Source organism: Elaeis guineensis, chromosome 2 (genome assembly GCF_000442705.2).
Source record: "Elaeis guineensis isolate ETL-2024a chromosome 2, EG11, whole genome shotgun sequence".
Lineage (NCBI taxonomy): Eukaryota > Viridiplantae > Streptophyta > Magnoliopsida > Arecales > Arecaceae > Elaeis > Elaeis guineensis.
In genome coordinates, this window is record NC_025994.2 from 109,080,774 (window position 1) to 109,141,721 (window position 60,948).

At 38.2% G+C, this 60,948-nt stretch overlaps 4 protein-coding genes and 1 pseudogene across 4 annotated transcripts; 1 reads left to right on the forward strand and 4 right to left on the reverse strand.

Moving 5' to 3' along the window:
* Positions 1–14,096: 14,096 nt before the first annotated feature.
* Positions 14,097–15,449, reverse strand: LOC105049405 (ammonium transporter 1 member 2 pseudogene; annotated as a pseudogene).
* A 6,279-nt stretch (positions 15,450–21,728) lies between these two features.
* LOC105048243 (U-box domain-containing protein 21-like) lies at positions 21,729–23,555 on the reverse strand. The gene has a single exon (XM_010927498.4). The coding sequence runs from the start codon at positions 23,388–23,390 to the stop codon at positions 22,053–22,055; it is 1,338 nt and encodes a 445-aa protein (XP_010925800.1). The 5' UTR covers positions 23,391–23,555; the 3' UTR covers positions 21,729–22,052.
* An 8,765-nt stretch (positions 23,556–32,320) lies between these two features.
* On the reverse strand, positions 32,321–40,235 carry LOC105049412 (uncharacterized). The gene is made up of 8 exons (XM_073251247.1): positions 40,064–40,235; positions 39,897–40,017; positions 36,150–36,214; positions 34,395–34,457; positions 33,799–33,857; positions 33,556–33,621; positions 32,774–32,848; positions 32,321–32,614 (listed from the first exon to the last, which is right to left on the reverse strand). The coding sequence occupies exons 1-8, from the start codon at positions 40,233–40,235 to the stop codon at positions 32,558–32,560; spliced, it is 678 nt and encodes a 225-aa protein (XP_073107348.1). The 3' UTR covers positions 32,321–32,557.
* Positions 40,236–44,708: 4,473 nt separating this feature from the next.
* LOC105048250 (uncharacterized) lies at positions 44,709–52,880 on the forward strand. Its single transcript, XM_029265511.2, is given in 10 exon segments — positions 44,709–44,873; positions 45,514–45,761; positions 48,485–48,599; positions 48,692–48,763; positions 48,850–48,979; positions 49,089–49,130; positions 49,133–49,539; positions 49,676–49,800; positions 52,135–52,224; positions 52,623–52,880. Coding segments are annotated over 10 exon segments (1,347 nt in total). The 5' UTR covers positions 44,709–44,870; the 3' UTR covers positions 52,738–52,880.
* Positions 52,881–57,245: 4,365 nt separating this feature from the next.
* Positions 57,246–60,702, reverse strand: LOC105048264 (galactinol synthase 1). Its single transcript, XM_010927530.4, has 4 exons — positions 60,278–60,702; positions 59,102–59,422; positions 57,837–57,971; positions 57,246–57,722 (listed from the first exon to the last, which is right to left on the reverse strand). The coding sequence occupies exons 1-4, from the start codon at positions 60,602–60,604 to the stop codon at positions 57,498–57,500; spliced, it is 1,008 nt and encodes a 335-aa protein (XP_010925832.1). The 5' UTR covers positions 60,605–60,702; the 3' UTR covers positions 57,246–57,497.
* Positions 60,703–60,948: the final 246 nt, after the last annotated feature.

Here is a 60,948-nt window from a genome sequence, read left to right on the forward strand (position 1 = left end):
CCTTCCGTCGTGACGGCATCCCCGGCGAAGCCTATCAAGGGCGTAGGGACCCTCTTGAGTCGGTCGGTTGATAGTCGCATCCGGGAGAAGGTCGAGTAAAACAAAATGTTCGTTGAACTTTCATTATCCATAAAAATTCTTTTTACATCATAGTTCGCTATTGTTGTCGAAACAACAACACCATCGTCGTGGGGAGTTTGGATGCCCCGAACATCTTCTTCCGTAAAGGTAATTATGTCGTCCGGGTGCAGCCTTTTCGTCGGCTCTCCTCCAGCAGACGTCTCCGGGCCAAGTCATTTGGAAATCATATTGATGACCCCGGTCGTTGGCTGATTAGTCGTCGCTTCTTCAGTCGGCTGGGGTCGTCGGTCGACGACTGGTTGAGTCGGCCGGTTCCTCCAAAATTTACCGAGATACCCCCGACGGATGAGGGCTTTGATCTCATCCTTAAGTTGGATGCATTGCTCGGTATTGTGGTCGTGGCCCCGGTGGAATCGACAGTACTTCCATCGGTCGAGGCCTTTTGCCTTCAGAGGTGGAGGCCGTCGTAGGTACTCTTCCCCCTCGATCTCCATCAAAATCTACTCATGGGGAGCAGAGAGAGGGGTGTAGGAGTCATACCTGGGGCATGTCGGCCTTGGAGTCTGCCGTCGGGGTGACTTCTGGTGTCGTCGCGGGGGTGAGATCCGACCATCGGTCGGGGGCCCGCTGGGTTCGACGGGGTCCCGACCTTTTCTTCGCTTCTCCTTCGGGCCCTTGAATTCGGTCAAGCACCGATCGAAGGCTCCTTCGTCCGCGCGCATGTACTTTAACGCGCGCTCCAATAATTCGGCATACGTCCGGGGGAGGGTCTTGTCCAGGGAGTAAGTGAACCGGGATGCCCTCAGCCCCCGTTTCATGGCCGAGATAGCCATGTCTTCGTTGAGGTCTCGGACCTCAAGCGTGGCCGCGTTGAATCGCGTCACGAAATGTCGGAGCGTCTCATTTTCTCTCTGTTTGAGGGAGAAAAGGCTGTTCGACGTTCGCGGCAGCTTCCGGCTGATGCTGAAGTGAGCCACGAAAGAGTGCTCGAGCTGCCCAAAGGAGTGGATACTTTTCGATCGAAGATCGGAGTACCAGGCCTTGGCAGCTTTGTGGAGCGTGGCGGGGAAGCCGATGCAAAAGAGAGTGTCGGTTGCCCCTTGAATCATCATGAGAGCTTTGTAGCTCTCCAGGTGGTCGATTGGATCGGTGGAGCCATCGTAGGGCTCCACGTGCGGCATCTTGAACCGATTGAAAATCGGTTCATCGAGGATGAGTCGGGAGAGAGGTTGGGCGGTCTGAAAGTCGACGTCGTTTGAAGACTTCTGCCCGTCCGTCTGTAGCTGCGCGAGCCGACGGTCGATTTCCTCAAACCTGCGTTCGTAGTCGTCTGTCCGTCGGTGCTGGGAGACCCCAGGAGTGGAGTCTCCGGAAGATTCCGAGAAGGAGGCGGACGGCGTTCGCGGTCACTTCTCCTTCCTCGCTCATTCTAGCTGGGATGGAGAATGCCGCCGGGATCGGTGGGTATCGCACCGCGGCCGCTCCTCCTCCTCTCTGTAGGAGTGCTGTGGTAGGTGCTCCTGCAGAGGCGACGGAGATCGACGCGGGCGTCGGCGGCTGCTCCTGGAGGGCATCGGACATGCCGTCGGTTCCCCGGCCGGTGATGGCGGCAGCTGGACCGGCTGTTGCTGAAGGCTTTTGACCGCGTCCGTCAGCACGGTCATCTGCCGTACGATCGCCACGATTTGCGTCTCCGTGGTCACCGCAGGGTGCGGAGAGCTGGATTCCACCGCAGAGGGTGGAGGAGAGGCCTCTTCCCGGCGGAAAGAGCGCCTCGTCGATCCAGTGACCCTCGATCGCTGAGCTCTTGTCTTTGTCATCTAGAATTCTGCGGGGGTTGCGATCTCTGGTGCTGTCGATGAAGCACTAACTTGTCACTATGAGCGTCACTCCTTGCCCCTTCCTGGCGCGCCAATCTGTTGCGGCCAATCCCCTCGTCGTCTGGTCGTCGGGAACGAGCACCTGCAAAAGAAAGTCCACACTGACCGGAGGGGGCTCCGACGGGGATCCTCCGACGGTCAAGTCAGAGAGGAGACTGGGCAACAGTGAAAAGAAAACAAGGAGCTCAACGAGAGAGGGAAAGAGAGAGAGAGGACAAGCCCAAAAATTTTGAAGGGGCCTCTAGCACTGTTGCCTTCCCCGATATATATAGTGGAGCGTGGTATGGCACCGTCATTAATGGCGCGGATAATTGAAGAATTGTCAATTCACTGTAGACTGTCAGAGTCACCGTAAAGGTGTCAAATCGCCGTGGGGCCGTCAAATCACTAGGGTTGACAATGCCATAGGCGGGATAATGCCCCTAGGCGGTAGTGCCGCATGCTGTTGTCAGGACTGACAGTCTCTGGCAGTAGTACGGCGATTGGAGGAGTCGACCGACCTTAGGTCGGTGGCCAGCTGAGGGGCGTCGGGTGGAGATTCGGATCCCTCCGACGGTCAGTCGGGCACGTTGCGGGAGTCAGATATCGGACCCCCTGATGCAGTCGGTCAGGAGGACGGAAAAGGTCTGCTCGACCGACATATCTTCGGCCGGTAGACAGCCGTCGATCGGTTGGTAACGGCACTCGGCGATCGGTCGGTCGGTCGGTCGTATATGCCCGATTATAAGTCGGCATGAGTGGGGTCGGTTGGTATTCCCCAACAATTTTTATTCGGTCCATGCACGTCATCATACATATGAAGTCATAACAAACCAAGAGCTAATGCCATAAACGACTGAATAACGTGGCAACAGTAACGACGAATAAATCCAGCATTCACAGAAATTTCCTGGCAAGCATCTCTTAATATAAGATGGCATGGGACACAAATTTATTTGCAAATAGGTGGCTGGGAGGTTCCTTAAGTTGCACGCTCTACAGAAAAACTCACCATTCTGCACTCGGGTTTGTGGGTGTATACTTCTCGAAGTGGCCTCATGCGTTTGAGAGAGAAACAATGGATCGCCTTTTTTTTGGTAAAATGGATCACATTGTGAGAGCCACAAAGCAGCAACCATTAGCGGAACTCGAACAGGTTCTACGGCATACTTTCACTCATGGATAATCATGAAATTTTAACCCCAAGTGACAACATTATGCCTAGACTTAGTTTGACCCGTTAACACATCTAATAGCTGTCAGCATGCTGTTCATAGCTAGACATCTAAGGAAGGGTGGCCCTTCTCAATAGAGCTGGCAAAATATATTTGACCCTTCAACTTAATTCATATTTAATTTACTGTAAATATATTTGAATTTGAACTAAATAGATTCAAATAATAAATAATTGATTCATTTAACTTATTTAATATTGATGGAATCCATATTTTTTAAAAATCTAACTCATTTAATTTATTTAATTTATTTAATATTTAAATTGAGTCGATCCGCGGTCCATCAAGCATTCACCTTGCTACTCTCTCTCTCTCTCTCTCTGAATTAGCGTCTTGCTGAAAGAGGAAAGCTAATTCTATCGGCGGCCAGTGTCTTCTAGACCCGACTCCCAAAAAATCATTTCCATCTCTTCTCACCCTCTCTTTCGAATCTGCCCTCAATCGATCCACCTTCGATCTCCAATCACGAAACCCCGCTCCAATCCATTGGAATCTTGCTGAAGTTTCTGAGATGATGCAATCCTAGTTCGTTTAAGACGTATCAAAACCCTGATCCAAAGCCTTTCAGTCTCGTTTCAGCAAAAAATGGGAAGCATATGGGGAAAGACAAGACTGCCCTTGGGTTCAACCTCCGTGTCTGCGTCTCGAAGAACCTCAATGATGCCTCGCCATCCGATGATCCCACTTTCTAAATCCAGAAGTAGATCGTCCAAGATCCAGCCGTTTTGTTTTTTCTTATAGATGATTTGTTTTGATGATATCCTGCTCGTTGTTTATCTACTACTCATTTTGAATCTCGCGATCTGCAGTGATCTAAGTGGTTATTAAACAAGTTAAAAGGGTTTGTTAAACAAGTTAAATAGGTTGAAGGAGATTCGCTATTGGTGATTCGATGATTAACAATGCCAACATCAGGCCAAAAACCGGGAGGCTATTTCCTGCGCTCATTGGCTAGCCTAAAGATAATTTTTTTTTATTATTATTTTGGTAAAGAGGAGCGTTACATTGCCTACAAATTAAAAAGTATACCGTCTGATACACGTGATAAGATAAAGCGGACCAATACAGAGACAAAGGATAACAAAATATAAAAACAGAACAGAAAGTGCTGCATAATCCCTCTGAGACCAGATTACAGCGGAGGAAAAATACCTTACAAAGCATTAGAAGAGCCTAAAGACTTACCGACGACCATCTTGCTGCTGACCTTGAGCTTTCTCTACCCGTGCTTGCGGATATACGGCTGTGCTTCTTTTGAAATTATATTGTATCTTTCTTTCTTGAAGCTTCGGCATCCCTTTTGTATTATTTCATGATGGTTTTTTCTCTATTGAATGGTTTCATCATAGCTATTGATGCGATTTATTATGAAGCGAGTAGTAATTAAGTTGATGAGTCATCTGTTCTATGTTCCATACATTAGTTTTTTAAACTTGACAATTATGATCGTTCTGAAAAGTTTTCTCCTCGTAAACGCTCACACGCGGACAAGAGTGTGGGGGTTGGGTGTGGAGGTGGGGCCCAGGGGTTGTATCTTTCGGCGCCAACGAAGGACCCCGGCCGTCGCACGAATCCAGCGTCGGTGATTGCTTTAACATCTGTGCAGATGGAGGAATGAGATAGGCCGCCGGTCAACATCGCAAAAGACGATCGTTCCTTTGCGCGAGCCCAGTGGCCACATGGTTGGATTCTCCAATTTTAATCCCTTTATTATTCTTTTTCTTATGATTGGCATGTATGTTAGTGTATGTGTGCGTATCCTCTTATCCATTGCTTCAAGAGCTTTTCATCCATCAGCAAACATCTATCTCTCACTCCACGCATGTATGATTAATAATTGATGGTAATAGAGTAAGCCTTCTCTTTCATAATACATCTGTCACAAAACTACATGTTAAACTTGCAGTTGCGCAATATTTCGCAAAAACAAGTTAGGAGCAACAAACAAGAACTATGTATCTTGCTGAATTTATTGATTTTTATTTAGATGACTACCACACAATTGCACTTTATGAGAACCTTGTACAATCATCCCAACTTGAAAAGGATAAATAACTGGCAAATAGAGCTGCGGACAGGATAATTTTCAATATTGCAGAGCACCGTGTCAATATATTATGAACGTATTGTGATACTCTTTCTATTTAGTTTTGTGATGTTTTATTGTCTGATTCCGTTGAATATATTCATATAGATAGGTATGAACCATCCACCCTTGTCAAACCAAAAAAAAAAGGAAGTAATTGGAGGATGAAGGCTGGGTAGGTTGCTCGATGAAACCATAAACAGAAAGTGCACGAATCTTTTGTTAACCATTCACACATGTCAACAATATTTAAGCAGCTTGGATTGCGTGTACCTGCATACATACGTAATGTGTGTGTATATGTATGCGCATGTCTATAAATTCATTTTATCTCCAACAAAATAATTTGCGAACAAGCCATCCAAAGAACAACCAAATACTTTTCCAGAATCATCATAAATTCATAACATGTGCTTCAAATCCTAGAGCACATAGAAGACTATGCATAAGCAAGAGTCATAGTTGATCCAGCAACAATTTTTGAACATCAGTCAGGATATTCATTTCCCTAGTAAAATAACCCCTTGATTAAATGAAGTTTTAGAGATAGAAAGAAATAAATAGTAGTATATTTGCACATGATGGAATATTTTCATGCACATACATAAATACTAGGGATATATTGTGGAAAACTCATCTCACAATTTCGCTAATTGATGTGATTACAAAAATCACCTTGCACTTCTTTTTAACTGGATGCACATGGAGAATAACCTTATTCATTTAGGAATGATAATTATAACCGACCTACTAAATACCCGATCCGACCCAACACGAATAGAGCAGGCTGTAACCAAACCTAGTCAAAATTCATAGCAAGAATGGATTCTAGATAAAATATCCAAAATAGATTCGGATTGAATATGAATAATGATATACCCTACCTCACCTCGAATCTGATCTGATATAATTTTAATTTAAATCCATCCTTCCAAAGTTATAATTATTTTATAATATTTGTATAATAAATTTTTTAACAGACCCGATCTAACCCCTCTCATCTACTCGTTCCAACCAAAGACGAATACAGAGCTAATATGGGTGTAAGATTTTTAATTACGAGATAAATATAAATATTGGCCGATCCAATCTATACCCAACTCATTACCATTCCTAATTCTACCCAATAGATAATCTCCATTTTCATTGCATCTTTTCATTTTAAAATATTTATAGTTGAAACTAGGCAAAATTTGAAAATATTTGACCTTGAAATTAATAAATACCTTTTTTTCCATAAAAACCCCACTCTCATCTGAGAAGAAAGGACTCTTGCCACTTGTAATTTTATTATTTTTGCGACTAAATATAATTTTAGTTACTTTTGCCCACTAAAAAAAAATTAACAAATATGATTGTATTTACCTTCATAACAAAATTAATAAAGTTCTAGATTTCCAACAATCATTTCGAGGTAATGAGAAGTTATTGTACAATTTCCATATTTTCTTTCGTCAAGAAAAAAATCCTATATTTTGATAATCTCGAACATAAGTCATGTCTTATATAACAAGTCACATTTTAATATCAAATCAAACAACAAGACATCCACATGCACACATGTGCAGATACAAGCTTATCTTACTTTACATATTAAAAGAACCTCATATATTGCTAGTTGAGTAATGGAAACAACTAACTCCTTGCCACAATATCTATGTCAAAATATGTAAATGTTTGGAACTAGTCTATTCATGGATTTTGGCTTTATTTCATTGAAGGTTTCATGCCTGTCTATGATGGCTTATTGAATGAGCATAATGAAAAATTATTATTGCAGGACAGCCAAAAATGACTAATGCCGGATAGTCTGATATCTTGCTCTATAAGAAAGAGGAACCAAAGGACATGATAGATATAAAAGTCATGGGAGTTTGTACAAGCCAATATAAGCCACTATAATAGTATTTAGCACTGCCTTTTTCTTGAACTATTTGGCATTGCCTTATTCATACGATTATTCATGTATTGCTCCTTTCAATATCTAGTTCTCCCTAAAAGACCTGCATTGAAATGCATTTCAAAGGATTCTTCTTGCAGCGCAGGAGGAATGCTAACTTCAGGCATAAACTTTATGGTAGTTACCGTATGATGTACACTCTATATTTGTGTATAAGTGGAGGACAAGTACATGTGTTGTGCACTGCACGGGTTGGTCAATTGCTATGTTGATTCCACACCAAAACTCATCTAACACCCACAAAACTCCAAAATTTATGTGATAGCACATGCATGTGTCATTGACTTATACATCCATTTAGATTAAGCACTACTTTTAGAATCAGAAAGTTAATTATCATCATCTTGATCACTGTTGCATCCAATTAAAAAAAAAACCGCCATCATCATTGTCCACCAGAAAAGGGAAAAAAACGAGTATTAGCCCATCCATATATACATAGAGGACAAGTTGACTAAGGGGAGGCTTGGAGACTGGAGTATTCCTATATCATTAAAAGAATGTATGCAAACCTTTTTTTATAGAAAAAGATTTTTTGATTTTGAGATATTTAGAAATATTTCAATCTTAAATTAGTAATTAAATATTGTTTGCTTTTCCATTACAAGTGATGAATTGGTAATTTATCCATGGACAACTAGAACGGCAATGCAAATTACTGCACCTGCATGCCCTTCCGAGATAGAAACAATGAGATATACAATAGGTACAATTAAATCACTACCACATGCTTGTGTTTACTTTTTCAAGTTCAATTTCACATGCCTGATTCCAAAAGTTTTCATTATTGGTATTATGCATATGCGATACACATGGGATACATGAATGTTTTCGATTGTAATCGAGAAATTAAAAAGTTAAAAAAAAAAAAAAAAAAAAAAAGTGGGTTTGAGACAAAAATAGAAATGGACCAATGGCTCTTGAACTTCTACCAATTAAGTCATCTAGATCTGACCCATCTGGACTGCCAAATGTTGTTACCTGACCAATATTCTTCTTCTCTCATAAGTTTTCCATATTTATTGCCCTTCCTGATTATTGATTTTGATTTTGAAGGAGAGCAATAGTCCAAGTGAGAAGATACTTGGTAAGAGGTTTTATCCTCCAATCCCTAAATTAAGATAAAATCCTGATTTCTTATCAAGTCTTGAATTAGATAGGATAGATAACTACATACTAGTGTTCTGCCTGTGCCTATTTATGTTCCATGATTTTTTAATAATTTGTTTTTCTACATGCATACAAGACTTAATTATGAAAGTTTCCTTAATTAGCTCTTCCCCTGATAAAGTCAAACAAGTTGGAGAGCAATTTCGGGATCAAGCATATTCATACCGGTGTCAAGTTCCCCTTATTTAGATCTACAAGAAACTTTGAAACAGATTTTCCCGCATGAGTTCAAGGAAGTCAGTTTTCTCAAATCTTTAAATGAAGCCGAATCTTAAAGTGTCTTCTTTCACAAGAATGATTTCATAATTCTCTCAATGAGAGCAATTTTTGCCAGATCGCTTTTGTTGACATTTGTCAATGGTCCCAACAGCTCTAGGAATTGGGGGCACTACTTAGACATAAGTAGTAGCTAGCATGTTCTACATCTGTCTTCCAATCTCCCACGGACTTCAAGATCTGTTTCATGATACTTCCATCACCCTTCAGTCTAGCATATCTCCTCACCATAATGTATCAAAATTAATATTAGTTTCATCGCACCTGAGTCTCACTTGATTCTAATTTTTCAAACACTATTTGCAAATAACAAAATTTCAAACGTTTGTTATTCTATTATTTTTATCAATACTTCTTTAGTGCTTCCTCATTCTTAATGACCTTTAAGAGCTGTTTTTTCCAGTTCTAGCATTCAAATCTGCAAAAATTGCATCCATGGTCAGTTTTTAAGTGGGGCTTTAGTCTGTACACCACAGATTATTCAAGAAATATATAAATTAACAAAGCTGATTTAGATGCTTACATGGATCACTTACTATCAAATTAGATGAGAAGCAGATATATTTAAGGTTTAAAAGAATGCAGAGCAAAGGCATTGCTTCATGACTAAATAATAAAACAGCCAGACTTTTCTCTATCCACCTATACGCAATGCTTGCAATACACTGAAGGAATACTCTTCAACATGTAATCCTACTCAAAAGAGGTATTTATAGACACATACCAACTCTCATTCTTAACAAGTCAGATGCTGAAATTTGCAAATCCTGATTTCCATCCTTCTGGAATTTCACAATCCGATGTACCTTGCATTTCAGCCATCACTGAAAGCTAAGATGAAATGGTTGCAAAGAAAGAACCAGCTTAACATATTTAAAATAGAGATAGCAGTAAAAAAGATGTTGCTTGCTTGCGCCTTTCTTATGTAAATCAACAATGCAAAGATTCATTTTGACTCACTTGACCAGCACAGGTCTACCATTTTACCAATCTGAATCCGAGGTTATTGCTCAGATAAAATTAAATGGCCAGTCCACATACAAAAACTTTGATTCATTTTCATCACATAAAGATGAAAACAGAACAAAGGATAAAAACGGAGGATACATTCAGCTACTAAAATCTATATAAGTAGCAGAATAATTTTTTCCTCCTTTGTCAACATTGTGAATTGAGGGGAAAAAATCTCCTTTAGCATTTTGTAAGCTAGTTGTGTTAGATTTGTGCCCTAGAAGCCAATTATTGGCTAATATATTTTATAATTCTAGAGCTTAATCTTGTACTTGTAAAAAAATTTTATTATCAATAAAGGACTTTTTTATTCCAATCATGTTTATGTGTCCATGATTTATCCTAAAAATTAACAAAAATGATTTTTTGTATATTCTTAAAGTGTTGAGAATTCAAGACATACATTAATTAGTGGTTAATTTCTAAACGCTCCTGATCAAAGGATCGTCACGGAGGATAGTGATCAATCCATTCGAGATCGGTGCACAGTTCACCTCCTTTGTGGACAGATGAGTCTCGAGTATGCAGTGTAGAGACACTAGGATGAAGGTGCGGATAGTTATTAGAGAACAACTTGCACTAAACGTGACCAACATGAGAAACCACTTAGATGTTTATTCACTCATCAGTGATCTTTTTGATGCTGCAGTGGTGTGAGTGGTCCTTTGACCTGCGGTGTCATCGACTATTCGCAGCGAGGCTACTGAGTTTGACTGCACGTTCCCTTGGTCCCTAGCCATTCAGATCCTTGCTATGCATGTTGGCTACAGTAAATTCAGGTTCGCTATTTGGAGTAGGATGCACCTAGATAGAATCTATCGATCTTGATAAAAAAAAGAGAAGTCCTATGCGATTTGTGAAATTTGAGTTCAAAAAGTCTTTGACCAAAGCAAGTGTGAATACTAGAAAAGAGTTTTCACAGGATTCACAAATGAACTCGAGTCCAGCCAATCTTTCATATGACTGACGATGGGGTCTGACGAGTTCTCCATGACCTCCGTCAAGTCGGGACTCACGATAGAAGGACCGAATTATATGATAACTACACCTAGGATTCACACTTTCATTCTACTGGATTACCACTACATACTGCTAGGCATCACTGGTGGATTGTGGGACTCATCGGGCATCGTCTTGATAATTGATGACCTTCGAAGGGTAGAATTGGAATTATTCCTATCCATCGAAAGGAGTTTCAATGATATTATGATGGAGTTAATAATATATCTCACTACTAGATAGAATGAAATCTATGGGATCACACATTAAGGGATTTAATCTTGAATTAACCAACTAGACTTATGAAGTTCTAATTGAATTAGGATTTATTAAAATTCTATTGAGTTTAAGAGAACCATGCTAGCACATGGTTAAACCTAATTCTTCTCAGAACTTCGATTGGATCAAGTCCATTGTATTGAACATAACCTAAATCCATTAGGATTTAGCTGGACACCTAATTGTGAGCCCAAGATGATTGGATTAAGTCAATAAGTTGGCTAAATTATCTCTTCATTATGTTTTCATTTATTTTCTGATATTAAGTATGAAATTATAGGAAAGAAGAGATAGTGCCATGCATCTCTTTTGGAAAATTCAAGGTGCGCCAATCTTGGATTAGCATGAGGAAGAGAGAGGGGCCCACTCCTTCTCTTGCATTGGCATGAAAGGAGAGAGAGAGGGGCTACGCCCCCTTTCTTATGCATGAAAAACCTTAAGGGGCACCAAGTCTTGGCACCCCAACTACCTGTCCTCTATTATTAGGGGTGCCTACTCAGTTTGCCTTATCTGATTGGGGCGCCCCATATACTTGTCAAAAGAGGTTGAGATCCTACCAATTAAGTCTGATTTTAATGAAAAATAATCAGATTAAAAAGGCAGAAATCCTTATGAGATAAGGACTAGCTTTTTTAAGTTGATTGATTCTTGATTTGGATCAAGTAAGGGTCTATATAAAAAGACAGTCTCTTAGGGTTTGAAAATATATAGAATTTTGAGAAATCAAAACTCTCCTCTCTCCTCTCCACGCCTCACCCTCTCTCCCTCTTCTCTTTCCTATGCGCAAGAGTTGGGTATCCATCTTCCATACGCCAAAAAGAAGAAGGATCTCTTCTACAGCAAGGAATAAGAAGAAGAAGGCTGCAGTTCAAGGATTGAAGTTGCAGTCAAGATCATTTGCTGATTAAGGTTAAAAAAGATAAAGATCCTACTTGGAGAAGAAGGATCTATCATGAGAAGAAGAATTCAAGGTTGATCCCAGTGGATACCTGTAGAGACCGGACATGTATGCAGCTTAAAGACCTTCGAATCTGAGATCATCGAAAGTGGTGTATTTTTACCCGCACAAAGGTTTGGAGATTTGATCTCATCTTTGATTTTATTTTCAGATTATATGCATGTCTTTATTCCTGGACTTGGGTAGGATTAGATGAGATCTAATGCATGTAAGGTTAAAGGGTTTAATCCGATTCATTTTCCGTTGCTATTCAAAAAATTTTGAAATCTATGCATGCATCCTATCCGATTTTTTAACAAGTTGTCCAGCTCTGCATGTTTGTTTAACCCCTCCACGGCTCGAGTGATTATACTTCCCTGGAATGGCATCGTTTGTTATCTCAGTGTCAAAATAATGCACGCCATATGATGTATTACAACTCAAACTCGTCGTGTTTCAAGATCTCCTCATCTCTCTCCCTCTCTGTCTCCATACGTGTCATGTGATATATGTGATATAATCATCATCTTTTTCCATAAACCTCTATTTGGCAATTCTATCAGCTGCCTTTCTGAAGTCATAAATTGTCCATCTAATATATCTAACGCTAATACAATGCCTTGATACCTATTATCGTATAAACATGGGACAAGCAAAAAGCACAGTTCTAAGAATACATTTTTCACTTGTGAATTAAGATTCAAATTCTGCCTAACATTTTTTGCATCTGTCTTCCACTTATGTTCAAAAGCACTTTCACAATTTTCCCCCTGTTCCAGTAACTAGAAGTTTAAAACCATAAGCTAGCTGGCCACATAAAATTTCTATAGTATGATGGTACATGCATTGCACATTGATCATCCTCCAAAGCAAACAGATAATTTTCAAAAGAGAAATCCTGAAAATATTTAACCTGTATTTTGCATAAGTCATCCAATCTCAATTTGCATAAACCACACAGTCCAGGAGGTACTCTTATTTGTTGACATAGTCATACAAGTCCTTGGTGACAAGGAACACTGCCTTAGTCTTAATGTATCACCAGGAACACTGCCTTAGTCTTAATGTACTTTTAGATACCCGTTCTGCAAGAATACAACTTGCTATCCTCCTTGATAAAAGGTGTGATCTTGCCTCTTAATACATTTGAGACAGTAGATTATCGACCCACGAACCGCCTCTCATCCATTCAATATCAACTTTTCAAGGGCTGGGGTATGAAACATTCAAGTTTTAATACATCTTATCAGTGACTTGCAATCAATTATCTTTTTGATTGAAGGGAGGCCTAGCCACCAAAAATTTTATTGCATGGAAAGACTTGCAGTAAATTATCAGCCCCTGGATCAGTTCTGAGTTACAGTTTATGCAACCTTGTCCAACATAGGTGTCTACATTTATTCATATGCAATGTCATGAATTCTCTACTGGTGTGCTATTGGAAATCTATTGATAAAATTAGATAATGCCAACTACTTTATGCTGTAATATTTTGCTGGCTGTAGCGAACCTTCCAAGGTTGGAGTTGGATCAGTAAGCAGCTCAAATGATACTGGAGGTACAGGACAGAGTGGCAGCAGCAATAGTGATATTTGCTGGTCCATCACAGCCTTCTTGTGAGAAACAAAACTGAGTTATCCCATGTTTCATGGCACTTCACTTGCTAAATGTTCCTCATTTTATCTCAATCATTATCCAGGATAATAAACCAGCAATACATGGTTATCCTGTCAGTCGGTTGTTAGCCAACTTTTATTGAATGCATTTTGACAGAAGGTTAAATTTAGAACCAATAATTTGTATATCTACTTTTTGACTTCTAAATACAATCTTAATCAAGCAACATTGGTAGTGTGATGCTTACTGAATGAGCATAATTCATCAATTCAAGGAACAGACTTATAGCAGGTGTTACATGACTTGGGGGCAGAAGAAAGAATCTGAGTTTCCCTTCAAAAATTCTAGGAGCCGACATGTTCCACTTCCCAAATAGCCATGATAATACTTCAAGAATTCGATTCCTCTGTTGATAGCCCCCTCCCCTCTTACCTGACCCTCTCCCTTCCCCAGCGCGACCCTTCCCTGGTCGTCCCGCTCCCCCTCCCACCACCCTCCGCCTTCGCCCATATTCTCTCCTGCTTTCAATCCTTCTGACTTGCTCCATTCTCGAGTCCGATTCCAGCGAGATGTTGGCCTACCTTATTTACTCCTTATTTACTCCTTTCTCACTGGCTTCATCTACCTGATTATCTCCCACTGGTTTTGGTCCTGCAACAGCTGGGCATCCCCCTCCAGACCGGTCGGCGACTCTCTCCTCTTCCGTTCCGACGTCATCAACTTTGCCGGATCTGACGTCATCAACTTCGGTGGTGGCGTCGCTAGCCTTTGGAGCACCCTCATTGAGGGCCCCCGCATCGGACGCTTCAACCACATCGGTCAATCCCTGATGCTCCGCGGCCACTCCCCCTCCCCTGTCATCCTCGACACCTTCCTCCTTTGGTTCGGCTTCAACTTAGGTTCCTTCATCAACATCGACAAGTCCTATGGCCCGATCGCATCCAATTGCACCTGGTGCATGCAATACTTAGAGGGGCTTCGGGCTTTTGATTGGGCCTGGCTTTAGGCTTAAGTCCGGGCCAGACCAGGCCAAAAGTATACTCGAGCCCGATCCGAAAGATAAGTGGATCCTATAATTAGGCCCAAATCCGACTTAAATGGTTTCTGGCATAGCTCGAAGTCTGACCTGAAGTTGCAGCCGATCGAGCCGTAAGATTTGTTGATGTTGACGAAGGAACCCAGGTTGAAGCCGTACCAGCCGAATCAGAAGAGGAAGGTGCCGAGGACGACTGGGGAGGCGGAGTGGCCGCAGAGCGCCAAGGATCGGCCGGTGTGGTCGAAGCACCTGACGCAGGGGCCCTCGATAAGGGTGCCCCAAAGGCCCGCGACACCGCCGACGAGGTGGACGATGCTGGATCCGACGAAGTTCATGACGTCAAAACGGAAGAGGGACTTGTCGACCGGTCTGGAGGGGCATGCCTAGCCGTTGCTGGATCAAAATCAGTGGAAGACGATCAAAAGCCGGTGAGTAACAAGTAGATGAGATAGGCGATGAATTGAGTGCGTGCGGTGATGGAGCTGAAAGTGATCCCGATGGCGGCGATGGCGAAGGCCCACTGGAAGAGGAAGTAGTGGTTGAAGCCCGACTGGGGGATGTGCTTGAGGCTGAAGAAGTGGCGACCGATGAAACCATTAGAGGGGGCCCCAAAGGCAAAGCCGAAGAGATAGTAGAAGAGGGTGCCGGCGCCGGCATTGAGGACATTGGTGAGCATGATGTTCATAGTATTCTTAGCCCGGACAGATCCGATGCAAAGCATGGTGAAGATGAGGTAGGTGGAGAAAAAGTAGGTGGTGTTGATGGCAAGGGTGGCGTCGATAAGTTGGAGCACCAGCTTATCAAACTGCAAGCAGATGTACTGCACCGCTGCAGTAGCGGAGGAACTGCTAGCGCCATCGAGGAGCGGGGCCAGATCGATGCCAAGCACGACGGGACCGACATCTCACTGGAATCAAACTCGGAAACGGAGCAAGTCAGAGGGATCGGAAGCGAGAGGAGAGAATATGGGCATGGGCAGAGGCAGAGGCAGAGGTGGAGGGCAGCAAAAGGGAGAGCGAGACGACTAAGGAAGGGTCACACTAGGGAAGGGAGAGGGTGAGGTAAGAGGGAAGGGGGCTATCAATAGAGAAATCGATGATAAGACGTAAGTCCGTAAAGAAAATATATAAATCTGATTGGACTGATCCAACTGGACTCGGGCTTGAGTTTTTCAAAAATTTTTGGGCCTAAGCCTAGCCCAAAACCTAAAAAATTTTTTGGATTAGACTCGGACAAGAATATGGTCCAACCCGGCCCAGCCCACCTCCAGCCCTACATGGATATGACAAATCTTGAAAAAGTAGGATATAATACGGCTACAATGCATTAATGATTATATATATCATATATGCATTCCTATACAATAGTTACCGGCATAAATGTGCAAACATATATATATGTACACATGTATGTAAAAAAAAGATCCAAAAACAATAGTGGGCTATCAAAAATAATGTAGTCCATACTTGCATCATAGCATCAACTTTTACAAAGTATGATGCAATGCGGCTACAATGTATTAATGATTATATATATCATATATGCATTCCTATACAATAGATACAGGCATAAATGTGCAAACATATATATGTACGCATGTATGTAAAAGAAAAATTCAAAAACAATAGTGGGCTATCAAAAATAATGTAGTCCATACTTGCATCATAGCATCAATTTTTACAAGCTCGTCCTTCGGTCATGATTCAAATCCATATTCCCTTTCTTTACTTCTAATATTAAGATCATAAACTTCAAAATTGACCATTCACTATTGAAAAGTTAACATGAAAAAAAAAATAAAACCACACTTTTGACAATATCGAGAAAGTGTAGACGAGAAATGTTCGAATTTTTAAATTTAAAAAAAATAATATCTAATACCAATATTGGATGTGTATCTAAGAAATATCCGACAAGTACCGACATCTGATACATATCGGATATAGGCATGGCATGTGATATGAAATTTCCGTGCTTCCCAGCAATGCTCTGCTTGGACCTGTCCTATCATAGTCATTATTATCAGCATATGTTTGGATCAAAGAAAATATTAATTTATCCTTAATTGAGAATTATTTGTTGTCTTACCTCAAAGGCCAAAAAGCTTGCAATTAATTGTTTATGAATGAATTTGATTTCTTTTGTCAGGTTGAAGCCACTATGTAGGGAATATGTGATCTAATGAAGTAACGAAATATCTTCTTTTGAAGCTCCTAATATGAATTCTTTCGGGATTGAAATTTAGTTGAAGAAATTTTTAACTATTTATGTTCTCTCCAAAAATTATTTTTCAAGGGCTACATTATTCTGCTGTATCGTTTGGTATTAAAGCCTCCTAAAAACTTTTGATGCCTGCTAGCAGCCGCATGTATCACTAAACAAGGACAGGTATGATCAGTGACTGATGCGGTATTTGAAGATCAACTACGTTAAGTTACAAGTATCTTAAATTAGATAAGAAATTGAATCAACCACCAAGGAGTCAAAGAGATTGCATAAATGAATGATAATAGATGTCCAAAATGGATGATGGATAGAACTTATTTTCTTGTCCAGAGACAAAACATTATGGATAAAAAGAAAAAAGAAAGTGACTTTGTGTTAAAAGACTAAGATGAGAGCAAGATATAATAAAAATAATAAGGTTGGAACCTTGGCTTCTAGATATTCTAAATATGATTTGAATTAAGGTATATGGTACAAAATCGAACTGCCCAGTTTGGTCAATGCTATACCATATCGATCATGAACATGGATAGTTTGTGGTCTCGATACAGGTTTGTACTCAAACCAATGTGAACTAATCCTTATCAGGCCAAACTGCTTGGTTCTGAGCAGTCCTACAAGGGCCCCATACCATTTTGGGGCTCAATTATTGAGGGAGAAAGGGCACAATGCCCTTTTATCCTCCTAATTCAAGATAAGAGAGGAAAAAAGAGTAGGAGAGAAAGAGAGACAGAGAGAGAGTAGAAAGGTGAATAAGAGGTCTGATCCAGGTAATTTCCTCTTTTTTTTGTTTTTGTTACATCTATTAAATGGATGAAACTTGAAAATATATGGATAAATCATATTTTGGCATGATTTTATATTCTTATGTAATGTTATTAAAGCTGACCCACATGTCAACCCAGCAAAGGCAATAGGTCATCAGATCACTAGTCCAACTTGTGTGTCAATAATTAATTATTAAAAATATTCATAAAAATAAAAAATAATAATAATAAATAGAACATTGTATTAAAGTAATTATACATTACTCAAATAGATTAAGAGGATACATTCATAAGCCATGACAAGAAGGTCAAGTCTCCAAAGACTTGTCAAGTTTTAAAAGTTTACAAGCATTAAAATAACAACAAGGCAGTATATTCTAAGACACTAACAAACAAAGTCTAAGCTTTTCCAAATTCCAACACCCAGAACATGAAAGCTTTCAAATTCTAAAACAAGCATAGATCAATTGATTTATCTTTATGCATTTTCATTATACTACTGGTTACTCCTGCCCCATGCACTCCAATTCATGCCAAGATTTGGAACTTCATTTCCACCGGAAACATTCACTCCACCATCATTTACTTCAATTCCTTCCTCGGCTCTAGTTTCACTCTCATTGCTTTCATCATTATCATCAATCACATGTGATGAAATACTTTCTCAAGTTTGCCAATTTCTTTTAAAATATTGATGATGGGTTAGGTAAATATTTTGCTACGAATAGGTTGATTGGCATGGTTTTGTTGAAGTGTACTAATTAGATGGAAAGAATATGAAAAGTAGGATATGAAATGTCGGAAGAAAATAGAGGGCGTGAAACGTCCCAATTGAAAGAATATGAAAAGTGTGTCACCTTGTTTTCTAAGTCATCATAGGAAAGTCACAGTAACACTCTCAAAATTTGTGAAATAATTACAAGCTTTCTTTTTTAAAGACTCTCCCTTACCATAATAATCCAATCAGTTTCAATTATGAAACAAGAAAATATAAATAGAGACTTGAATGGAATTCTTCTAGCATTTTTTTCAATTAACATAACATTACAAAAATAGAAACAATTTTTTTTTTTTTTGTGTGGGGTGGGGGGGGCGCGGAGATTTCAGATTTGCCTCTCCTATCATTTTTAAGATTGCTTTGTTACTTGAAGATAAGGACATTTGTTCCGGATGCATGTATCATATGTGTGCTCGGACCGAGATAGTGAAGCTTGTTTTATAACCCTAATTTGAATGATTGGGCAAAAGAGATGCATAAATATATTTGGAATGCATCTAGATGGTTATAGTTATGTTCATGAAGTTTTTTCTATGAGTTCCAACATTTTCATTATTCTGAAACCAGGATTTCTGAAACCTAAGTTCATGGTATGTACCTAAGTTGGGCCTTGACTTCAATTAGAACTTTGGGCTCCTGATCTTGCCCTAAATCAACTTTAGCACTTTACTTGATTACCTATAAGATTTGCAAAACAGAAAGTAATATCTGCTTTTGGGCATGAAAACAAGGGAGATCTTAGTTTTATAAATTTCTTTATTAAGCTTTATGAGCTACCGTGTTTTCCAAATCAAGTACAATGAAAAGCAACAAAACGGGATTTTGATATTACCATGCAAACAGTCCTTTGAATATTGGGCTGAGAATCTAGTTATTAAATTTCTGAAATAGACAAATAAATAGATTTTTTTTTTTTGGTATGCCAGGTCTCAAAATTATTGGGTAGAAAACAATAAAAAAAAACAAAAGGGGGAGGAAAGAACCTTTTTTTTTTTTTTGGTATGCGTAACTTATACGGGGCATATATATTTAGTGTCAGATTTGAGTTGGATGCATGCGCGGATAAATGATTCGTTTTTTTTTTTTCATGATATCAACTGTTGCATCGTACAATAGCCGTTTCAAAATTCGTATGAATGGGTAAAAAGGTATTTGGAACATTTGGAGGCCTATACAAGATGTCATAGCTGACGTTGCGAAAGAAGAACAATCAATCTTTCTCACAATGCAACCCGAACCCCAGCTACCAGAAATTCCTGTCGGTGCTGGGGCCTACCCTTCATCCCCGTCGCGTTGCCCTCTTGTGGGTGGCAAACTCGTTTGGTTGCTGGAATTGGTCTCCTTCCAACCATTTGCTAAATTCAAAACAGAGAACTACGAGTCGTCTCCTTCAACATTGCTATATATGAGTATTTAATTTAAGAAGGCAATACACAGTCGTTTGCGGACCAGAGAGGCCGCGACCAAGTCAGTCTTGCCTCGCTGAAATCAACAAATAGACTAATTCAATTTTATCGGTGGAGACACCATCTACTGTGAATTATAATGTCAAGTCGCAAGTATTTTGGCGTGGTCCATGGGCATGAACCCGAAATGATGCCGGCTTGTATTGGACTGGAAAAGTCTACCTGACAGCACGGGTTGGATCCGATGGTTTCCGTTTCTGCTCTTCGGTAAGAGTCGGATCCAGGTGGATGGTCTAAAGGATCAGGCGCCAACCAACTTGCTGAATGCTGACAAAAACTAACATGGCGGACAACGTGACAAGCTCTGATCCCAAAGTATCCACAAAGAAAAGCACCGAATCTAGAAACACTACTAAATCTGATGTGTATTCTAAGAAGGATAGGGCTTCTCACATGCATCCACATTGGATTACCCAATGGTCACTTTGAGATAAATAGAGGAGGATGAACGATGGAGTTTGGAGTGCTCTGGGAACTACGTGGGGATTCATCTTTCTTTAGCACGAAAGATAAAATCCCTGTCCTATAAGAAAATGGGGTGCGTTTGTTTCCAAGCTGTAGCTGAATGTGTGCATGGTGATCTGATCTTTTGTTTGCTCACCTTCCTACTGCAACGAGACAACTGCTGGGATCTGTTTCATTAGGCCACCTTTCAAATAGTTGTTATTGTATCTCCATCCTTCGTTATCATATTTCCATCAAGATCCCTGTTTCCTTCCATATGTAATTAGGAATTACGTCCTAACTTGATTGGAAAAGTTTTTAAGGATGGTTTAGGTTTTATCAAAACAAAGTTCTTCCGAGATCCTAATTAATAATAATGATAATCTAGGCCATATTAGAAAATAGTTCTAAAACTCACAACCATAAACTTAACCATGCACCCCTTCCCAACCATTTGGGAAAGGTTTTGTGGATCCTCCACATCAAACATTGCTTGTTATTCTACGTGTTGCTCGTCATCCTAAATCTAGGCCTAGATTGGTTGAGGGGTCAGATCGATCAAATTACTTGTTAGATAAGAGGTTTTGGAATAATTAATATCCCAACCTTCACATTGCGCTCACTGATATTGAGATGAACCAAGATCCATTTATATATCTTGATTGCTTTGTTTTTTATTTTTTATTTTAAGGGAATTCTATCTTAGTTGAATTGTAAGGCTGACGAAATTAACAACCCAAGTTTTTAAAATTTCAACCACGACAGTAAAATTTGATGCTGACTATCATCCTGTGCACTAATATTAACTTTTAGGAATTAGCATGGCACGGTTGATATCTCAACAAAGGTTTGTTTGTCGGCTAAAATAATGAGAGCTGATATCTTATCTACAGCTTACAAGCCAGATGTGACAAAAATGGTTACATGAACCATCATAGATCTAGCTGTGTTCAGATCTCAAATGGTTTAGCGATCCAAATCTTCATGGTGATATATATTACTCAGAGATTGATGAGTTCAAGGCTCCATAGATATTGGAACATTAAGAAATAGATTAAATGGTCAGCCTCCATAGACATTAGATGCCAATTCCAGTTGATGTTTGCATTGTTTGGTTCCCTTCCTCTTGTGCTATTCTTATTAAAATATGTAGCCTTATTAGCAAGCTAAGGGTAAACTCATCAGTTCTAAAGAAAAGAGTAGGCGGGAACAACTAATATTTGGAGTAATTCAGAAGTTCTAGGATAAGTTTGGTAAGATTCCAACACCTTGATGATAAAATGAAATCCTAAATTCAAGTTAATTTCGATGGTCAAAGAACAACCAAAGCAGGAGCAGCAGTTATAAATTTGAACAATTAATGATAAATTGCATCAACATTGTTAACAAATACGACAACAAGAAGAACAGCAAACAATACTAAATGTATATGTTTTAAGCCTGAAAAATCAAAAATATTAATAAATGACTGAGTACTTAAGAATGATTGGATAATTCTAAATTTTTGTAGAATCACTATGTGAAGTTCATCATGATCACTAAATTTTTGAATAATTTACACTTGTTGTGGCTATGGGTGTAAAAAGGCAAGCAATTGTTTGCATGCTATAGAAACCATGCAATCACTAAAAAAGCAGAAAGTAGAAGCAAGTGATGAAAAATTCTTGTTTCGTTTTTTTTTTCTTCTTCTTGTTTTTTTTTTCTTTTTTTTTTTTTTCCGGGGCGGGGGAGAGGGTTGCAATCTTTGCATTTTTGTACAAAGAATGGAGCCAAAAAAAAAAACTGTGTTCTCTTTCGTTTCCTATACCATTGATCGCCTGAACAATTAAAAAGGTCTCTTGAGCCCTTTAAAATCCGCTGTTTCAATGCATTCCACCCTTTCCCTGGAGCCATTCAAAAGCTTCAACAGTTCGCTTGCCTTCTCCTTGGTTGTCCCATTGCAACCCACCTGCAGTAGAAGCAATAGCTTCTGGAAAGCCCCCACTTCCAGAGCCTCCACCAAGAACCCTTCCCCTGCTCTGTCCCCTCCTTCCTTCTTATAATTCATGCAGAGCTTCCAGAGAGCCGAGACTGCAAACCCCGTAGCCATGTCCGAGACCCGAAACATCTTCTTAACCAAAACGGGCACAGTCAGAGAATGATCATAAGCCATCTCTCTGCCTCTCTTGTAATCAAGAACACCATCGAGAACCCCCAAAGCCTTCTCATACATGCTCTTCTCCCAGTCGACGAGGATCTCTAGAAGCAAAGAGACCAATCCCATCTCCACAAATCTCTCCGCGGTCCTCTCACTAGAAGAAACCAAATAGAAGGTGGCCACCAATGAGGCCTTCGTGGTTTGAGGTGAAATGGGCTTCTCGACCAGCTTCACCAGTGCTTCGATCAATCCATCGGTCTCCGCCACGACATTGATTTGCTCCGCGTCCACGGAAGCAACAAGCTCTTTTAGCACCAAAACCGCGTTAAGCTTTCCTCCCAAGTCCCCGGTTTTCAGAATGGAAACGATGGCTTCCAGAGACTCGGGGGCTCCTATGTGCCGATGGGCCTCGCTGTCAAGAGGAAATAAACCAACAACTGCCGACAGGATCTCTTCCATAACTCCTGTCGTGGAGTTGACGGTCGATCCCCGGGCCAGTTCGCGAAAAGAGTTGGACAGGATGCGGCCCGAACCACATGACGCAATGCACAGCCGGTTCCGCTCGCTCTCCATCCCCAAGGCTTTGATCTTTGCCACCAATTCACGGCACCGGCGACGGTCCCCCTCCCGGCTAGATAAAGCAATCTCGGACAGCAATTCCGAGACCTGTGTTGGGGTCGCGGGGATCCGCGGCGTGGGTATCCTCTCGATGCCCGAGGAACGGTTTGCAACGCACCAATCCTGGATCATCCTCCGTAAGGAGTGGTTGGGGATGAGATCTTGGCTCTTCAGCGCTTGGTTCGTGACCGGGCACGTCTGGTTCCCGAGCTCGATCCACGTCTCGATGCTTTGGCGATCGTAGGTGATGCCCGTCGATGCCGTCACCGGGTCTTTCATGAGCTCGAGGGATATCGGGCAGCGGAAATGGGTTGGGATGGAAAGCTCCATGTTGAGATTCTCATTGGGATTTCGCTTGATGAGTGGAATGTTTAGGCCGGATTGCAGGGCCCTCCGAACCGAGGCCATGGCGATAGAGGTGGTTGATGGAGGGTAGAGGAAGGTGGATTCAGAGTTAGGAGGGGGAGGGAGAGAAGCACAGAATTTGGAATTCAGAGAAGAATGGGAGGTGGAGGAGTTTAAAATTGTGTTGCGGTTGGGGAAGGGTTCAAGCTTCAGAGGAGGGACGGGGGGGCTTTGGCTTTGAATGTTGACCGTGGAATGGTTGAAATGCCCGCGAGTGTTAGGTCTTCGATTTTGTTTCAAAAATAAATAGGAATGGAATAAAACCTGGAGCCCGTACGCACGAGTTGGAACTTTGACTTGGTTGGCGTGCCCACAGTCAACCAGTCGTTGGACGATCCGCTTCTTAAATTTAATTTCAGACGACTGTCCATTAATTCTTAGTATGAACCCTTCTCACTACATCACATGGCTTCAAATGATGAATCCAAATGTATACATCATAACATGACTGAGTTAATAATTGTTTTAAATTTAAATAATGCCTACAATATCACTTGGATAGTGTTATGGGGGGTTATCCATCTCAGCTCATCATAAAACCCACCTCAATTTGAGATCATCAGAAATTCGATCTGACTAGAAGACCGAGGTCACTAAAAATCCGATCTGAATTGGAAGCTGAGTTCATATAAATTCGATCTGAATTGGAGACTGAGTCATATAAAGCCGATCTGAACAAGAGACAGCTCAAAAGGAAGCCAATCTAAATTGGAGGCCGAGTTCATATAAAGCCAACCTGAATTATCTGAATTGACTTCTAGTGAAGGATTATGATCAGTTCATATATATACCGACTTGACTCATCTCAGATCATATAAATACCGACCTGACTCATTTCAACTCATATAAATACCGACCTGAAGCAAAGTATTATATATTTTCGAGATGTTCAGGATCTCATATGATACTTAATTTCATCTCGATATTTTATCAAGATGAATTATTACATTGACGGCCACAGTCATCCTATTAAAGCCTACCATGATCTCTACAACTAAGCTATAATTGATCACGATCTCACATACAGCGGTGCTACTACTCATCCCCAACTGGCACATACAACTAAGTATGACCTCATTTTTAGCTAATATATACAGTTATGCTCTAGCTCACTCACAGCTGGTCTTCAACGACCTAACAAACTCTACAGCTAGGCTTTAACGGTCTAACAAACTCTTCCAACGATCTCATCAGTCCCTCTATAAATAGTGGGCCAAGAGATCTTCTAGGTAAGTTCAGACTCTCAAGTCTCAAGCTCAAACTAGAGCTCAAATTAAAAGGAGACTTTGCAGCTGGAACTCTAGCTCTCATGAAGTCATAAACTCTATAGCTCCTCACCAACCCTCCTACTCTCTATTCTTCCATTTTTTCACTTCCTGTTTTTGAGGTCAAACTAACTTAAGTATTGGAGGGTCAAGAACCGAAGGATCTTCATCCGATTTTTTAACTGTTTTGTAGGATTTCTCAAAGAAGACTTGAATTGGATTGCTACAGTCATTCCAACATGGCTCAATCTAATCTCCTCACTTGAGATTTTGAGAATCGCAGCAACAGATTGGTGCTAGAGGAAGGATCTCTGCTTAAAATTTTTGTAGACAAATGATAGATTAGAGATCACAAAGCAACTCTATACCTTGACTGTCTCTCTTTGGAGATATGCTGGAAGCCGTCTGACCTCCATTTCAATGGAGATTAGGAGATAGATAAAAGTTTTTTTTTTAAAAGAGCAATGTACCGACAACAAATCCCTTAGTAAGGTTTTCTTTAACGTTTGAATTCTTTTCCACAGGAGGTTGGATCCCTCTATCAAGCCTTGTTAGGTCACAGCACTTTACCACATTATGCCTTAAGTTGTCAACTCATGACATTAATGAAAGCAGCCCCCACATACCATGAGATGATAATATTTATTAATTCTGAAAATTAAAGGATAAAGTTCGATGCTCGAGGACATTATGGGAGGGGGCAAAAATATCCCTTCTAGCTTTCTTTTTTTCCAAGACCCTCAAAGAGAACTCCTGACCTTTATGATAATAAACTCTCAAATCCTATTTTTTATTTTATTCCTCTCCTTCAGGGCAACAACTTCTTGGGCATTTGAGCTGGAGAAGAAATCGAAATGAGGACAAAAAAGTCTGTCCAAATGAGATATCTGTTTGAGAAAACTAGAAGATCGTGGCATTTGGAAAAAAAAAAGAGAGAAGAAGAAGAAGAAAATTTCCACACACCTAATCTCGAATGCGGCCAAAGCCACCTACAAGCAGTCTTCTGTGAGTGGCTACTTTAGGACTTGATTTGATTCTGCTGCATTAAAATAGGTGCAATGATACCCGTCACATTATCCTATAGGTAACATAACACATTATCCTACATGTAACAAAAAAAAAGAGGAGAAAATCCTCGTGCATTTGGCCTCAAGCACGACCGATGTCACCTTCCAGGTGACATGGCAAGATAAAAAAAAAGAAAAGAAAAGAAAAGAAAAGAAAATATGAAAGGGAGAAAGGGGAAAGAGGACAGAGGAAAATCGGTCTACTCTGCCCGAGACCTCCCGCACGCCCGTACGACTCCCGACGTTAACATCAGGAGATCGACGATCTTCCAATGTTGAGCACCGCTGGGTTGGTACTTTTCCAGCATCCAAGCTCTCCACCTCGATGGCCCGAGCTCCCATGTGCCTTCCGACGTCAACCCCAATAGATCGAGGGTTCATCGAGCTCCCGTGTGCCTTCCAACGTCAACTCCGATAGATCAGGGGTTCACCGAGCTCTCGTATGCCTTCCGATGCCAACTCCGGTAGATCAGGGGTTCATCGAGCTCCCGTGTGCCTTCCGACATCAACTCCGACAGATCGGGGTTCACCGAGCTCTCGTGTGCCTTCCGACCTCAACCCTGACAGATCGATGCTCTTTCAAGCCCTTGTGCACCACCTAAAGAGAGAGAGAAGGGAGAGTCAACTCCCTCTGCTGTAGGCATTCTTGGTGCTAGACCTCGTCGGACCGAGGCCTCCTGGCACCAAACTCTATTGGATCAACGGCCTCGATGTCTCCGGCTCCGCTCCTTGTATCTGCGCACATCTCCAGCATCAAACCGATCAGATCGATGACCTCATGCTGCCATATGCCTCCCATCATCGAGTTCCATCAAGTCGGCGGTCACCATAGTCTCCCGCACGCCTGCCCAATGTTAAACACCGCCAGATCCCCACACTCTTGTACGCCTCTCGGTGGTGAGCCCCTTCGAGCTGGCGGCTCAGGCTTCTCCATCACACACCGAGATCAAGGTCGAATGGCCAGAGTTCCCCAACACTTTCGTGCACATGCAGGGACTTCGGCCGACTCAAACATGCAGGTTATTTCTCCTTTGCCCAAGGCCTCTGCACGCATCTAATCTTGGACAATACCGAGGTCACTTACAAGCTCCCACTTCGGATGATTTCTCCATCATGCTGTTTGTCCTTCGTCCAAAGCCACCGCATGAAGCTAACCTCAAAAAAATCCAAGGTGACCTGCAGGATCATCCTGTTCGCTTCCTATTGTCGACGTCATTGAGCCAAAGCCACTAATGTCTGACTTCAACATCAGACAACCAAACCCCAAATCAAGATTGATCCAAAAAAAAAGAAAAGAAAAAAAAAAGAAAAAGAAGAAAAAAAAAGAAGAAAAGAGAAAAAAAGGGAGGAAAGAAGAAAGAAAGGGGAGAGGGCCTGATCTCCACCCAAAATTAAAATAATTTCAAGCACAGATCAAGCCTGAGCCGAACAGATCAAAGGAAAAAAACTTCTAGACTAAGTCAAAATCAAAATCACAGTTAAAGCAGAGTCAAAATTAGACCAACATAAAGCAATAACAAGTCCTAGCTGAGACGGAGAATGAGGAGTCAACAAAACCAAAAGGCTCTCAAGCAGAATACACAACCTCTATGGTAATAGACTCTCAAGCCCAATCTATTATTCTATTCCTTTCTTGCAGGATGACAGGTTCTTGAGTATATCAGTCGAAACAAAAGAGTATCAAATCCAAAAATAAGGAGAATATTAAATAGAGACTCTTCAAGAAGCCTAAAGCCGACCTCATTAGAAGCATAAAGACTGAGCTCATGAAAATACCGATCTCAACAGAATGGTCAACAAAGGCTCATCAGGAGGCCTAGTTCAAAAAAAAAATCAATCTCAATAGAATAGTCAACAGAGACTCATCAGGAGGACTAGTTTAGGAAAAAATCAATCTCAACAGAAAGCTGACCTCATCAGGAGGTCGAGCTCATCAAAAGATCAGAGAAGGGCCGACTTCATCAGAAGGTCGAGATCATCAAAATTTCAATCTCCAAATTGGTAGAGCTCTGAAGGATCAAAATAAAGATAAGATCTCTTCAAATCCAATCTTCAGATTGGTAGAGCTCTGAGAGGCTCAAATAGAGATAAGATCTTTCTAAATCCAATCTCCGAAGTGGTAGAGCCCCCTAAAGGCTCAAATAGAGATAAGATCTTCCAAAATTCGATCTCCAAATCAGTAAAATCCAGAGAGATCCAAATGAAGATAAGATCTCTCCAAAATTCAATCCGAATTGATAAAGTTCTGAGAGACACAATGGAGATAAGATCTCCCAAATACTGACCTCAGGATCAAAATTATTTTGATATTCCATCAAATATCGATCTAAAGGTCGAGGTTATCTTTCAGTTCAATGAAATACCAATCTGAAGGTCAAAGTTATCTTTTAGTTTCATGAAATACCAATCTGAAGGTCGAAGTTATTTTTTAGTTCAATAAAATACCGATGTGAAGGTTGAGGATATCTATAAAATACCGACATCAAGGTAGAAGTTATCTTGGATTTATATCAAATATCGATCCGAAGATCGAGGTTATCATTCAATTCTATCAAATACCAACATAAAGGTCGAGGTTATCTTTCAATTTTATAAAATACCAATTTGAAGGTCGAGGTTATCATTTAGTTCTATCAAATATCGATCTAAAGATCGAGATTATCATTCAGTTCTATTAAATATCGATCTGAAGATCGAGATTATCTTTCAGTTCTATCAAATATCGATCTGAAGGTCGAGGTTACCTATCAATGCCGATCTGAAGGTTAAAATTATCTTTCAGCTTTACAAAATACCGACTTTAGAGTCAAGGTTATACCGACCTCAGGATCAAAGTTATCTTGAAATTCTATTATTGATCTACGGAACAAAGTTATCTTGAAGTTCTACTAAATATCAATCTTCGGATTGAGGATATCTTTCGATCTACTTAAGACTGCAAGCAGTTCACTTGAAAAACCAAATGGATCAAATTCGTCACCTCGAACAAGCTGAAAACTTATTTCTTAGGTTGCTTCTTTTGTCCAAAATAAATTTTTGAGACTTAGAAGTGGAAGGCAAATATTATGGGGGTTATCCATCTCAGCTCATCATAAAATCGACCTCAACTGGAGGTCACCAAAAATCCGACCTGACCAAGAGGCTGAAGTTACTAGAAAGCTAACTTGAATTGAAGGCTGAGTTTATATAAAGTTAACCTGAATTGGAGGCTGAGTTTATGTGAAGTCAATCTGAATTAGAGACTGAGTTCATATAAAACTGACCTGAATAAGAGACTGAGCTTATAAGGAAGCCGACCTGAATTGGAGGCTGAGTTCATATAAAGCCGATCTGAATTACTTGAATTGACTTCTGGTGAAGTATTATGATCAGCTTATAGATATACCGATCTGACTCATCTCAGATCATATGAATATTGATCTGACTCATTTCAGCTCATATAAATACCGACCTGAAGTGAAGTATTATATATTTTCGAGACGTTCAAGATCTCATATGATACTTGATTTCATCCCGATATTTTATCGAGGTGAACAATTACATTAACAGCCACAATCATCATGTTAAAGCCCGCCATGATCTTTACAATTAAGCTACAATTGACCACGATCTCACATACAGCTGTACTATAACTTATTTCCAACTGACACATACAGCTAAGTATGACCTCATTTCTAGCTAATATATGTAGTTATGCTCTAGCTCACTGACAGCTAACCTCCAACGGCCTAACAAACTCTACAGCTGACCTCCAACGACTTAACAAGCTCTACAGCTGACCTCTAACAGCTTAACAAACTCTTCCAACGACCTCATCAGCCTCTCTATAAATAGAGGGCTAAGGGATCCTCCAGATAAGTTCTGACTCTCAAGTTCCAAGCTCAAACTAGAAGAAGACTTTGCAGTTGGGACTGTAGCTCCCACGAAGTCATAAAATCTATAGCTCCTCACAACCCTCCTGCTCTCTATTCTTCCATTTTTTTACTTTTGGTTCTCGAGGTTTAAACTGATTTGAGCGTTGGAGGGTCAAGAACTGGAGGATCACTATCCAATTTGTTAATTTATTTTGTAGGATTTTTTAAGGAGACTTGAATTGGATCGCCACAGCCATTCTAGCATGGCTTAATCTAATCTTTTCATCTGAGATTTTGAGCCTCGCAATAACAGATAGGATGTTTGACGTCTATTTCGGAGTTACTACACTTACATCCAATAATTAACAATATTAGTAAAATTATTTATCTCATGTAAAAAATCAAAATTATCTTTGAATATTTTTTATGTCATTTAATATTATTTTGGCCATTCCTAAATTTTTTTCTAACATGGTATTTAGATATATTTAGATAAGAATAAATCTCAAAAAGATAAGTATAGGTTTTTGAAATTATTTGCTGTAAGTATAATTTATCTCTAATCTTAAGAATATTTTGTAAGTTAGTTGAAAAGTTATTATATTTGTGCATTCTGATGTACATCACATGTACTAAGGTATGGAGAAGTATAAATGCAATCAATCTATCAAATGGCTTTAGCACATATATATATATATAAGTAGGTAGCCACTATAGAATATCTTCATGATTAGCAAACCTACCATGCCGAGAAGTTTTGAAAAACCAAACATGTTAAAGAAACATATAGGGCTTTCCTACCAAAAAAAAAAAAAAGAAAGAGACATAAATGGCTTTACCCAAAAAGAAAAAAAAAAAAAAACAAAAGATACATAAAGCGAATTATAGAAAGTATAAAATTTTGGGTCTGATAAAAGGGGACTATATGAGGAAGACTTGCATCCCTGGCGGCAAAATTAGTGGCAACACGAGCATAGGCGATGCCATGTACAACTTAGTTGTCCATCCTTTGATGGCGGCTATCTATGACTGCTCCGTACTCTGCGGTGCGACGTGTGCACAAGGAGGACATGGTTGAAAACCAAAAGAAATAAGCATCTAAGGCTAAACCATCCACAAAAGTTGATGATCACTACCAGAAGAGAAACCAACAGTTAATACCAAAAAATAAGAAGTCCGATCCTCTCATCCGGTTTTACCATGCCGTGTATTGCAGGATGGTCCATGATGCATCAGGTACCGTGTAGTGCATGAATCTCAATGCATCATCGGCTGTCCTACAATACACGAGCGAGCGGCTTTGATGGTGAAATGGACCGCACCAATTTTGGTCATCAAACTTGAGAGAATCCATACTTGGAAAGCAAATTGTGTAAACGGCTGACTTTGAGAGGGAAAAATAGGAAAAGAAAATGATTTTGTCCTTTTTAATAAAAAAGAAAGAAAGATGACTCCTTTCTAGTTCTTCCACAAAATTACAAGTAAATTGCTCATTGGATTTCGATGGCACCGGCAAGGACGAAATCGATTGCTTTTTGACTAGAGTTGGTAGAAAAATATATTGTAATTGCTAATTAGCTTTTAGATTTCTGAGTTTCCGTGGTTTGAGGCGGACCAAATCATGTCCAAAACGCTCGTGGATTAGATATTCAACCCTACCTGCATTTTTCTTCCTTTGCTCCTTTCCTTGGGACAATCTCTCCGTCATTGGCTTTTATTGGGTCAAATTCTACCATTTCTTTTTATGAAAAGTCAAAAACTATGAGCAAGTGAGATGAATTTAACCTATATTGTTACATCAAATTATATTTTTATTGACTAAATTATTGGGAAGGCATTAATGCTGTCTTGCCAAGGCCCAAGGGATTCATTTTTCTAGAAATTCTCCGTTTTTTGTGCGGTCTTTTTAACAAAAGCATACGAATGAGCAGCTTCCATAGAGATGCTATGCGGTGCCCCAAATTCACACCAAAAGTTTCCTATCAATGCCATGGCGCTGGTAGCAATGCAAGTGTGATTGGCGTCCGATCGTTTATCGTGCGCTTGTCTCGGTGATTATGATCTGATTGGTGTGGAATGCAGCTATAGTGAAGCATGCCGTGCAGGATATAATTTGCCCTGCTTTGGTCTACGTTTTATATCTAGATCTGACCGATGACCCACTGGGCTCAGGTTGAGTCAAGTCTCCTCCACGGTAAGATCCGTCTAATTTTCGTAGCAAGGGACATTCCAGCTACCTGGTCAAGGTGAGCAGGCAAAAGAAAAAAGAAAAAAAGGCCATGATAAGCCAGTTTAGGGATATATACGATGATATTGGAGACGTTCCTAACCACATTTTCACGGTAGACAGGCAAATCAAGAATAATTGAAGTGGTCACAAATTTTTCAAAGATTTTACGATTTATATTTATACCCAAATAAAAAGATTTTACGATTTATTGACAAATTATTCGCCCCTAACTCAAGAAACTTGAAGTGCAAATTAACGACACTTCTACCTTTCGATATGGATATATGTATAAATATTTCAATAACCATGTTCTTTATGTTTGTGAATTTTTTTCCAAGAAATAGTTAGCCAAGTTTTTTTCTGAACATTTGAAGAATTTCTGTCTTTTTTCCCCAGACTCCGAATTTTCGCATCTAGCTGAATATTGTCGAATGCCTGAGTCTCGACCATGCTTCCAAGGACATGCTGGAAATTGACAGGAAAAGAAGAGACTTGCGTTTTTGAGTGAGCTTCATGATAGTCGAGTAAATGACGTTTGAATTTAATGTCTAATATGGTACAGTGCTGGTACCAGCAAAAATTTACAAATCCAGCTGTAATCTTCAGTACCACTTAAAACGGTTAGAAAGTACTGTGACCTTCAATACAATACAAGACAAAAAGGAAAAATGGCATTCAGCGTCATAGCCTCTGTAGGAAAACAGGCTTTTCTTTTCCTGATAAATATAACTTGACTCAGCAAGTTAGTCATGGTTTAAATCCATTTTCTAGGAATCGTGTATCGATCCCACTTCTTTGTTGGATCATATATCTGGAGATAGAGAGAGAAGAATGGTTACAATTTAGAGCAGCCCATAGAAAATATAAGAAGCAAAATAGTCATGCCAATCCTCCCCAAAGTCAGAAATCTAGTCTGCAGTTACATTCACGTTAAACAGCAACAAGCATACAACAGGACGAAGAGATGTACCTCCCATATTGAGGCAGGCAAGATGTGCTTGTTTTTCTCGTACCGGTGCCTCTCAACAACCTTTCCAGCGTGAGACTGGCAGCATGTGAGACGAAATTCTCATTAGCACAGTTTAGCCAATTCATAAATGGAGTCTTGAAGAAAATCCACGCCCATGTTCAGTAAATATTCGTAGTTGATCAAAGTAAAAAAAAAAAAAGGTGTGGTTACTCATTTTCAGACCTCCTCCTCATCTTCAAAGTTCATTATCGATTTTTGTAAGCCTAAGATTTTCAAGCTCAGCTCGTTTTTGAGCCAAGCTCTGAGAAATGTTTTGAGTTCAGCTGGTTTTCTGGACAAACTGAGCTCAAACAAGCCTATTACTGAGTGAAGCCCAAGCTGTTCATGAACAGCTTGGTTCGCATGCAGCCATGTGCATCCCCAAGTATTTGAATCTGGGAAATTTACACCCGGTGATTCTTCCCTTCTTTTTTCTCAATCAAAAAAACAGCGTTACTAGTTATTTTACAGCATAGAATGTTACTTCTATAAGTGCATACATTAATGAGAATTTACATTCAGCATAAAGGCTTTTCAAGGTCGCAAAACACCACAGACTCTCTCGTGTTGCCTGTACTTGAGTACATCAACCAAAAGCAAAGAAAAATTTCAAGGTTTGAAATCAAGACATAACATCAAATCAAGTAAACATTCACTGAAAGAGGCCAAAAATAATAATGTCTAAATTACTTAGTTCAAATTTATAAAGAAAGTTGATAGCTGGCTAAATTTGGATGACATACCTCATCTTTCTCTATTGTTGCATCAGCAATTGTTCTCACATTCTCATGAACATCAAAGTGGAAAAGCTGCAAACAAGAAATCAAGAGTTAATACCATACACTTCCAAACCTGCCAAGTTTCCAGAAAGGAGACTGGTTCAATCAAGCAAATCATAGAGAGAGAGGGAATCACACACACACACACACACACACACACACACAGAGAGAGAGAGAGAGAGAATGAAACTGAGAATGCTGGTTTACATGATCAAAGGTTAAGGCTTTCTTTTGTCCCCCTCCTCCTCTAGGAACCAAGGGGAAAACTGCAACATCATGCAAGCTTGATTATTACTTCTGCTAGTTGACACGATTGGAAGACTGAAATCTCATACGGTTCATGACATGCAGGGGTTACATATTCAAGTTTAGATGCCAGAGATATGACATAAACTTAGGAAAAAGGAAAAAAAATATTTTAAAAAAAGCTCAAAAGAGACAATGGAGAATGCCAAGCAAGTTACGTAAATATTTCTGGCTCGCAAATATAATAAGAAAACTCCCCAAATAATCGAAGCAAAAATTACAATAATGGATTTTTCTTGTAGGTTATACAGAATTCATCTATGATATAGATGAAACATCGCATCATAACAAAACGAGGCTAGCATTCAGCTAGAGGTAAATTCCATTTTTCTGGATATACCAGAGTTTTTTTTTTTTTACATAAAAAAAGCTTTACCTAAGAGCAAGATAAAAGAATTCTTGCCTACTGTAAATAGGAATAGTTTACTAGAAATCTCCACTAAGATAACAAAGAAAAATGCAAGTCAAAATTGATTATTTGCAAGACCGAGCATTACCAGTCCACTTTTCCCCCTTGCTTTGTTGATAATTAACTCGTAGAAACTGTGTTGCTGAAATTTCTAATACATGGAATTGGGAAGGTTAATCGTACCAATAACCACACTTTGGAAAAGACTACAAACCAACAATAATAATAAAAAAAATACATGAGGAATGATCAGATCTTCTTTCACGTAGAGAAGGTTCTCCACCGACGTTATGCATATCTCTCGAAACTCAGGTGCTAGTTGCTGCTGAAATTAATAACATTAATTAAAAATTGCATTATTATTTTTTGGCATCAAATTAATGACCCACGTAAATTCCTTCTTGTCCCATGCTTTCCAAGCTGTAGCTGAATGTGTGCATGGTGATCTGATCTTTTGTTTGCTCACCTTCCTACTACAATGAGAGAACTGGTGGGATCTGTTTCATTGGGCCATCTTTCGAATAGCTGTTATTGTATCTCCCTCCTTCATAATCCCACTTCTATCAAGATTCCAGTTTCCTTCCATATGTAATTAGGAATTACAACTTGATTGGAAAAGCTTTTAAGGATGGTTTAGGTTTTATCAAAACAAAGTTCTTGCGAGATCCTAATTAATGATAATCTAGGCCATATTAGAAAATAGTTCTAAAACTCACAACCATAAACTTAACCATGCACCTCTTCCCAACCATTTGGGAAAGGTTTTGTGAATCCTCCACATCAAACATTGCGTGTTATTCTACATGTTGCTCATCATCCTAAATCTAGGCCTAGATTGGCTGAGGGGTCAGATCGATCAAATTCCTTGTTAGATATGAGGTTTTGGAATAATTAATATCCCAACCTTCACATTGTGCTCACTGATATTGAGATGAACCAAGATCCATTTATATATCTTAATTGCTTTGTTTTTTATTTTTTATTTTAAGGGAATTCTATCTTAGTTGAATTGTAAGGCTGATGAAATTTTAACAACCCAGATTTTTGAAATTTCAACCACTACAGTAAAATTTGATGCTGACTATCATCCTGTGGACCTGTGCACTAATATTAACTTTTAGGAATTAGCATAGTACTGTTGATATCTCAACAAAGGTTTGTTTGTCTGCTAAAATAATGAGAGCTGATATCTTATCTACAGCTTACAAGCCAGATGTGACAAAAATGGTTACATGAGCCATCATAGATCTAGCTATGTTCAGATCCAAATGGTTTAGTGGTCCAAATTTTCATGGTGATGTATTACTCAAAGACCGGTGAGTTCAAGCCTCCATAGATATTAGAAAATTAAGAAATAGATTAAATGTTCAGCCTCCATAGATATTAGATGCTAATTCCAGTTGATGTTTGCATGGTTTGTTTCCCTTCCTCTTGTGCTATTCTTATTAAAATATGTAGCCTTATTAGCAAGCTAAGGGTAAACTTATCAGTTCTAAAAAAAAGAGTAGGCAGGAACAATTAATGTTTAGAGTAATTCAGAAGTTCCAGGACAAGTTTGATAAGATTCCAACACCTTGATGATAAAATGAGATCCTAACTTCAAGTTAATTTTGATGGTCTATGCAGAGAGACAAAACCAAAGAACAACTAAAGCAGGAGCAGCAGTTATAAATTTGAACAATTAATGACAAATTGCATCAACATTGATAACAAATACGACAACAAGAAGAACAGCAAACAATACTACATGTATATGTTGTAAGCCTGAAAAATCAATGTTATTAATAAATGATTGAGTACTTAAGATCACACGAAAAAATAAATTTGCAAAGACTGAACTCACTCTTGTTGCAATTTTTGAAGCTTCTCCTTCTCTTCCTCCTCAATTTTATTCCGGATGTTAACCCTCTTCCAAAGAGAAAGCAAAAAAAAAAAATCATACAAAAAAAAGACATAAGTACCAGATAAACATGGTCATTTGCTTTCTCTGCCAATGTACCTCCATGAGAGATAATAGTTCACACCGATTGAAAGATAGGCCCCCCTTACCTTCTTGACATATTGTTCTCTTGTAACTAGACCGACTGTTTCCTTTTTAAAAGCAGTCTCAAGAATATGAAATCCCATCCAAAAATATATGTCAGCAAATATTCAAGATTACCTGACTCAGAAAATTGAACTGTTGATAAAAGAGAGTGTTTTTTTTTCAAATTATGTGATTTAGGTAAAACTTAATGACTGAAAGAAGAAAATTCTTCTATGTCCAAAACCAATCCTAATTTGAACATGAGAGTCCAATAGAAGCATATGGCTTAAGGCAGGCAGCAAACCAGGTTTTGGTGCCAAAAAAAAAACACCAGCAAAAGTGCTCATGAGAAAAAGGTAATGGACTCCTAGGGATGGTCTCCAAAAGTTCAGTGACCATACATTCTTGAAGACAAAAAAGGATGATCCAAATTGCCCTAGATGATCATTGCATTCACAACCTTCTAAGTTAAAACAACATGAACTGCATTTGGCGGAGTGTAACATAATAGCAAAATTCAATAATGCTACACTAGGACATCCAAACAGAAAAAAAAAGGGATAAACGAAGAAACAAGAAAGATGATATAATCTAGAATCTATGTGAAAGAAACTTGGAGCCCACAAAATTGAATAAACCAATCATATTCATAACTTAACTTCGTTATTATATATTAACAACAAGGTGAGCAAAAATTGTTTGAGATGGTATGGGCATGTACAACAGACCTAGAGGGGTGACAATAAGAAGAGTTTTAATTTCTATTGAAGGATGTAGGAGAAGGGAATTCCTAAGATGATATGGATGGAGGTTGTAAGAGAAGATATAGAAAAGCTAGGATTCAAGAATCCAGTCTCAGATAATATGGATAAAACTTGATGGTTATGGTTATATTTACCAAGAATGAGTACACCCTAGGTAGACATGCCAAGTTGCTTAAGCACCATGAGTATAGATTTATATAGGCTCTTGATCTTCGTCCAACCAACCATAAGCTTTTTCCAAAAGAAATGCATGATGTACTTTCATTAGCATAATCTAGACACAACTAAAGTCATATGTTTAGACTCAAGGCCAGTTTTTGGCACCCATAAGTGATTAGTTTGGAGTGGAAAACACTAATTGGTAGGGAATAATAACAAGACTACTTCGATATGGATGAATTTAAAATTAAAGACACCTCAAAATAAAAAGACATGAGAAAGCCTAAGCAGAATTTCACAACCATTTTCCAGCATAACATCAACTGTCCCATAAATCTTGCTTACATTCCATGGTTACATCACAAGGTAGAGGGAAAAACCATCCAAAAAAATAATTAAATGAGTAGGTGAATTGGTAAAAACTAGACAAACATATGCATATATGAGGAAAAAGATCTTTGAAATAATGAAGTAAAACCATAACCACAGCAAAACCAGACCATACTTCATATCATCTCATCCACCTTACACCTTCAAAATTACTTGGATATAGTCTCAGGATACTTCACCTATTCAATTCAGTGAGAATCCAAAGGTCAGGTTAACCATTACATCAAGTTCTTCTTTAAATCCTTCACGTCATCAGTCTAAAAGATGTTAGGCTAAGTGCTCCATGTCCCTTTTATCTGATGTGTCCCTTGCCTTAATGGCCTACATTGCTTATGACCATATTACCCCAATTTGCATTCAAAATCTTTTCATCTACTGATGCAACCTTTTTTTCCTCCAAATTCCCCTTTCCTAACTTTTATCTTTCATAGTCTTACCATGCATTTATCTTAGCTTTCACATCTCTGCCATATTAAAATGTTCATGTGGGGACTCCATTTATTGTACGGCACTTTGTTACATATAATGATAGCCAGCCATACATTTTAGTCTTCCTTCAGTTTTTAATGGACATATCTAATGCACTCAAGTATTTTAAGAGATTAGATGTCTGTTTGATGCCTATAGAAAATTTTCCAAACTTTGAGCACAACCTGTATCCAGTCAATCCTCTTCTCATTCTAGGTAAAATAACAATGGTGAACATGCCATTCTAAAAACGATCAATGTGCCTGCAAAAGGCACCTGACTGCCCTTCATAGGGCCCAAGCAACCCCCGATGCAGTAGGACTGGGTAGATGTCTAGGCAGGTAATATAAGCCTAGGTGCCTGCATATGTGGTCTGAGCGAAGAAATGCTGGGTAGAAATGGGATGTTTTTCGACTGGGCTGTGCACAGATTTGGTATGCAGTATAATCTTTCACAGTGAGATCAATACAGGAAGACAAAGGTGGACAATTTATTCCAGTAGACTACAAGCATCAAGAGTTGGCAAACATTGGAGGTGGTGGAGTTATGGAGATGGTGTACAAAGAAGCAACAGTGGAGCACAGTCCAGCCAATTATTTTTCTTTTTCCTCCATCTATCCTCCTTTGCTAGTTTTCCTCCTTATTTATGCCCCTCGCTTTCTCCTCACCCCTAATTCATTTTTCTTTCCACCTCCTCCTCCTCTACCTTCTCTTTGATTTTTCTTATATCTCTAACTTTTTACTCTAATTTCTACTTTCTTTTTATTACAATGAATTTTTTATTTTTATTTTTCTAAATAAGAACCACAAAGACACCCATCTAGGTCACTGCCTTACCTCTCGCATATAGAAATCATTACTTAGAAGTTAGAACCTTGCATACCCAGCATTATGGATTCCATAACCCGCTCAAAACCCAAATATTCTGTAAACAAAAATAAATCATGCCTTCTGTGTTGCTTGTGATCTTTGGAAATATCTTTACTTGGGACAATCTTCCGAAAAGGAAAGGGAACATGGAGACTCAATGACAAATGCCTTGTGAATGAAATGAATTATCATGGGTCCCTCTTTTTTTATTTGTTGGAGCATGGGAAAGGGGGGACTACTTTGCATTTGATAGTGGAATAGACTCCTGGGTTGCACTTCCCTTCTAACACAAAAGAATCTTGGGAAAAAACTGCAAGGAAAATACTTTTTCCTCTACCCTTACGAACACAAGACAGTTCCAAGGGGAAAGCTACCTTATCTAACAACTTGGAGAAAGACAATTCAAATCGAATGCTGGAATTCACCATTATAATGGACAATTTTTACATTCAAAATGATCGGAAGTGAAATATCTTTAGTTCGGTGAGTTAGATCCTACCATATCCCGGTCAGTACTCACTCAGCAATTACCAACTCAATATTAATCAACCTCTCTTTTTTTCACCTAACAAGTTTTATCTTTTCTTCTCACAAATAAAATTCCATTTCTAGAAAATCATCATATAAACAAATTAATATTCTGTCAACTGGAAAAAAAACCTAACCCCATGGAGTAATGAATTACAGCTCGGCATCAAATTGCATCATTATTTTTTGGCATCAAATTAATGACCCACGTGAGACCAGATTATCACATAAACAATCTCAAACAAAAGAAAAAGATATTCTTTTTCCCTCTCTAGGGATAAACTGAGAAGTTCAGAACCAAAACCTAAACTTTAGGGCTCCACTTCTCATGGAGGAAAAAAAATTATATAAGAAATTAAAGCCCGCGATGGTGGGGAATTGATACCTCCGAGGTGCCGAAGCCGAACTGGAGGAGGCCGGTCTGGCCGCTGGCAGCGGCGGATTTGTTCTTGAGCTCCTGAATCTTGAGCCGCTCCACGTCGCGCTGCTTCTACAGCCTCCGAATCCTCACCGCGTCCAGGGCGATGCCCACGTAACCATCCCCATCCCTGCCATCTCGCCCTCTCACCCTTTCTTTCTCCTCCTCGCTCCTGCTCGGCCTTTCGTGCCGGCTCTCCCTCCCATCCAGCGTAACGATTCCACTGTTAACGCGTCGAGCTGGCGTCCGGCAACTTAAGTTGGTCCTGGACGCGTCCCATGCGCGCGCCTCAGGATTAACTGCCATATCTTACATTCTTATGTCGTTGTTTCTTTACTTTTTCTTGGTAAAAGAAAAGGGACCGTACCATCTGGCTGGGAACCTCCCTATAAATGCACATTGCAAGAGAAAATTTAAAATTATTTTTTTTAAATAATTAAAGATGAATCATTATTTTTATTTTTAATTTAAAAATAAATTTTTAAATAAATTTTATATAAAAATAATTATTTATTTCAAACATAAATTAAAAACAACTATCTATTTCTAGATGAAATTATTTTTATATCTTATACCTTTTAAAATACTACAGTATTATATTATCGTAGTATAGTATTTTTTACAATAAAATAGTATTATATTATATTAGCATAATATTTTTTTATAATAATATAATATTATTTTATTATATTATATTAGTATAGTATTTTTTTACAATAAGATAGTATTACATTATATTAGTATAGTATTCTTTTATAATAATATAGTGTTGCTTTATTGTATTATATTAGTGTAATATTTCTTTACAATAAGACAATGTTACATTATCATAGTATAATATTTTTTTTATTATAGTATTACTTTGCAATAATGCAGTGTTACTTTATAATAGTATAATATTACTTTATAATAGTATAGTATTGCTTTTATTATGATGCAGTATTATTTTATAATAATGTAGTGTTGTTTTATAACTGCAAAGATAATTAGGTCATTTCATTTTATTTGGGTAGTTGGTTTTAAGTTATGTCTCAAATAGAAAAAAATTTTTGCTTAAAACTTAAGTGGATAGCTATTTTTAAATTTAAACTTAATTGAATATTTCTCATTAATTTTTTTTTGAGATTTTTATGATTGAAGTAAAATCAATTTTTCAAAAAAAATTGATGAGATAAATTTTAATTCGCCTAGTATATTTTTCATTGACAATGGAAAAGACTCACATTTATAAAAATCAAAATCCATGCATAAAAAAATATTATTAAATAAGATCAAACTATATCCTTTGACTATAAGAGGGCTTAAATATGATATGCTTACATGTGATTATCATGGTGGCTTATTTCGATGGTAAGATGTTTGGATTTTATTCTATCTGATTTTATTTCTAAAATTAGAAAGATATATACCCGTCCGCTAAAGCTTTGTTTATATCAAAAGGTAGGAATTGGTATTGATCAAGTACAAAATTTAGGTGTATATTTGGTTTGAAAAATATTATATTTGAACCTTGTAAATCATTATGCAGCCTATGGAATGAATATATATTTTTGCTTGGACCCAACCCACACCTAATAATTTTACCTAACATACATATTATGTATCATATAAATATATAGCACTCTCTACACCTTGTGTATTTGAATGAAGAGAATCCTTATAACTAGAATATATAATGGCATGCACTGGCACTACATTGCTGCTCAATTAACTATACCCTTTGGCTTGGATGACATATATAGGTTTTGCCGTAAAAAGCCTGGTTAAAGTCCATTTTTGTGCTGCATCAACAGCAATGCCTTTTTTCATTACTCACATTTGAATAAAAAAAGCTAAGGACTTCACCTATTATATGAATTATATATATATCATTACCTATTATATGAATCATATATATTTTGCACTTCATAATTTTCTTTTTTTAAGGCATATATTCATGGATCGGATGCACCATAAGTGTCATGCAAAGATGCATCCATCCAATGCTAACATGTCATCATAGCCAAAATCTTTGGGTTGCATTGGTTGCTTAAAAGCTATCCAAGTTACAATCCAATCCGAGATAGAGCATTAAAAATATTTTAGATGCTCAAAATAATCAACATAAATTTCTTACATGCTAGCATAATATTAGACATCACAAAAAAAAAAAAAGTACATTCATCAAAACCATGATAATAATTGCTCAAACATCCATAAGATTCATAAATGCTACCTTGGTTCCACAAGACCAAGATGTTAAGCAAATCATCATATAGAAGAGGGTAACCGTGAAGAGAGGTAATTGGGTTGAAATAAAATAATATCAGTGATGGAAGGACAACTTTAGAAGTCGAAAAAATATTGTAGCCACCACTATCAAGCCCCTATCCATACACTCTATCAAGACTTAAATTATATTTCTACTACCAATTAGCCTTAGGTGAGATAGGGAGGATAGATCTATTGCTAATAATGGTGGTAATGGAATAAACTATGAATTATTGAAACAAGCAAGCATCAGTGAGTATCGAAAATAATAATAAAAAATAAAGCAAGACTCTAGCAACCAACATAACCAATAGCATCATAGTAGTCACGAGGAACTGACTAAGATGAAAGAGACTACATGATACCATCGAGATTAAGAGCCGAGAAGAAGAAAAAGAGGATAGTAAAAAAGGAACCATGCCAACAATCTTAGTCATAGTAAAAAAAAGGAGAGTTAAAAACCTAATGGCATTGTTAGAATGAAAATAAGGAGGTAGGAGACTTAATCAACTAGATAAAATTTCTTTCCTTTTTAATTCTAGAAATAACTTTAATCATTGTTAGCCTTTAAGTGTGTTGACCAGCTAAATTTAACTAGCCAAAAAGGAAGACTGTTTTTCTAGTTAAATGGATAAGTAACTCTTGTTTAGGATTTAACCAAGGACCAAGTGAAGCATTAGGATACAAGGTACAAAATTTATCTCTCCCTATATTTGTATTGTCTTTTCGATTCTCAGCAATAAATAAGAAAAAAGTTTCGTCCATTTTTTCTAGATTTAATTTGATATACATAATATTGCATTTTCTTTCTTCTCTGTTTGTGCAAGTCTGCCAAATATATCCTATCCAAATCTCATGCAAATCTAATGTTATTGGGTGAGATGTATCCATATATAACCTGAAGCTATAGTACCCAAGTATGGAATAAAGATGTCATTACAGTGAGGTCTATTAGTCCCTTCCCAATTGTAGCTTTCTAACCTTACATTATTATTTTTCTCTACTTTGTACTGTATATTTTATGATGGTTACTTTAATCTTTTGTCTCACATATGATATGAGTAGGATTATAAACATGCTATATTTTAGTTAGATCGATATTGCATCTACATATATATTTGATTAAAAAAAAATTACATTTGGATTTGAATTCAAATCCATCAAAATGAGTAGGATTTGGACTCATATCCAACCTCGATTAATAATTGGCTTGAATTTCAAAATTGAGTTATTTTGAAGTTTAATTTGCACATGATTTTAATGGATCAACTAGCCAAGAGTTAATATTTTTTCCAAATAAAAGAATTTTATCATAATGGTTCTCCATATATAATTAACTTTGTGGTGCGATGAGAAAGGAGCACAATATAGGAAGTAGCTAGATCACTGAATTTATAAAAATAATATGATCACTTCTAAAATAGATTTAAATTTTAAGTTTATGTTTATTCGACTATAATAAAATCAAAATCTAAGTATCGACTTGAATTTTAGAACTAAAATAGTAGCGGATGAGAGTTAAGAAGAATATGTATGAGAAAAAGGTGTAAATGCAATTAAGTTGATGGAAACTTGCATTTTATGAAAATATGGTGAGACTTGCTTTTTATAAAACTCATTTTTGAAAATTTTATAGCCTCTCACTTTTAGCAAAACAAGTTTATGAAAAATAGCCCAACAATTATTTTAGTCAAAACCTCATTCATTTTGAGTTTTTTTTTTTTTATATTAATTTTGATAAAACTGGTTAAGCAAACAAACCAAAGTAAATGAATCAGCACATGTAGGCAATTCTTTTATGTTCCTATATTTATATATACTATATATATGGTTTGTATACATGTATTCAGGTTATTGGGTTTTCGGTTCGAACATTGCTACTTCCAAGTTTGACCTGATAAGAGAACAGATCCTATATAGAGAATTCAACTTCAATTTTGAAAATTTAATTGAGATCCATTCCTAATTATTATAAAATAATAAAGGGAGGTTGTTGAGTTTTTAGGTACGATTTACACCCTTAGATATGATAAGTCCTAAATAGTAGTTTCTTTAGGACAAAAAAAAGACATGGCATGGAAGGGCTTACAAAACTAATTTTGTTCGAGGCCAATTCTTGAAGGATGCATCACTCAAGACTTGAAATCTTGATCCTGTTTGTAAGGGCTATGACCACTAGGCCAATGCTTAAATCATTGAACCGAGCGTTTTCTCCTTACTTTTTAATGATGCTTCTCGGCTGTCTTTTGAGGGGTTCCACTGCTCTTTCCGATCTAATGGAGGAGTGGGGAAGCCAGGTAATTTAATTCATATGATTGGAAAAAAAAAAAAAAAAAGATAACTTGGAAATTGGAAGTGTATTTATTAGTCTATTACGAAAACATAGCAAGAAAAATATATTTTTACTCGGAGTGGGGCGCCATAACCATCCGTTAAAATATCACGTGCAGTGCACGTGAAAGACTCCGGAAGGTCGAATTTGATTAGGACTGGGAGTTCGACGCGCCAATCCGGTATTAGAGAAACGGATACCTTCCTTTATGTGTTCCTTCTCTCTGTCGTGTGTTCTGGGGCAAACTCGTTCCCTAGTTGATCCACCGGCGATCCGCCATCAGCCGCCGCCCGGGTTCCGTTTCCTTGCCTCCGCCTCCCCGATCCATTACCGATATTCTCTCTTTTCTTTCCGAATTCATGGTAAGGTTTCAATTCTCTCTCTTTTGTCTTCAATTTTGCTCAAGATACATTTTTGGGTTACTTTTCTTCTTTTGATTTGATCTTTCTTTTTTTCTTCAATTTATGGTAGTCGTTTTGGGGTTCTTGGTTTCGGATCATGTTTCTGAGAAAAATTAGACGAGAATAGGTTTCACAGTTTCTTTCTATATAAATAAATTTATCATCAATGATATTGCATTATTGATCGAGCAAGTCATTATAGACAAAGAAATCTCGCACAAAAAAGTTTTTTTTTTGTCCCTTTTTTTTAAAAATTCTTTTTGGTTTTTGCAAGAAGAGGGGGATTGGGGCAATGGTCCTTAGCATCCAATTGCTTGATATTTTTTTGGAAGCCCATGTTTCCAGAAATTTTTATGTGCTAATTGTTCTTCTGCAATTTGAGCTTGTTTGCTACTTGGAGATCATACAAAGAATGTAGGACCATGAAAGAACTGTAAGCTACAAAATGTACAATTAACTTAATTATGGAGGTGCTTGTTCATAAAATATTAGGTGGCATGTCATCTTGTCTAAAAGTCACTTCTTTTGACATTCTAAACATATGCTTCAGTAATCATTGGTGATAATGCAACTTTTTTAAAAAGAAAAATTTGCCGTGCAGGGTTTGCATCAGAGAGTTCAGGAAGATTATGATGAAGAAGAATATGATGAGTATGAGGAGGAGGGTTCTGAACCAGAAGAAGAACATGAACCAGAAGCTCCAAAGATGACCATGGAGGAACAAGAATTTCTTAAATTAAGGGAGCAACTAAAAGAGAAGTTCAGCCTGAAGATGAAGAAACAAAGTGCTAATGCCTTCAGTCACTTATTTCAATCCCAGGACACGAAGAGGACAGTAGCAAGTAACGAGTGATGCACGTAACCATGTTCATGTGTTCTTACAGCTTAGCCTTATGAAGAATTTGTTAGTTGTTTTGTGATTAAAGATGAATATCCTTTTCCCTTTAATGGTTTGGGAAGGTGTTAGAGTGAATACTTAGATCTAGCCCAAGGACCACGTAAGATCAGCTACATAGCCATATGGAGATTCGCCTGCCTGATTTTCTTAGCCCTACATGCTGAATCCTTAGTCATCCTGCTAAGCTCTGTAGTTTCAAGTATCACCTTTGCTTAAGGAACTTCTTTGTGATAGATTTTTACATCTTTATATGAATTGCCTGATTTACATTAGAAGTCTCCTTGAGTTAGTTAAATAACTTATCAGGATTCTGCTTGCAGTCATGTTTGTACATGAGAAGGGTGTGTATGTATATGCCTTTTGGTCAACAGACTCATTATGGTTCACTAATGATTTGATCAATATTGAATAGTTAGCTTTCTCTTCATTGACAGGTCTTTCTTCCAAAACCTAATGCTTGAGAAGTGCTTATTCTACTCTAATAGCTTGTATTGCATAGTTGATGGTTTCTTTTAAGTGTTTCAGATCTTTTCCTCAAGGTATTTATGGGATATTAGTAACAGTTCCTTTCCTAATGTATTTTCGAATGCTCCCGTTTACTATGCTTCTTCATATGCTAAATAACTGCCTTATATCTCTGGTCTTTGATAGAAAACCTATCCCATGAATCTTCTAATATAAGACATGGGCACCTAGAGGATTGTTTTAGGTTCCATGCTTCAAAACTAAAAGATGTCCCATTATGTAACTATCTTCAAGGAGGGAATGCACACATGTTTGACTTTACGATTTACATATAATGTTTTTAACTTCAGGGTATCCATTTAAGCTTCTCCTCCTTTGGCATTTGTTGTCCTTTAGCTCATAAGGTAGCTTGTTGACTTACTTGATTGAGCAGTATCATGAATATGGAATATTTCTCATTTGTTATGCATCCCTAAAACTCTAATTGTAAGCTTGATTTCGCATGTATTTGAATCCATCTTGTCAGTTTTTTCAGGTTATTTTGTGATCATAGCTTTTCAGAGTTCTTCATGGTTTCAATACTGAGACCAGCTTGCTTCATTAGTATGGTAAGGCTTCATGAAGTAGAGCTCCATATGAAAACTAAAGAAATACCGCTTTATCTATATATAGATGTCTGACACTCCAATTTGCTCCAAGACTTATATCAAGGTATTTGTAAAACAAATGTAAGAAGCACTCATGCATGCCAACATAGTGGTTTTTCATTTGCTCAGTGTCAATTTTTTGAAATAATGAAGGAAAAAATTTTAGTTATAGCCAAATAGTTTCTGTAGGGTGTGGAAAAAAAAGGTTTTGGATTTTGACCCAATAAACTTGCCAAAATAATGGGCTTTAGCTTGCCTATGATGTAAAACTTGGGAGAAGAAACAAAGAAGGGAATTATGAAAATTAGGCATCAGGTGTTCCTGCACTTTAAAATATCAAGTTATTTCTCCGATTATGGTTAAGTTACCATAGATTACAGTGCTTGCATGCAAGACTGTTATGGGTGGCTGCCTAGGCAGTCTTGACTAGGCACTTGGGCAGCCCCATCACCTAGTGTCTGACAATTTCCTTGCCACTAGGAGGGTCTGTCCCTAATTTTATTGAACACTTTAAATTTTGGCCATCTTTATGCATATAATTTACGAAGCGTATCCACTATCTAGTAAATTAATGGTTTTTGAAGCTTATTTGTCAGAGAACCTTAATACTACATTAGTTTATGATTACATTAATTCATCTTGGGCCTTCCCTCATTTATCTAATGCAACCATTCATCAAGCTGCAGTCTCTTTAGTCTAAACTCTCCTGTTCATCGTCATTGAAGGGTTTGGGGCAAAAAAAAAAATCGGGAATGGTTTAGGGCTATTATATTTTTTGATAAATTGTCTTTTTTTTTTCTTTTTTTCTTTTTTCTTTTTTTTTTTTTATAGTTCTGGGGAAGTTTAATCTCCAGGTGCTTGCAATGATAGTGCTTAAAATTGGGTTTCTATTTTACAATTACATAATACTAACTTCTGACCCACCTAATACAAATTAAATATGAGTAAGATGTTTTTGTTAGATTTAGTTTTAGTGTTTGGTTAGATGTGGCTGTCTTGCCATATCACCTTCTGTTTTCTTCCAGCTGTACGGCATGCCAAGGGTTGTGGTAGCTGGAATCAAATTTGGAACAATGTTCATGGCACCTATTTTATCATCGGCATGAACGCGACATCATAAGGAATGGTTGTATTTCTTTTCTTTACAGATGGAGGACAATGGGGTGCCTATTGGAAATAATATTGTTGCCCCGATCCTAAATTTAAGACCTATAAATGCATTATTGTTACTTATTTGCCTATGCCAAGACATGCATTTAATGCAAAAACTGCATCTTGTGACCAATTGATGTTTATATACAGATCATTATTGTCTTGTAATTGGTTTTTGCTATCAGGTACTGTAAAAGTTGCATGGCCTCTATATTGATTACAAAAGAAAAGGATTTTTATTTTTAAAATTAGTTGTGAATTTCCTTGAGAATTACACAATGGATGAAATTTTCTTTAACAGTCAGTGATACTTGGTTTGCTTTTGCTTATTTTGGAATTATTTGATATATGAGAACAGTTTGGCAATGCATTGCTTTTCTGTTTTTTTAGAGAGCAAACTTTTCTTGCAGATTTGGCTCCTTTTTTGGCCCATCTCAGCCTGTTATTGCTTCAAGAGTTATTGAAGAGAACCGTTCGATTCGGGAAACCAAACATATTGTTTCTAAGGTTTCAAGTTCTTCTGGTGTATGTATCATGAGAAAAAAGTTTCAGAGGTCTCATATTTTATTACCTGTTATTTTAACTGGACAAATTTAACATTTTGCTTGTTTCTGCAGAACAAAAGAGATCCGACATCTTCAGAAACAAAGACATATATGCATCGCCAGAAACCAACAGTTGTTAATGAGGTATAGGGAACTTGCACCATTACGAGCCTTTTTTGTAGTGACATTGCCAAGGTATATATGTATAATAAGATAGTTATCTTTTTCAGGTAAAAAAGAAAGCACGGACTCTTAAAGATATGCAGGACTATTCCTTTCTACTGTCAGATGATGCTGATCTTCCTGCTTCTGAAGGGAAGAAGCCTCCTCCACCCAGAAATGTTTCTGTTTCAAAGTCTGGTATGTTGGTCTTGGAATTCATTAGCTTCTAGATTTTGACTTGCAAACTGTTAGGCATATTTGGTCTTTTCATAGAGGATACTTATACAGGCTTCTGCTAATGTGGAAGATGGTCAGTCAGCCCAGACACCATCAAGCAGGATACCTATGAGCAACCTGTGAGGCCAGCCTCTAATGGCAGTGAATTGAAGAAAGCTTCCACCAATCAGCATATGCGGATCAAAGTGGGCTCTGTGAAGGAAGCTCCTGTGAGCAGAATCAGGCCGGCTTCAACTGAATCTAGAAAAGTACTTGGTGCTGGTGCTGGAAATGGATCCGCCAAGACTACAAGGGTTATAAGTACAGGAAATAAAGCCTTACCCTCCAAGATTCCTGCTCAAAATATGGGCACAAATAGACCTCCTATGAAGGCTACGAGTGATCCAAGTTTGAAGAACCTGTCTTCTACACGAGTGCAATCTTCTGCCCAAAATCATCATCTTGGTCAGAAAAAAGTGTCCCAAGGACCAGATAACCAAATAACAGTACCCAAACAGCCATTGCCTTCCTCGAAAATTCAGGTTTGCTTCTATCTCCCAGCACACAGATGCATAGACACAATAATGCAAGCATGCATGCTTAATATTTTATATAGTTTGTTTACTGATATGCTGTTGTTGATAACTTCATTTCTTACTTTGAGTTTTGATCATGAAGCTTTCGAAGCAAATCCTTTCACATGGCATCCATGATGACCGTTCAAAGAGAAGGCCTGCAAAAAGAGACTTAGATGAAGAGGAAGATATAGATGATGTTCGGGGGCTTATTAGAAAAATGTTCAGGTTTGGATTCATTTCTGAACTCTTCATAATTGTTTTCATTTACCTTCTTGTCATTTAAAGCTGTAAATTGTCTCTTATATCGATCAGATATTGGTATATATCCATATTCATATCTATCTTTATTTTGCAGATACAGATCTGGAAACAAATATTAAAGAAATACTAAAATTTATATCCATCTTTGTTTTAAATGGTTTCATATATGAATGTGGATATCGGTCATATCCATATTTTCTCTTCACGTTTACGGATATAAATCAGATGTTTCAGGCAAAAATAATCAATGGCAACAACATTAGGGTTATTCTAATATGAGAGATCAGAAAGTTACATTTTATTGCCGGCATCAACCGATAACACCACATGATACTAATGCCAGAAAAGATAATATTACACATTAATAATCATAACATACAAAATCAATTGTTAAATAGGCCAGGAAATTTAATGATATAACAACAACAAACAGGTTATCGGAGGAAATCCACTAGCAGAATGTAGAGCTACATTAGCAGCTAGAAAGATGGCTATCCAAAGCAAACTCAGCCTTTTTGTTTTTCTTTAAGGGTGCACCCAACCAAAAATCCTTCCAAGCAAATGAAGTCGAAAGATCAATGGAATAGATAAATAAACAAACATGAAGGTTGAACAGAAATCAGACACTTAAGCCACACATCATGAAGCTCCCAAGGTCAAAAATCAGAACAGAATCCAAAAAGATATTTCATATGGGATTCAGTGACTTCACCTATCAAAACAAAATAAAAATTTAGGGCCTTACCCAGTGCTGCCGATGTAGCAGCTTCAACAACAACATTCAAAGGGACAGCAAGATTCTATCATAAGGATATATTAGACTAAGAGGTATTCCTTATACATTTTGAAGCAAGCCTTATATGATAGCTTCTGTGTGGAGCAGATCTCCACCAAAAGATGATTTTTTATAACATGGAAAACTGTGGAAGGACATTTTAGTTTCTAGAAGTGGGGCTGGTGACCTGCAGTGGCTAGAGCAGTGAGGTCTGGGTGGTTGGCCTTCTCTTTGAGAATGATGGCCTGGGAAATTCAGTGAAAGAGGTGAAAGAGTACAGACTTGTACCCTGACACTTTTGGATGTGTTCATAATAGACTTGTATGAGTGATACATCGTATCGAAGAAAAAAAAAAGAGGTGAAAGATAACTGAAGAGAAGAAATAACAGAGATAGAGGGTTTAGAGGAGGTCAAGCTAGACAGCAATGGTGCTTGGTGTTAGGGAATTGTTTCTCACCACTTAAGGCAGAAGGAATGAATGTGGGGAGTTCAGTGAAAGAGGTGAAAGAGGACTGAAGAGAAGAAAGAACAGAGAGAGGAATTGGAGGAGGTCGAGCTAGACAGCAGTGGCGCTTGGTGTTAGGGGCTTGTCTCTGACCATTAAGGTAGAAGGAATGAATGTGAGGCAAGGTCAAGGTCAAGGTCGGTGACTTTGGGGCTTACAGTCTTGGTGTGGAAGGAACTAGGTCAGAGGTGGAGAAGAGAAGGGAGAATACTGATCCCATTAAAGTTTTTTATTTTTTAAATTTAAGCTACCAGATATCTGGATCTCAATTTAGAGATAAACCTAAAATTCCGGATGTGTCTTTATCTTTTACCGAAGTTCTTCGGAAACCTGTATCCAGGTCCCTATCCAAATTAAGTCGGATACGCATTTTCTATATCTTAATCTGACCCGATTCGGATATGGAATGGTGTTGAACTTTATCCAACCTGTTGTCTGCCCTAGGGGTATGCAAAAGCTGATTTGGTAATTTAAGAGAATCATTAAGAGAGAATTACTCATTGACCGAAGACTGGCTTGAAATAGAAAATTCAAAAACTCTTCCATACGTGCCACAATTTCAGGAAGAATAATGGAACTATGACAAATCCATCCTCTATTATAGGAAACTACGTATGTTTGGAACCTCTTATAAGAATATGGGTTACTGTTGCCTTTCTGGATGAAATACTGGCATTTACTTGTGATGGGGATATAAGATTTTAGGGACCATAAAATTAAAAGTTGAATAGGAAATCAGCATTTGGGCTTCTTAGCAAATTCAGAAATTTTATTAAGAATCGTATCATTGTAGCCAGCTCTTCCATACTTAACAGAATGTAAGAAGAATCCCTCTTCAATTATGGAAAACTACATATGTTTGGAATCTCTTGTAATAATTCAGATTGCCATTATCATTTTGAATAAAAACTGCCAGTTGACATTGTTGTAGGGATAAGATTCAAGTTTAGGAACCACATTAAAAGGAAATCAGCATTTTGGCTTATTAAAATATTTGCATGTCTGTTCCATATGCAGGTATGATCCTAGCAAATATGCTGGGAATGATGAGGACGACAGTGACATGGAGGTCGGTTTTGATCGCATCCAGAAGGAAGAATGGATGAGGTATGGATCTTTTCTGGGCCATAAGTGCTTTCTTTAAAACTGTGTCTGAATGGATCTAATTAAAAGAGAACTCTTTGAGGTGAACTTAGGGGCTTAACTGAGCTATTTGGGATGTCTGTCTTCATTCTGTTATGCCAAGTTACATTCTTGAAGCAAGACATTTCTTAAGGTTGATCTGATAAGACAATCAAATCACAATGCCACGATGCCTTATTTTTGTTTGGTTCTGTCGCTGGCAGAACCAATGGTGTAGTTTGGAGCCATGTGAACATTCTTTGAGAAACAATGCAGTTTCCTCGAGCTCAATTTTTCTTTTTCAGTGCATACAGTCTTTCTGCATTTTGGTTAGAAACTCTCATGTTCTGCTATGCAACGATTTAATGAATTCCTGTGGACAGTTCCAAGATTGCTAGAAGGGAGGATGAAGAGCAGCTTCGCCTCATTGAGCAAGAAGAGAGAGAAGAGAGACGGAGGAAGATGATGAGAAAAAAACAAAGGTTACGCGAGCAGTAGTGCAGAGTGTGACAATATTTTATGGGGTGGTTCATTGCTCAAGTCCGTCATTTAGTTGTTGTAAAAGCAATGAGACATCAAAGATGGAATAGCTTTATTTGGGTTTATAAATATATTCGATCACGAGAAGATCGTTCAATTTCCCTGTTGATTTGACGGCCATATGAATGTTTAGCGTGTTTTGAGTTCTTTGCTAATGTAACTAATGTGTTCAGGGACCGATGTTGGGAAACTTTCATTGGTGGTCTTAGTCTGCTTCTTGCGTCTGCTACGTCGCTCCATACCCATGCTATCCGATTAGTGTGTATTCCGTTTCTGAGCTCCTTTGGATTTGACGAGAAATGTATGTCCAAGCGGCTTAGAAATTTAAGCGTTGACCTGATGCACAATTTGATGCCAGATCCTGGGTCTTTCAACCTCTGAATTTTGTTTGTAATTTACCCTTTTATCCGCCTTCCATATTTCGAAATAATGAATACAAATCAAAATAAATAAGCTCCAGTAAATTCCACATTCGGCTGTCTTCCTTCTTGCTTATTTGCTATTTGATACCTTTCTCTCAACCAAGAATTTCTCCCAGGCGACAGCGTGTAGAATCTCCCAGGCGACGGCGCGTAGAATCCTGTGGGCTGTTGGGAGTTTCTGGTTTTGGATTTTGGTGGTGAAATTTTTGCAGTATTCAATTAAGATAATCTGAATGATTCAGCAAACGTCATTGTTGAGCATGCTGTGGACCGGAGTTCAATTCTTTGTTGTGGCCATTACTGAGTTTAGTTCAGCCCCAGCCGTCCTTAGATTTTATGATCTTAATAAAATAAGCTTTGTCTCTCTCTTCCCTTCTTTCTTCCGTTGGGCAGTTTGTCTTTGTGACACAAGATTAAGCTATTCCAGATTTCATATACACACGAACGGTATGAACAAAATGTAGATAGATTTATCTCGAAATCATTTTTCTGCTAAATATATTTTCTTTAATTGCCTTTGTGTTTTTACTAATCCAACTAGAGAAAAGAGATATGCTGACATAATACGATCATTAGAAGCGTCAGGATTTTCCTTTGTCTTATTTCATCAGGTGGCTTCATTTAATCGGCAACAATAAGAAATCTTCCCCGCATCTTTGGACTTGACTCGTTAATTCAAAAGTACTGTTCCTGGATAACTTTTGATAACTTTTGAGTGGCGTGGCATGAAAGTTCCAGTGGATGCGATGTCCCCAGACTTTGATGCATGACTTTTAATCCATGATATTCCAACCAAAGCAAACTTATAATGCTGACTTGTACAATCGATGTCATTTTGCTTGTTGGTGACAAGTATGCATGTGAAAGTGCCGTTCATTTCCTTCCGGGTCTCAAGGAGAAGCAACTGGTCACTGGGTGACAATGACCTTTCCAGTTTCCCCCACCACCACCCTCTCTCTCTCTCTTATTTGTTAAAAAATTTCCATGATTTCATTATAATTCAGACATATAAACTGCTTATGTAAAAAGGTTTCAGGGGATCACTGAAATGGTTTCTCAGTAAACTATAAAGAAATCGATAGAGTTGCACCCGATGGAGGATTGCCTTAGCGGCTTCTATGCTAGCTAGACAGCAAAACATGGGCCTCTCCAGATGTGTTTGTATTGAAACAATTCCCGTACCTTCAGAAAAGAAATGACCCACATGTGCGGATACCAAAGGTTAATGGCCTCCAATAAACTTCGGGCTTTTCCCAAGTATTGCCGAAACCTGAGCTTCGTTTGGAGGTTTGTTTTGTGTAGGCCGGGATTCTAGTTGGGAATCAAGTGAAACCTTCTTCCAGGAGTAGGAAAGCTGATTTTCTTCTGAACCTCTATTGTGTACTTACTTCAAAAAGGTAGACCTAATTATATGAGAGATATCTTCTGTATGTGTTCTTGCATAAGTGTGCTTCTGTTTACTCTGTACTGGTCCCATCGCACCAGCTAATGAGAGTACAAGACTCGTTCAAACTCAGTAGAGACATATGTATATGTAAACTCCCATGATAACTAACTTACATTTAATACTTGTGTTCTCTACGGAGTTAAAATGAGACCCGGTTATATTTATGAATTGATTCCGGCAGGCCAGGTGAAGGGACTAGTTCGAACTCAGCATATACGTGAAACTCCCATGAGACTAGCGGTTATATTTAGTTTGAACTAGTCCCCGCAGGCCGGTTGAAGAAAGAAGTTCAAACAGTGTGAGTAAACTTTTATATAATTGTTATGTCATAAAGGGACTTTAATGTAAAAAAGCATATCCAATGCCAAGTTCCAACTAGTTCCAGCATGCAATTTAACAAGATTTAGGGATGGTAATTTTAACCAATCCAGATATCCAATCTGATCCGATCTGGATGAGATAGATTTTATCTGATCTGATTAAAATCTGTGACGGATCTAGATTTTAGAAAAAAAATTGAAGTGAATTTGAATCGAGTATGGATAATAGTATGTCCTATCCGAATCCAATCTAATATAATCTCAATCTAAATTCTTAATTAAAATTTATAATTATTTTATAATATTTATACGATAGATTTTTTTTTTGATCCAATCTCATCCTTTTTATCTATCTGATCCGTAACTCTATTTGATCCGACCTAATTCGGCTCAAGACATATATGGAATAAACATAGATATAGAATTTCTAATTATAAGATAGATATGGATATTGATCAATATAACCCATATCCGATCATTGTCATCTCGATGGAGGCTAAAATTTTTATATAAAAATTTTTATTAAATTATAATATTACTAATAAATCCTTCTGGTTATAACTTGCAGCATCCGTGTTGTCCTCGTTCTTTTCCTCGCAAGTACTCCCCACCTCCTGACCCCTCCTCTGTTTTCCCATAAAATTTTTATCAGTACTAAAACCTTAATACTTCGATTGGAAGCGCTCTTGCAGGTTTATCCAGCTTCGTTAATTTGTTAATGGGCTCCAGTTCTTTTCTCCTAGCTCTTTTAACCTAGGGTTTCTATTTCTCTAACTCCTTGCTGCTCTTCTGGACTTTCATATCTTCACCTACTTGCATCTGAACTAAAAGGCGCAAGGAAACGAGTTCCACATTAGAAGTTGAAAATCCTTCACACCCATAACATTTTGAGCTCTCTACCTTGGAATAGGAATAGATTTCTCTAAAAAGAAAAACAGAAAAAAAACTGTGAGAATTGAAATTTGTCTTTAAAAAAATCACAGGTTCTTTCGTCTCTAAATTAACTTTTATTACAAAATTACAGAAAGAAACTGTGCTGACATATTATGGAAAATATTAGCAATTTCTCTCTTCTTTGACTTGGTAGCCTTATTCTAGCAGCAGCAATGAAATTTCTTATCTAGTGGAGTTAAAAATCCGTCAACAACACATGTCTTACTTAGTAGATTTTCTCGGAGGAAGAAAAACTTTCTGACTTAATGAGAGACTTCAAGATCGCTTTAGGTGAGATCATATGAAAGTTACCATAACATCAAATCGATGTTGATTTCACTTTCCTTGCATTACTCGGGATATAATAATGCAGATGTTTATCGACGCACGAAAAGAAATGAACTTAAAAATGAATGCATACTGGAACGAGCATGAAACGAGATTAAAAGAAAAGATACATAAACTGAATTATTATTGCAGCACAAAGGCAGTAGATGTTGAACTTTATTACCTGACTAATGTTGTTATAATCGACCACACCATCTAATAATCTTTTCACTTATTATAACAAAGTTGGGAGCACACCGGTAGTAAAATAGTGGAAGAATTATGCATGTCAAACACTTGTTCAAACTACACAGTCCGGAAGATTATAAGTTATAAACTCAGGGTCCGTCATATTCGATTTGGTTGAGGCAAATTTTGTATTAATTATTTGGAAAAATGAATATGCGTTGCAAAATATTTTTCCCAATTTCAAATAAAGATTTTAAAGATGGGCATTTCTATGGTGCATATGTTTATCCATGTTTCTTCTCACCTGCATTGCATGCACCCAATGCTAGTGTTAGTGATTGGAAGCATTGCCTCCTTCTGTCACTTCAAAGATGCTTCATGAAAATGATATCAAGAAACGCACTTTCATATTCAAAGATTGAGTCTTTTGTCTACATTAATCTATTTTTACTTCTTCGTGTACTCAGTGATGCATCCAACACTGGAGTATTGCCTCTTTTTGACACTTCAATGATGTTGCATGAAAAATGATATCAACTGAAACTCTTTTGATGGGAACTGTTGGACTTTATGGAACATGTGATGTGTTGCGCATTTATATTAGGAAGCTTTTGAAATTCTTTTCCTAATAAAGAGGGTGGGTCATTTTTTTTCCTTCTTTATAAAGAAATAAAGAATGTTGCTTGGACGTGATGAACACAATGCAATTCTATAGGTCATTTGGACATCGTCATCGATGAAATCCTAATTCCAGTTTTTAAAGATCAAAACTGATTTTCCTGGTCCATTGAGAATAGAATTCATGATGTTGAACAGTAACAGACTAGATAAATAAACACCACTCAAATTTTATATTATCTTGAGATTTTCTCAAGAGCAGAACACCACTCAAAATTTGTATTAACTCGAGAATTTTCTCAAGAGTAGAACTTTCCTTCTCTTGGCCCAAGTGGATGATTTCATAGAACAGGGAGATGATCAAAGGTAGCGACCTTTGAAATGGCAGTTAGTTATTCATTACACAAATTTTCACATGCTTTCAAAATTCCTCCATTCACTCTTCATCTTTCCTAGCCTCACTTAAGCTGCTGCAGATGGTGCAGGGATGTAGTTGATTGTGGGCTCTGGCATGCCTGCCATGATCGATGAAGACATCGAGAAGGCCTCTCCCTCTGCAACCATGTCCTCTGCCTTGAAATCAAGTGACTCATCATTGTAGATATCCCACCATTTTGCCACTAGCATTTTGACATCCTCCCTATCCATGTTAACTTCTTTCCCAGTGTACCTCCATGGCTTTGAACCCTATTAACATAAGAAATTCATAATGAATGGTGATAGTAGACATGAATAATTGATGCAATCCTTTGTAGTGATTTGATTCATGAGAGAAGGGATCAATATTGGTAAAGGACTTACTGCAGCACAATAGTGGACCACCTTAACCTTGTCAAGCTCAACGTTTTCTGGGTGGCGCCACAGCATGGCCAGGACCAGATTGTAAACAAGACGGATTGGCCTGTAGGTCTTCTCGAAGAACATGTTCAAGAAATCCTACAACAAGAAAAGATGAGAAAGATGTGGGAAACTTAAATTGTCTTAACTTTTTAGTTCTCAAAAAGTGAGAAGTGAGAAACATATGGCAGAGCTTGTATGCTTTCTTTGGCTCCTAAGTTACTTCTAGTTCATCATATGTTTACTAACTATCACAAAGATAAGGGTGATAGTGAATCAAAACCACCACCATCTGTGTCATGGTCCTTATTATAACCCTGAATCTCCAAGGATTACTGCCTCATAAAAAATAGAAATTAATAAGCTACGCCTTGTAAATAACATATGGTCAATCTTTATCACAAAAAAAAAAAAAAAAAAAAAAAAAGAAAGGTCAATTTAGAGGACCACCTTTGGTTTGTCCGACTAGATGATCTTAGGATTCTTGATTTTGATTTGAAAGGCTCAAGCTTTTACATGGATGGTTCATGCATGCGGCGGTTTACATGTAGGCCCTTCTCTATCCAGAGATAGGTGGAGCAAGAATATGGAGATAGGGCTCCAAACAGAACCACTTGCATATGGTATTCTAATTCTAGTCAGAACATATTGCTTGTTTTAGTCTATTTTTAATTAAGATGCAAAGAGTTAATTAGCTTGTATCACTTTTAGCTGGTTACAAATATGAAAATATTATATTTTAAAAAAACATTTGATAATTTAATAATTATATAAAATTTACCAATAGCAAATCCACGAAAAAAGATTTGAGTCAATCCTATGATCTGATAGAAGTTTCTTTCATCTACATCACTTCAAAAAATCTGTTGCTCTCATCTATATTATCAAAATTGTGATACTAACTCAATTTTACAAACTGCCAATACACAAGGATGATTAAGTGACAAAAGTAATAGGTACAGCATTATATGTAGCTATACATAATATCAACAACTATATTTCATTTTCATGTACTTTTTTGCTTCTTTTAATTTCTTTTGATCTGTTGAATTCTGTCCGGCTTCGACATCATTTATGTCTCTAACATATTGTTTCTTTCATCAAATTATGGACAAATATCCTATTTATATCTGTTTTAAAAATGTATATTCGCACTGAATTTGTTCTTTTTGAGAATAGGAATTTCAGAACAAACAGCTTGGAGAAGATGATATTACTCATAAGCTCACCTGCTCTGCAAAGGGGGTTGGTGGTGTGATCTTAAGAGTCTCAAGAAGGTTCTCATAGGTTCGATGATTGGGCTCGAACACGAACATGCCAGCATTGAAGTAGAGTGGAGGAGGAGATCCCATCTCGGCAGGCCATGCCACCTTTTCCGGGCACTGCTGGCAATAGCCAATAGAGTACTGGGGAGACTGGCTCCATAACTTCTCGCAGAAGCAGTCCATCACAGCATAGAAGTAGCCATCAGGCATGTCAAAGAGGTGGTCTATGTTATCGAACACTTGGATATCCGCATCAAGATAGATCATCTTGCTGTATTCCTCAAACTACATGCAACAGTATAGCCCAATAAAACAACTGTCAGTGCTTAAATATATATACCAACTTACCAAGTATCCAGTATGTCCATATGTTCAGTAAATCTACAAATAAATTGAAGAAATTGTTATTTGGTTTTAAGAAAAATGTAATATGTTTCTCATATGTCATTGTCTGCTAGCTCAGATCTGAACATCTGCATAGAATTTTTTTTTATATATGTTGACCCTGATATGTGTTGCCTTATTTTCCTCAGCGGAGCAATCAATCAGTTATATATACTGATGATGAACTAGTCAATGGATAAATAGTGGTAATTAACTTTGAAAATTATGCAATGGGCTATGTCTCACTCTAAATGAAATGTAAAATGAAATCAGATCAGTCTTCTTAATTTTTTATAACTCGCTATATCAAAAGGAAACCCTCTTCATTGGACATCTAAACTAGAACCTTATATTACAAACCAAGCCATCAAACAATAGTATTTGCTGACCTTTTGCAGATCTATCAAATTTCTATTTGGACGAGCAGCTTGCTAGCTAGCTTGATGATCCACCTCGGCTGAGACTTTGAGTGAAATAATATAAGAACCTTTGCTTCGAGTCAATAATTTATTAAGGCTAGTTCTTGATATCTCATCTATATATGTTCGACCTCATTCTTATATATTCAGATGTATTACTCCCAAGTATATACCCGTATTATAATTAACTGACGAGTTAACTCAGCCTCATCTACCGGAGCAATAGGAATTAAGACTGGCTCAGATTCCCAAGCTCTAAAACAGTACCTAATACTACGTGCATGGCTAATAAACGATCGATCCATGCAAATATACCCCTAAAAGGAACAATACTCACGTTCCAAATGCGTAGCTTGGAGTAGTTGATGACGAAGTGGGCCATGGCGAACTGGGTCTGGTTCTCCGGTGGGTACACGGGCTCGATCTCCCGGACGATGCACCCCTGATCCCGGAGCAGCTGGCGGTGAGCCTCGGGCACGTCAGGCAGCACCGCCACCACGAGCGGATACATGCTTTTCACCTTCCTCAGCCCCTTGGCCAGCCCCACCGCCCCCTTCACATAGTCGCCGTCGCCGGCGAGGAACGTAACATAGGCCCGCCTCGAGCCAAAGTAGCCCCATGTCTCCCCCCGGCACATGCTAGTGGCAGGAACGCCGGGGGCCATGGAACAAAGTATACAGCAGGCTAAAACTAATTAGTAATATTGGTGAGGGGTTTGGTGGAAAAATTAATGTTGCTAGGATTACCGACGGCTGACCTTGGGGTTGGGACTCAGGGCTACTTTAAATAGACCTCAGATGGTGGTGAGATGGGGGTGAAATGATGCACAAATGAAACCCAAATGAAGGTCCTCGACCCCTTCGTTGTTATTTTATTTTTTAGTCGTACCAGTCCGACGAGCGTGAGGATGTGGCGGGTACTACTCGGCAAGGGAATGGAGGAGGTGCCTCGCCGATGATAAGGTGTATTATCGATGAAATGAACGGCTGCGATTCATTTGGGTGACGT

Bases quoted from the DNA above. Each gene is read 5' to 3' on its own strand.
- LOC105048243 (XM_010927498.4), bottom strand. From the start codon at position 23,390: ATGGCCTCGGTTCGGAGGGCCCTGCAATCCGGCCTAAACATTCCACTC.
- LOC105049412 (XM_073251247.1), bottom strand. From the start codon at position 40,235: ATGGCAGTTAATCCTGAGGCGCGCGCATGGGACGCGTCCAGGACCAAC. The intron at 36,215-39,896 runs GTATCAATTCCC...TCTCTTTGGAAG, and splicing joins TCGGCTTCGGCACCTCGGAG to AGGGTTAACATCCGGAATAA. The intron at 32,615-32,773 runs GTACATCTCTTC...CTCTATCTCCAG, and splicing joins TGCCTGCCTCAATATGGGAG to ATATATGATCCAACAAAGAA.
- LOC105048264 (XM_010927530.4), bottom strand. From the start codon at position 60,604: ATGGCCCCCGGCGTTCCTGCCACTAGCATGTGCCGGGGGGAGACATGG. The intron at 59,423-60,277 runs GTGAGTATTGTT...TGTTGCATGTAG, and splicing joins CCAAGCTACGCATTTGGAAC to TTTGAGGAATACAGCAAGAT. The intron at 57,972-59,101 runs GTGAGCTTATGA...TTCTTGTTGTAG, and splicing joins CAACCCCCTTTGCAGAGCAG to GATTTCTTGAACATGTTCTT.